Source organism: Carcharodon carcharias, chromosome 27 (genome assembly GCF_017639515.1).
Source record: "Carcharodon carcharias isolate sCarCar2 chromosome 27, sCarCar2.pri, whole genome shotgun sequence".
NCBI classification, from domain to species: Eukaryota; Metazoa; Chordata; class Chondrichthyes; order Lamniformes; family Lamnidae; genus Carcharodon; species Carcharodon carcharias.
The window spans coordinates 9869894-9941982 of record NC_054493.1 but is presented as its reverse complement, the minus strand read 5'-3'; the positions used below and the strand labels follow the sequence as shown (position 1 = coordinate 9941982).

The 72089-nt window shown below is 43.0% G+C and overlaps 1 protein-coding gene across 1 annotated transcript; it reads right to left on the bottom strand.

Annotated features, from left to right (window-relative positions):
- Window positions 1–19283: 19283 nt before the first annotated feature.
- Window positions 19284–31920, bottom strand: LOC121270156. The gene is made up of 4 exons (XM_041175464.1): window positions 31878–31920; window positions 25569–25913; window positions 21396–21708; window positions 19284–19371 (listed from the first exon to the last, which is right to left on the bottom strand). Exons 1-4 carry the CDS (start codon window positions 31918–31920, stop codon window positions 19284–19286), a joined length of 789 nt encoding a protein of 262 aa, XP_041031398.1.
- Between the last annotated feature and the right edge of the window lie 40169 nt (window positions 31921–72089).

Genomic DNA, 72089 nt, shown 5'->3' with positions numbered 1-72089 from the left:
GTGTCTGGCTGTGTGATTTTATTATATTTGGAGTCAAGTACGCTGCAGGCTTGAAATTATCAAAGGAAGCTATGTGTGGAAATATGCTTGAAATGTTAATACATAAATGTGGATGTTGGCTTAGCATGTACAGTGTGAAGGGAATTTGGGTTTCAAAGAGGTGTTAGGCTGTATAAAATTAGCTGATAAGCAAGGGTAAGGAGTTCGGTTTAATTTGCTGCTAAGGGAGCTGACAATATTGCCAACATGAATGTTTTCATATTGTGAGGAAGATGCAGTTTTAAGGACATATGGGACAATAGAATTTACATATTAAAGAGAGAGTGAAAGGCGATGTGAGGAGAGGGCCATGTAAGATCTACCAGGAGTATGTGAAACAACCTTCATGAAGCCTCCAGCCATTTTTGCATATGTCTGCTTTGTAAGGTTAGTGATGTTGGGGAAGACATTTGAAACTCCACTGTCAAGTGTGTGCTACGTTAACGTGCTGGTTCTGTTTTAAATCGAAAATCTATTTGGATTGTTTCCTTAAACGGGTGTATAACTGGGAGTCAAGTAAATTCAGGATTTTAAGAGTTGTGATAGTAGTAAATAGCTTGTCATCTCATGTATGTGTTTGGAATATTTTATATTGTGAATAAATATTCTAATTTAATTTTGTAAAGTCTCTAAAGGTCTTGTTGGACTCATTACTTCAGAATCAGTGCATACATCTTCCCGTAATAAATATTGATTGCAAAACCATTGTGACACAATGATGAAGTTTCCCTTCTGGATTTGACCCGCCTGGCACACATCACCTGCCATGTGATAACATTACTGGGGGCTCTTTGCGGGATGTTGGAAATTCCTTGATTAGTTTGGAGATGGGCAATCTTAAGGCTATGAGTGCCATAAGAACGTTGAATCCAGGAGTTGGTGTGGAGGTTTTAAAGTGGCGAGAGTGTAAAAGGGGCTGCATCCATGGCACACATCATCTGACATGCCATAATACGAGGGAATGCAGGCTGTCACTACTTCATCTCTTCTCATAGGATAAACCATTTATCTCAGGAAGCTACCTGATGAAACTTTGTTCACTTCCTTCAATGTATATAGATCTTTTCTCGATTATGAATCTAAAACTTTACACAGCACACAGACTGGAGTCCAATGGAGTCCTTCCCACACACAATACTTCTACCAATTCGTTTTTATTACTGAGGAGTTCTGGTTCATCAGCTGAGGTGGAGGTTCATACATAGGTGATAAGAAGCAGGAAGCTTCCTTCCTATGTTTGGGCTGGCGCCATGAGACACCTTGCGGTCTGGAGTTAATATTGAGGCCTCCCAGGGCAACTCCCTGCTCACTGTACAGCACCATGCAGCCACTTCTGGGTCTATCCTGCCAGCGGCACAGGACATACACAGGAATATTGATGGTGTTGTATAAAACATTGTAAGTTATGACTCCTTGAGCTTGACTCTGCCAGGTTGTTCCTTGACAAACATGTGGGAAAGCTCTCCCAGTTTTAGCACATACCTCCAGGTGTTAGACAGGAGGACACCGCAGGATGGACAGGCCTGGGTGTGCCATTCTCATTGCCGAAGCCTAGGCAGATTGCAGGTGGTATGCCGAGTGATGTGGTCCACGTTTCATCCTTTTCTTTGAGATTTGTTAGACATTTGATTCAAATGAGTAGCTTGCTCGGCCATCATTTCACAAAGCATTTAAGAGTAAACCACAACGCTTTGTGTCTGACGTCGTATGTAGGTTAGACCAGGTAAGAATAGTAGATTTATTTCCATTAAGCAGAGTATGGTGCTGGGCAGTTCGCAACAATCGGCAACAGTTTCATGATCACCATACTAATAGCAGCTTTTAACTCCTGGTGCTTGGATTACACCAGCTGCTGCAGTGGGATTTGAACCAGGGTTAACACACAGAGGATTGACAGGGCTTCGGGGTTATAGTCTAATGATATTACCACGAGAGCGACCCCCCCCCCCCCCCCCCCCCCCCCCCCCCCCCAACCATGGCGATTATTTGCCTGGATACTTTGCAACACGTCGCGGCTTGCAGTCACTTACCAGCTGTGACGTTCACCTCTGTCCCGGATCCGTCTGCATAACCATCTTTCCAAACGGAACCACATTCATATTTGTACTGAGCTTTACAGTAATAGGTGGCGGTGTCTTCAACTCTCCCATCCCGAATTACCAGCGAAAAAATATTTTCTGTTTTATTCATCGACACAACAAATCTCCCCCCGCTGGAGATCCGCTCCCGCTCTGTCTTGGTCTGGGTTTGTCTGAAGAAATGTCCGTCCTCTAAACGTCGAGAATTATCATGGAAAACACAGGTGACGTTGAGAGACTGACACTTCTTCCTGGTCACCGCTGCCGGGGTCTGTGTCACTGACTGACTGAAAGAGCCTGGAAATTAAACAGAGAGAGTTTAATGGGCCGTTAGAACCGAATCACAGAACGGTGTTAAGACCCCAGACAGTGTCCGTAATTGGGATGGACTCGGGCAACTTTATCTTAATTCCACACAATATCGGTTTGTTTGATCGGTAGCCACGGGGTAAACAGGCACACAGAGTAAAAAACAAACTAAATTCCCATCCTTCTGCTTCCCTGAGCTAATAGTCTGTATGAAGAAGAGCAGGAGGTTGCAGCAATAAAAATAGAAAATGCTGGAAAATTTCAGCAATTCTGGCAGCGTCTGTGGCGAGAGTAACAGCGTTAACATTTCCAGTCGCTGTGCAGTGGTGCTGTTGCTAGGCCAGCAACCCAGGGGCGCAGGGTAATATCCTGAGGTCCCGGTTTCGAGTTTAGCCAAGGCAGATGGTGGAGTTTGAATTGAATAAAATTCTGGCATCAAACGTCTAATAGGATGACCATAGAACCATTCTCGATTGTTGTAAAAATCCATCAGGTTCACTAATAGTTTTTAGGGAAGAAATTCTGCCAATCTTACCTGGTCTGGCCTACATGTGACTCCAAGCCCACAGTAATGTTGTTGTCTCTCTAATGCCCCGATCGCCAATAAATACTGGCTTTGCCAGTAGCGCCCACATCCAAAGAATAAATAAAACGTGTTGCCAGAACTGCTGAGCTTTTTTTTCCCAGCATTTTCTATTTTTATTTCAGGCTTCCAGTATCCGCAGTGTTTTGCTTAGGTGTAGGAGACTGCAGCTCTGAACTGCTCAGGGAGACTAGAACTCAGAGCTGGACTGAAATATTTTAGACAGTACAATTGATTTGCCGAGAAAGGTGTCCCGCGGATTATTGATGAGCCGCCCCATTCCCATCTCTCTGGTTGCGTGTTTTCTGAACAAGTGACAGGTTTAAAAACGGAACCAGCAGTTTCATGTTGCTTCTTTCGGTCTGGAAGCCTGATCTGAAGTCCCCTCTCCCATTTATCTGATGTACAGTTGCTGGCGGGATGGGGCGAGGGAGGTGGAATTGTTTCCTTTAGGAAAGTCTGCCTTCCTCATTCTCCCACAACAATGAGATTTCAGGTGCGTCCAGGTGCCTTCTCCAGTGTAATCACATCCTTCCTATAATGTGGTGATCACAACTGCACGCAGAACGCCACTTGTGGCCTAATCAGCGTTTTATATACTTTCAGCATAACCTCCCTGCTCTTGTATTCTATGCTTCGGCAAATAAAGACATGCAACCGGTTTGCCTTGTGAACCACCTTATCGACCTGTCCCGCTAACTGAAGGCAATGTGGATATGCACACCAAGGCCCCGCTGATCTTCATTAGTTTCCAAGACCCTGTCATTCATCATGTAGTCATTTGTGTTATTAACCCTCCCCAAGTGCATTACCTCACACTTTGCCGGGTTGAATTCTATTTGCCACTGCTCTGCCCACCTGACCAGCCCATTGATATCCTTCGGCAGTTTACAGCTATCCTCCTCACTATTTATTGCCCTTCCAATTTTCTTGTCATCCCCGAAATTCTTGATCATACCCGCTATATTTAAGTCCAAATTATTTATGTACACTGCAAAGAGTAAGGGCACCAGCATCGAGCCCTGCGGAAGCCCACTGGAAACAGACTTCCAGCCACAGAAAAATCCCTCTACTATCACCCTCTGCTTCCTGCCTCTCAGCCAATTTTGGATCCAACTTGCCACTTTGCCTTGAGCCCCATGGGCTCTTACTTTCTCGACCAGTTTGCCATGAGGGGCCTTACCAAAAGCCTTGCCAAAGTCCATGTTGGCCACATCAAATGCATTGCCGTCATCAACACTCCTGGTTACCTCTTCAAAAAATTCGATCAAATTTTCCAAACACGACCTTCCCTTGACAAATCCATGCCGACTATCCCTGATTAATCACTGCCTCACCAAGTGCAGATATATTCTATCCCTCAGAATTCCTCCTAGTAATTTCCCCATCACTGAGGCTAAACTGGCTGGCCTGTAGTTTCCTGGTTTAACCCTTCTTTCCTTTTATAATAATGGGATAACGTTAGCAGTCACCCAGTCCTCTGGCACTTCACCTGTCAGGGCCACTGATACCTCTTCCCTTGCCTCTGTCAACGGCCTGGGATACATCTCACCCAGGCCTGCCGATGTATTCACTTCTAAGGCCGCTAAACCCGCTATTACCTCTTCTGTCTCTATGTTAATTTCCTCTAATATTTCATTGTCCTCCAACCTCATCGTCCTTTTCCATTGTGAAGACCGACGCAAAGTATTCATTGGGGACTGTACCCAATGTCCTCCGGTCCATGCACATATTACCTAGTTATTCTCTTGCTCTTCATACCTCCGTATGTTCTCTTTCCCTTCGGGTTTTCCTTTACTCTACCCACCAATGCTTTCTCGTGCACCCTCCCAGCTTTCCTAAGTTCCTTTTTAAGTACCCCCCTGCACTTTTTATACTTCTAAAATTTTATGCCACCTGGCCCTACAACAGGATCTCTTGCATTGGAAACCCTTTGTGTTGTGCTCCTGATTCCTTGTCTCTGCACTATGGAAAGGGCCGCTGCAGATATCCAACTGGTGGTCGGCAGCACTTGGTTCATCTCCTGATAAATAGTTTCACATTGACCGTCTCAGGTAGAAAAATTGTGTCCAGGATAGAATTCTGTGTTCTTGATACTTTGGACACAGGGACAGTCAGAGTTGACACTGAGAGCGGAACTTAGAGTGGCGTCAACCTGTCCTCATTTATTAGGAGAGAGATAGAGAGAGAATCCAAGCTGCTCAAGGGAATACCTCTACTGATATCCCCACTAAACAATGGTCTGGGTGGTGGCAACTTATTCCCACCCTCCAATCAACTGTTCCCTGAGGATGTCGCACATTCTTCTGCCAGGTTCATGGCTGGGCCGGAACACAGCATTATATTCTGTGCCAGAATGTAAAGCCATAATGGGAAATATCCATTTTAGTGAGATTGAGGTAATACTGCGCACAATAATAAACAGACCATGAACATTAACCGGGACGATTTATATCAAAGCGGGGTTTAGAGCTTCTTACCGTCTGCGACAGTCACCACCGTTCCGGATCCATCGACATATTTATAAACCAACCACAGTGATGCAGCTTTCAATCATCCTGATACAAGAACTACCGGCTCTTCAATTTACCGTGGACGCATCACCTGATAGTCACCCTATTTTTCATTATTCCAGGGGGTTAGATCAATAACCAATATTTAGTGTTTCACAGCCTCCATCGGTTCGAACTGTTCTTTGTGAGACTCCAAGCTCTTCGCAATTGGCCCAGGAACACGTAGAAACTTCATAGAAACTGAGGAAAATGTCAAAGAAACATAACAAAAATAGAACATTAGAATGTAATGAAACTAAACTAAAGCGATAATAACATCAATCCAACAATTTAACATCCGGGTCCGCAGAATATATATTTTAATTGTACAGAGGTAAATGGTCGGGTCTCATTCATTGTGAAATTCTTGTACGTGTATTTGGCTTTACAGTAATAGGTGGCGGTATCTTCAACTTTCACATGCCTAATTTCAAGCGAAAATGTATTTTTTGCCATGTTCGTCCACACAACAAATCTCCCTCCGCCGGGGATCCGCTCCCACTTTGTCCCAGTCTGTGTTTGTCTGAAGAACTGTCCAGCTTGGAAATAATTCCACGAAGCACCAGAAAAAACACAGGTAATGGTGAGAGACTGACACTCCTTCCTGGTCACAGCTGCCGGGATCTGTGTCACTGACTGACCGAAAGAGCCTGGAAATTAAACAGAGAGAGATTTAATGGGCATTGAGAGCCAACCCATCCAATGGGGTTAAATCCTCAAATAGTGCTTGTTGTTGGAATGGACTTGGACAGTTTTATGTTTAATCCACACAATGTCGGATTGATTGATCTGTACTCACTGGGTAAACAGACGCAAAGCATGCAAACAAGCAGAATCCCCATCGTTCTGTTGCCTGGAGCAGATGACTAATCTTCCGGGGAGCTGGGAATTGCAGTCCTAAACTGTTCTGTAAGAGTGGACCTCAGAGCTTGGCTGAAATACTTCAGGAGAACCGAGCTGACTTTCCGAAGTCCGAGATCATTGATGGACTGCGCGGGCCCCGGGTCTCTGGCTGTGTTTTTTGTGAATAAACGATAGGAGTAAAGAGAAAGCCTAGGGTTTTCTGTCGCTTTATATGTCTGAGGAGGAGATGTGAAATCTCCTCCCACATTCGTCTGATGTACAGGGGTGGCGGAAGGGAGTTGTTCTGCCAGTACAGCATGCCACCCTCCTTTCTCCAAAAGCACCGAGAACATCTCTGCTCTCCGCTCTAATTCCAATAGTTCCAGGGGTTTACTGACATTAAAAAAAGACTTTCACAGGATGTGGGCGATTCTTACTAAGCCAGCGTGCATTGGCTAACCCTAACTGCCCTTGTCAAGGTGGGGGTGAGCTGCCTTCTTGAACAGCTGCAGTCCATATCGTATAGGTGCACCCACATTGCTGTGAGGAATGGAGTGCCAGGGTTTTGACTCAGTGAAGGTGAAGGTACGGTGATATATTTCCAAGTCAGGATGGTGTGTGGCATGGAGGGGAGCTTGCATCTGGTTGTGTTTTCATGCATCAGCGCCTTTATCCTTTGAGGTGGTATAGGTCGCAGTTTTGGAAGCCAAGTTGAATTCTTGCAGTGCACCCTTGTGGCTGGTAAACACTGTTGCCATTGTATATTGCTGATGGAGGGAGTGAATGTTTGTGAAAGAAGGGCCAATCAATCAGGTGATTTGCCCTGGGTGGCGTTGAGCTTCTTCAGTTTTGCACAAACTACACTCATCCAGACAAGTGGGGAGTCTTCCATCACACTTCTTACTTGTGCCTTGTAGATGGTGGACAGGCTTTGGAGAGTCAGGAGGTGTGTAACTCCTCTCAGAATTCCCAAACTCTGACTTGCTCATGAGCCACAGTATTTATATGGTTAGTCCCGTTCCGTTTCTGGTCAGTGGCAAGCCCCAGCATGTTGAGAGTGATAGCTACATCCCTAGAACGTGTTGACATGACCTCGACTAAAACTCTGATCCGAAGGACGGCGCCTCAGGCATGGCAACTTCTCTCGAACCTACAACTGAGCATCAGGTTACAATATATGGCATCCAATGACAATGTCACAAGGATTTAGTCTCTATCGCTCGTTTAAATAAATGTTTCCTGCACCTCTGTGATTTGTATTTAAAATAATGACTGAATTCATTAATGATTTATTTCCACATCTGCCATCTATTGGGTTTTTTTTATCCTTGCATTGACAGCGAATGAAGCGGCACGTTGATGGGCAACAGACGTTAGGGGAACACTGTGCTTGTGGTTCGTTTAAGAAATCACAATGAGACATGGTCTGTTGATGAAATGAAATCTGCACATTGTGTGTAAACTGTCTCTGACCCAGCAACACACTCTGACCAAAAACCCTGTGAACAGGCTGCGGTCAAAAGCTCTAGAAAACTGACAAAGGTGATGTGGAAGAGCTGTTCAACATTATAGGCAAGCATGGAAAGGGTTGTAAAGGATCCCGTTCATAAATGCATTTGATTAAAAAAAACCTTCAATTGATCGTCAGGACTGGTGACGATGAAATTTAATCGATTGTCATAAAAACACATCTGAGTTATCAATATTCTTCAAGGAAAGAACAAGGAAACCTGCCATCCTTACCTTTGTCTGGGTCATATGTAACACCAGGACAGCAGCAATATGGTTGCCTCCTAACTACTCTCAAGGGCTTTTAGGAATGTGCAGCAAATATTAACCTTGCCATAGAGGCCAACATCCAAGGCAAATTAAAAAAAAACAAAGCCCACTGCTCACAATAGTGGTTCATTTGCCACAGTCCTAATGAGCACCAAATTAATAACAAGTTGGCAATTATTTCATTTCTACGTAAAACAACTGCCTATCTCATATTATAAATAACCCCTTCCCTGCCTCCCAATTTACAGCTCAACATGAAAATTACCAGAGAAGTAATCACTTTTTAGGAACCTTCAGCTGAGAAGCTAATCACTTGCTATCAGTGATAGAACCTGCAATGAAATTTGGGCCTCTACTCCTGTTTTACCAGGCCCTGATGATTATTCTACTCATCCTGCCTTCACGATTATTATATTAGGCTACCTGTCTGTTATTGTTTCACCAGTCCATGAATATTATTGCACAAGTCCTGTCTCATCAATTAATACACGAGGCTCTGTATCTGTCACTGTTTCATTAAACCATAATTATTGTAATACTTACCCATGAATCCTTGATTATTACACTAGGCTCTTGCTCCTGTTAATATTTAACCAGGTTCTGATTATTGCTGTTATGGTCTTTGTCTCCTTGATTGATACACTAGGCCCTTGCCTCTCTTAGTATTTTATCAAATCTTTAACATTGTTAATATTAATATACTGAATATTAACATACTGAATAATGTTATTATTACTCTTTCTCCTTGATTTATATAAAGCGCTATGCCTCTGTTCATATTTTACAAGGTGTTTATTATTTTAATGATCCCTTCCTCCTTGATTTATATAGGAGGTTCTGTCTCTGTTAGTATTTCACCAGGCCCTAATTATTACCTCATTTGCTCCTGTATCCTGAATTAGCTTCTCTCTGTATTAGTATTTCACCAGACCCTTATTATTATTGAATTGGTCTCTGGTTCCTTGGTTTTTACACCCAGGTTCTGCCCCTGCCCCTTATCAGTGTTTCACTAGGTCCTGAATATTATTTACCAGTCCTGACTCCTGGATTAAAGCGCATGACCTCCATTCAAGTTATTAGTACTCTAGATCCTATCTCGGAGTCTATTACAATTCACCCTCGCTCAGGCATTTCTGCACTACGTGCTGCCTCTGTTTATATTACACTCTGCCCTTTCTCAGTCGGCACTGCACGAGCCCATCATGTTTTGTTTCCATTACACTAGACGCTGTATCAGTTGGAGCTGCAGTGAGACCATGTCTCTGTTTATATTACATTAGATCCTGTCTTTGTTTTTATTCAGCTAGACGATTTATCTATATTACACTAAACACTGGCTGGATTATTATCGTACTGAACATTACCTTGACACTGGGCTGAATAACACGAGCACTCGCTGATGGGGTGGCGGGGGCGTGGGGGTCTGGGGGGTGGGGGGGGTGGTGGGGTTCCGCACCCTCAAGTAGGTGGCATTCCGACTTCTGGGGCCGCCGTCGGCGGGTACCCGATGATACGCTAATTGCGCGAATTAGCGGCAAAGGCGCTTTACAGGCCATGATCCTGCCCAAAGAGTGGTATCCAGTCTCGGAAGCAGCAGGCACCTGGAACAAGCTAACGGTCAGCATTTTAAAGGTGTCAGATGACCGATCAGATGGCCGGGTTTCTCTCTCATAATGAAGATTTATACATCTTCTGGTCAGGTAAGTCAATTTAAATTTAGCTAAAATAAAAGGAAAGTTCTGCAGATGCTGGAAATATGTAATAAAAACCGAGAATTCTGGAAAAACGCAGCAGGTCTGGCAGCATGTGTGGAGACAGAAACAGAGTTAACATTTCGAGTCTGTATGACACTTCTTCAGAGCTGAAGAGAGGTAGAAATGTGATGGGGCTTATACAGTTGAAGAGAGAAGTTGAATCAGGTGGAGAAAAATAGAAACTCAGAGACAGGTGAATCTCAGGAGACGTTTGACAAACTTGTCATGGATCCCCTGTCTTCAATCATATAAAACCCATTACATTTCTAGCTCTCTTCAACTCTAAAGAAGAGTCATACGAACTTGAAAAGTTAACTGTTTCTCTCTCCACAAGGACTGCTGAGTATTTTTCAGCATTTTCTGTTTTTATTTTAAACTTTAGCTAATCTCTGCTAGTTATGTCAAACTTCATAAATGGAGGAAGTTTTAAAATTCTGGAAGTCTCCCACCTTTTGGCTTGAGGAGTTGTACATGTATTACATGCTGCCATGCATAGATGTCTGCACCATCGGAGTGAGCAGATGGGCGTTCTGAAAGGGGCAAAGCTGCCTCCAGATTGAATGATTCCATCCTTGCTGCTCTCCTGCGTGCAGCACACGATTGATGGTACCAGCTCATGCCGAGAACTGGGATGAGGAGAAAGTCCAGGAAGACTCGCGCTGCATGGGAAGAGATAACCAACGTGGCAACAGCGTTGAGGCCGTGAAGAAGACTTGGCCCCAGTGCCACATAAGGCGCAATGGCCTCACGAGGTCCGTTGCAGCATCGAGGTCTCCGCCTGTATACCTTGGGCTGGCATTAGTTCGTCTGCACCTCTGCTGAGGGTTTCTGTGTTCCTCCTGGTTCTCTGGATCTGGCACTGCTCTGCCCCCTTCCTGAGGAACAAAAGCATCATGTGCCTCCCTGTATTCCCTTCTTCTTCTCACCCTTCCCCTCCTCCAAATCGTCCTTTTCTCCTCACTGGGGGTTATGTCCCCAACGATCCCCATTTGCCTCAGATGCTTTTGACCCCTCACTCTTGGGCAATGCACAAGGAAATAATCCATCAAAAGAGCCCTCTGAATCGGAGGAGAGTTCTCCTCAAGAAAATGTCCAAAATGCTCCTCTGTCTGTTCAAATGAGCGGTCCCTCAAGCCAGTAGAGTTTGAAGTTTGGCCTCAGCTGCAGTTTTAAAACCTTCCTAACAAACTTTCCCTTAAAAAACGGATGCCTGACCTATCGTAAATGTCGCCTTGAAGTCATATTATTGCCTTCTGGCCGTATAAAAGCAGTGAACTGATTAGTTAAATAGCCAAATTAACTTTTAAATTGATATATTAATAGCGCAGGCGGTTGCCAACTTTTTTGACAAGACCGCATGCTGTGTCATCAGAACCTGGCGTGGTGACATCGTAAACGTCGCCCGAAGTCATCAGGCCCCAGAATTGGTCCCGAGAAACGCTCCCGATCTGGGAGTGTAAAATGCAGCCCACCATCCCTTTCACTGCTGCACTTAGCGCTTTTTCTCCGAGTCATGGCCATTTACCACCTGGTGTGACCACGTGTTGCTTGCATTACACGAGGCCCGCCTCAGTTGTCACTGCACGACGAACACACATACGAACATGGGATTTAGGAGCAGGAGTAGGCTAATCTGCTCCTCGTGCCTGCTTCGCCATTCAATTAGATCATGGCTGATCTGAATATAACCTCAGCTCCACATTCCTGCCTACACATATATCCCTTCACCCCACCCCGACCCGCTGCCCCTCCGTTAATCAAGAATCTATTTAGCTGTTCCTTAAAAATATTCAAAGACTCTGCTTCCACCGCCTTTTCAGGGAGACAATTCCAATAATGTTATGTACATTAATTGCTTCATGACAATAATATAAACAGCAACATAAAAAGAGACTCGCACAGAAACATCTAAGGCAGAGCCTAGTGTAATATAAACTCACACATGGTCCAGTGGAATAACTGACGCCTAGTCCAAAATAAATAAAGATATTTAGCATCCTGAGCGGTATTGACAGGGTGGATGTGAAGAGGACAATTCCTCCAATGGAAGAATTTAGAACTAGAGGCCACTGTTTAAAAATAAAGGGTCACTCATTTAAGACAGTGATAAGGAGCTTTTTTTTCTCTCACCTCTGTCTTAAATGTTGATGCAATGAGAATTAACATTCAATGGGAGTGGTAAGTATAACAAGACAACAGTTTTGGGTATGCAGAGCAGAAGCAACGTGAAATCAAAAGGCAGCTGCAAGTCTCCAACTGGCTCTACAGGAAACAAGTGAAAAGAACGTCATTTTGAATTCTTAAGATGAAAATGCTTTGCCTGGTGTCTGGTTAAGTCTACAGGTTTCTGTTGCCTTAATGGAGATTAGTTTGGGAATTTGTTCAAAGTTAGGATAGTAGTAATTTGTAGCCATATATATCTTTAACTTGTGTAAATTAATAAAATTTTCATTTAGCCTAACGTAAAACCTTGAGAATTGATGGTCTTATTCCTAAATTTAGAGTTGCAGCTCAAAGGTAACACTTAAAATTACAGGTATTACAGTTGTTTAAAGTTTCCCTCTGGGGTTTTTAAATGATTCCAAATTACCAACTGCATCAGTCATAACAATTGGGGGGCTCTGCTGGGAGAAATTATATTTATAATTCCTCGATTGGTTAGCATTTGGTGAATCTTAGGCCTACAATTACGAGAGGCATTTTGAATTTAAGAGTTGGTGAGGCATTTTAGAGGTGGTGAAACGGCACGATGGCTTTGACTTGTCGGGGAGAAGAAGAGGTAACTCTGATTGGGTTGCAGAGAACCAAAAGTAAGTTAATAGAGTGGGCAGATAAGTTAAAATTGGATTTACCTGCGGCGGCAAGGAAATCAAATATAGTTAAATGTATAGCACAGCATCTACATTTGGGAGTGAAACCTGACACTGGTGAGTCGCAATTGGAGGTAGCAAGACTTCAGTTGCAAATGAAGAAGCTTGAATTTGAACAAGCAAAGGAACTGAAAAAGTTTGAATTTGAACAAGCAAAGGAACTGAAAAAGCTTGAATTTGAATAAGCAAGGGAATTAGAAATTATGAAGATGAGGAAGGAGGAAAGAGAAAGAGAGAGAGAAAGCGAATTCGAACTGAAATTGGTGGCAGTTAGAAAGGAGATGTCAGTAGGTAGAAATAATTTATCTCCAGAGTAGAACCCAGTGGGGATATATTTAGATTTGTACAACATCTTTCAAAGTTTGAGGAAAAATATATTGAACCATTTTTATTTCATTTGAGAAGATGGTTAAACAGATGAAACGGCCACAGAAAAACTGGACTTTATTTTTACTGTATAAGTTGTTAGGTAGGAGGCTTGAAGTATATGATTCTCTTTCAGAAGAATTGTTGGTGAATTATGATGTGGTAAAAAAAAGCTATTTTGAATGCATAAGAAATGGTCCCTGAAGCATACAGGGCATAAAATTAGGAATACGAGAAAACAGCATGGGCAAACATATTGAGTTTGAAAGAGTAAAACAACGTAACTTTGACCAGTGGATAAAGGCATCAAAGGTAAAGGCAACCTATGCAGCTTTTAGGGAAGTCAATACTTTGGAAGAATTTGAAGATTCAATCCCTTTGATAGTGAGAGCTCATGTGGGGGAACAGAGGGTTGATTCTGTAGGCCAAGAGGCAGAAATAGCTGATGATTATGAGTTAGTTCATGGAGCTAAACCGTTTAGTCCATCAAGCTTTCAAATTGGAAAAGGATAAAAAGTGAGCAGGTGAAAGGAAGGGAGGTAGTCAGGAAAGAGGAGTAGCTGGAAGCTGCCTGGAAGTTTTTTCTCAAAACAAAGAGGAAGGTAGAAGTGACATTCGAAAATTGAAGCGTTTTCATTTAATAAAGTGGGGCACACGAAGTTAGTGTGTTGAAGATTGCAGGAAAAATCTGTAGAAATTATTGGGGTGCATAAAGATCTGGAAGTAAAATTATTGGGGGTTCTGAGGTTCAAGCACAGAAGAAACCAATAGTTTGTGTACAGGTGAAACAGGGAGAATCAGTGAAATATAAGAAGTGGGGTTTTGTTCACAGTTTACTTAAGGGAATTCTGAGGAGCAGGCTGTAGAAATGTTCAAAGACTGTGCGTGAATGGAAAGTCTTTCCATGTGTACAAGGTGTAGTATGTATCGATGTTAAAATTTTAAGACACGCAGGGGCTAGTCCACCATTAATGTTGTGGGATCGTGATATTTCTTGTTCAGAGGGAGCATTACAGGAGAAGATAATAAATAAGAGGGATTCATGGAGATGCTAAATCTATTCCGTTGTGGAAGGTAAATTTAAAGAGCAGGTGGAAGCCATGTGACATTATAGTTGCAGTGGTGGAAAAATTGCCCATTGCAGGGTTTCAATTTATTTTGGATAATAATATAGCTGAATGGCAAACGTGGGTGATGCCTGTGGTAGTTGAGCAGCCTATAGAAGTGTTTTAAACAGAAGTGCTGCAAAAGCAACAGCCTAGATTATTTTCAACTCTTTCTTGGACTCGAATGCAAGTTCTGTTGAAGGGTCATGAGGACTCGAAACGTCAACTCTTTTCTTCTCTGCCGATGCTGCCAGACCTGCTGAGTTTTTCCAGGTAATTCTGTTTTTGTTTTTTTTTTTTGTTTTGGATTTCCAGCATCCACAGTTTTTTTGTTCTTAGCCTAGATTATTTCCTGATTGTATTATAATGAGATCACATGCCCACAGGGAAGAACAAAATAAACAAGATAAGCAGGTAGTCCAAAGGCAAGAAAAAGGTGTCGAAATCCAATTATCTGGCACTGTATTTGAGAATATTCTTCAGGAAGAAGGAATGCAGGACAGTTCAGTTGAAGTGTTAACTCAAGAAGATTAGTGGAGTTACAGAAAAATGATTTTCAATTAAAACAGTTATATGAGAAAACTTATTCAGAAACCGAAGCAAAATGTTGAGGGAATACATTAGCGAGAAAATGGCGGTCGGATCATGTCTGAGCAAATGAAAGCTGGAGGTAGGTGAATCAGATTGTTATCCTATTAGGGTACAGGAATGAGATTCTGAGGATTGCTCATGAAATGCCAATGGGCAGAGGGAGGGGGTGGGGGGTCTGGGTGGCGATGGTGCCATTTAGCAATTAGGAAAGCACAGGAAAAGATGCAGTGGTTATTTTCTGCCAGGGTTGCACAGGGTTGTATTCAACTTCTATAGAGCTTGTCATATATGTCAAGTAATAAGGAAGCCAGAAGCAGTGATTAAGCAGGCGCCTTTAATCCCAATACCAGCATTTGAAGAACCTTTTACCAGAGTCTTGATTGATTGTGTAGGACCCCTCCCTGACACTAAAAGTGGAAATCAGTATTTATTAACAATAGTAGATGCACCTCTTATGTTTTCTGAAGCGATATCTTTAAGAAATGTTACAACTAAGAAGATGGTGGAGGAGTTAATGAAATTGTTCACAAGATATGGCTTACCTAAAGAAATACAATCAGATCAGCGGTCAAATTTCATGTCACAGCTGTTTAAGAAAGTAATGAACAGTTTGGGGATAAAACAATTTAAGTCAACAGCTTATCATCCGGAGCTTTGGAAATGTGGAATCAAATCTTAAAAACTGTGATAGGAGCATACTTTCTTGATTATGCACAGAATTGGGGTGCAGGAATTCCATATTTGTTATTTGCTATTAGAGACGCACCTAACGCATCGACTGGTTTCAGCCCTTTTGAACTAGTTTGTGGTCATGAGGCAAGGGGACCACAGAAATTGATTCAGGAGGAATTGGTGTGTCATAATTCAGAAACCTCTCTCCTGGATTACGTATAAAATTTCAGGGAAGATTAAATGGAACATGTGAGTTGGCTCGGGAACATTAAAATATTTCATAGCAAGTGATGAAAGTGAAAGCAGATAAGAAGGCTAAAATTCGCAGTTTTGTTTCTGGAGAGAAAATATTAGTTTGGTTCCCAGTTCAAAGTGATTCATTAAATGCAAGATTTTGTGGGCGTTACAGGATTAAAAAGAAATTCAGCAAAGTAAATTGTTTAATAAATATTTCAGATACACAAAAGGAGCAGAAGGTGTGCCATGTAAATATGCTTAAAAAGTACTTTGACAGGGAAGAGGAACAAAAACAGCTGGATGATGAGAAAGAGGTAGAAGTGCAGAACTCTGAAAGAGATTTTCCTCTAATCAAATCTTCCAACCAAGTGTCACAGTGGTTTGGAAAATCTATTGCCGTCACACAAACCTATTTGTGGAAATAAGTTGTGGAAGGCACACATAGCTTCACATAGTGTGTGTATATAAACATCATATTCAATAAGGCAACAACCTTTCAGATTAAGTCCGAAAAAGTTTTCACAAGTGCAAAATGAAATTGATTTCATGCTTCAAAATGATATAATTGAGTTTAGTTGCAGTATTATTCAAATGGTTGGAAACTTCAGAATGTTTCAGTGCAGAGGGATCTGTGTGTCCTCGTGCATGAATTGCTGAAAGCTAGTAGGCAGATACAGTGGTAACAAGGAAGGCAAATGGAATTTTGGTATTTATTGCTAATGGAATACATTAAGATGAAGATAGTGAAGCGTTGTTGCAACTGTACAAGGCACAGGTGAGACCGCACCTGGAGCATGGTGCACAGTTTGGCTCCCCTTACTTGAGGAAGGATGTTGTTGCATTGGAGGCAGCTCAGCGGAGGTTCACTAGATTGATTCCAGAGATGCGGGGATTGTCTTATGCGGAGAGATTTAGCAGTTTAGGCCTATGCTTGCAAGAGTTTAGACGGATGAGTGGAGATCGAATTGAGGTATATAAGATGATAAAGGGGATAGATAAAGTAGACGTGGAGCAGATGTTTCTCCTTTTGGGGCATTCTAGAACGAGAGGCCATAGTCTTAAGCTAAGGGGTGGTAGTTTTGAATTAAAGAAGAGGAGGAATTACTTTTCTCAAACGGTCATGAATCTGTGGAATTCACTACCTCAGAATGCAGTGGATTCCGGGACACTGAATAAATTTAAGCAGGAGATAGACAGATTATTATTTAGTAACGGGTTGAAAGATTATGGGAGAGGGCGGGAAATAGGAGTTGAGGCCGAAATGAGATCAACCATGATCGTATTTAATGGCAGGGCAGGCTCGAGGGGCTGAATTGTCTCCTCCTGCTCCTAGCTCTTATGTTCTTATGTTCTAATGTAAACAGCTCACTGGAGCAGGAGGGTCCTGAAATATCCTCATTCTTAATGATGGGGGAGGCCAGGACATCAGTGCAAAAAATAAGTCTGAACCATTTGCTCCAACCTTCAGTCAGAAATGCTGAGTGGACGATCCATCTCGGCCTCCTCCAGAGGTCCCCAGCATCAAAGTGGCCAGACTTCAGCCAATGTGATATCGAGAAACAGCTGAAGAGAATGTATACTGCAAAGGCTGTGGCCCCTGACATTTTGCCAACAGTTCCAAAGACCTTTGCTCGAGAGCTTGCCGCACCCCTTGCCAAGCTGCTGCTGTGCAGCTAAAACACTGGCATCTATCCAGAAATGAAGAAAATTGCCAGACAGGAATATTCCAATCCGGCCATTTACCGCCTCATCAGACCACACTCGATCATCAGTAAAGTAATGGAAGGGTGCATCAACAGTACGGTCATGCAGCCCTTGCTTCTCAATAACCTGCTCACTGACACCGAGCTTGGTTTCCACCAAGGCCACTCAGTTCCTGAAATTATTACAGCCTTGGCTCAGACATAGACAAAAGGGTTGAAGTCTCAAGATGAGTTCAAAGTGACTGCCCTTCTCACCAAGACCGAATTTTACAGAATGTGGCAGCAAAGGGCCCTAGCAAAACTGGAGCCAAAGGGAATAAAGGGGAAAGCTCCAATGGTTGGAGTCATGCCTAACACAAAGGAAAATGGTTGCGGTTGTTGGTCAGTCATCTCAGCTCCAGGGCATCACTGCAGGAGTTCGTCAGGGTAGTGTCCTAGGCCCAACCATTTGAGCTACTTCATCAATGATCTCCCTTCCATAATAACATCACAAGTGGAGATGTTCGCTGATGCTTGCACAATGTTCAGCACCATTCATGACGCCTCAGATACTGAAGCACTCCATGTCCATGGCCTGGACAACATCCAGGCTTGGCTGACCAATGCTGATGACTTGTCCTCCAGAAGTTACATTCACGGTACACAAGTGCCAGGCAATGACCATCTCTAACAAGAGAGAGAGAGTAGCCATCGTCCTTTGAAATTCAATATCATTACCATCGCTGAATCCCCCACTATCAACATCCTGGGGGGTTACCATTCACCAGAAACTGAACTGAACGAACCATATAAATACCAGTGGCTAAAAGAGTAATTCGGAGGCCGGGAATCCAGCGGCAAGTAACTCACCTCCAGACTCCACAAACCTGTCCACAATCTACAAGGCGTAAGTCAGGAGTGTGGTGGAATATTCTGCACTTGCCTGGATGAGTGCAGTTCCAACAGCGCTCAACCAGATTGACATCATTCAGGACCAAGCAGCCCGCTAGATTGGCACCCCATCCATAAACATTCACTCCCTCCCCCACCGACATAGTAGCAGCAGTGTGTACCATCTACAAGATGCGCTGCAGGAAGGTTCCTTAGACATCACCACTTAAATGCACAACCACTACCATCTAGAAGGGTAAGGGCAGCAGATAGATGGGAATACCACCACCTGGAAGTTCCCCTCCAAGTCACTCAGCATCCTGACTTGGAAATATATCTCCATTCCTTCACTGTCGCTGGCTCAAATTCCTGGAACTCCCTTCCTAAAAGCACTGTGGGTGTACCTAAACACCGGGACTGCAACGGTCCAAGAAGGCAGCTCACCACCTCCTTCTCAAGGACAATTAGGGATGGGAAATAACTGCTGGTCGGGATAATGAAGCCCTCATTCCTTGAATTAATTAACATAAAAACAGTATTAAGCGCACTTGGTACTTAACTAATGTGCATAAGTTATTTGTTGAGGTAACGGAGAGGTTTGATGAGGTGATTGTGGTTCATGTGACATACATGGACTTCGATTAAGTGCCATATAAAAGCCTTGGAAAGAAAGTTAGAGCCCATGGAATACAAGGGACAGTAGGAGCATGGATGAGAATTTATCTGAGCAGCAGGAAACATCGTGGTGAACGGCTGTTCTTCGGGCTGAAGGAAGGTATATAGTCAGATTCCCCAGGGATCGGTGTTTGGGTCCTTACTTTTTCAATTTACATCAATGATCCAGACTTGAATTTACAGGGAACAATTTCAAAATTTGTGGATTACACCAAATTTGGATCTATTGCACACTATGAAGAAATAATGAGAAGCTTCAAAAGCACATAGACAGACTGTGAAACGGGCGGTCAAGTGTCACGTGCAAGTTATTGCAGAAAAGGATGAACTGATTCATTTTAGTACTAAAAGCGAAAAGAAACAATAGGAAATCATGGGTTCAATTGCAAAGGGGATGTAGGAGCAGATGAGCCTTTGTGTCTATGTGCTTAAATAATTGAATAACGCAGGGCAGACTTAGAAAATGGCTACTAAATATGCAGCATGCTGGTCTTTATAAATAGGATATAGACAATACAAACAATGAAATTACGATAAATCTGTGCAAAAGAATTGGCCTCAGCTGGAGTATTATGTCTCCTTTTGGCCATCGCACTTTCAGATGGAAGTGAAGGCATGAGGGAGGGTGCAGAAAAGACTCATGGGAATGATCCCAGTGAAAACGAATTTCAGTTACATGGATGGCTGTTCTCTATTGAGAAGGGCAAATTAAGTGGAGATTTGATGGATTTGTTAGAGATGTGCAAAATTATGCGGGAAATGGACAATGTATATAGGGAAGGATTGAGAATGAGAGGGCTCCGATACAAGGCGATTGGCAAAAGATACAAGAGCAACATGATGGAAATCTTTTCCCATGGACTGAGTAATTCACATCTGAAATGCACAGCCTGAGTCTGTGATGGCAGCAGGTCCAATCGTTGTTTTCAATAGGGAATCAAATAATAAGCTGAAGAGAAAAAGCATTGCAGAGCCAGAGAGAAAAGACGGATAGTGGGACTGGGAGAGTTGCATTTGAAATGGGCTAGCACGGACATTACGGGGTGAATGGCCTCTATCTGAGATATAATCATGCGACGATTCAGTGATTTAATAAGTCTATCCATTTTCTACTTGAGAAACAAAAAAATCCTTAAATAGGAAGGAGGTGAGAAAATGGAAGAACTGAAGGAATGCCTTTAACAGAATAAATGGACAGGAAACACGAAATTTACTCTTTCATGGCATGTGGGCGTCGCTAGCAAGGCCAGCGTTTGTTGCCTATCTCTAATCGCCCTTGAATTGAGTGGCTTGCTGGGCCATTTGCGAGGGAGGTTAAGAGTTAACCATATTGCAGTGGCTCTGCCCAGCCATTGATTCAATGGTGGAATTGGCCAATCATGGTGCTGTGACTGATGGAAAGTGTTGGGAGGTCGTCGATTCCAAGGGGCAAACTTCCATCATCTTTGTGAAAAGTGCATTCAACAATGTTTGTGGGTCGTAACCTCTACATAAATGCAGCCGGTTATTAAGATAGAACGGCCCTATTTTAAGAGGGATCACTGTTGAGCTGCGCATGTTCTCACCCACTGCAGCGCGGCCCTTGAACACATAGGGACCTTTCCCAGCTGCGGTAATTGTGGGAGATGCTGACCTCCATGGAAAGATCATTGGTAGAGTGAATCCAAACTCATACTCCCCTCAGCTGGGAACTGCCCGGTCTCTTGCGTGTTCCCTGGAGCGGAGGGAATCTCTCAGCCGATTGTAGCCCGAATGCTGGAAATCACAGGAGTTGGTGAAGGTTTATCAAGTCAAACGAGGAAACACGGATTCAACAGCAAAAGGGAAAGAAACTAATTTGCTGTTATCTGAGGTAAAAGGCGGCAATAAATTCACCCTAGATTCCAAATCGGTACATTATGAATTTTTCCAGGAAAAGGGAGATGCGAATGTGGAATAATTTCATGAACTATGTTTGAAGGCGAATTGGACAGGAGAAGATATCAAGAATTATAAGGAGCGAGAAGGAAATGCAGATTTAATGAGCTTAATCACTTCATTCTGTACTATAAAACTGTAAGAGCCACTGAAAATATATTCATGAACAATAGTTGTACTCCAAATTTCCATGCACTGTGTATCTCCATGTGTCTGTAATCCCAATATGTTCAGGATTTTGCACAGCTCTCTCCGTGTTCTGTATCACTGTGTGTCTGTAAACACACCATGTTCAGGTTTTCGTACAGCTCTCTCCGTGCTCTGTATCACTGTGTGTCTCTAATCCCACCATGTTAAATTTTTGTACAGCGCCCTCCCATGCTCTGTATCACTGTGTGTCTATAATCCCACCACGTTCAGGTTTTTGTACAGCTCTCTCCATGCTCTGTACCACTGTGCTGTGCGCCGACTTTGTGCGCAGTAATACACAGCGGAATCGCTCACTTGTAGTTTGGAGATATTTAACCGGCTGATTTTCTCGGCAGAATCGATAGAAGCAGAAATTCTCTCCCCGGCAGCATTTTCTTTATTCTCCTCTCCTGAAGTGTGTCTCTGAAGCAGATATTCCGGAGCCTGTCCTGGGGACTGACGGTACCAGTGTACTGTGTACTGACAGATACCTGAATATTCACAGCTTAAAGTAACGGTGTCACCGACAGCAGAGGTTTGTAAAGGCGGATTCTGGAACATCAGGAGACTGGAACCTGAAGGGTGAAAAATGAACATTTTGTGTTTGTTTAACTACTGTTGATATGGGGAATTTGTCAATCGCGCGAACAGCTTTGTGTTTTTTATCTTGATTTGAAGTCTGTTCGAACGCTGCTCATTGTTACTGAAATATGATCAACTGAGGAATGAGGTGATATTTTCTCTTCCATAGCGAATTCCTCCGATCAGGGCTTCACTATCTGAATGGGTTTTGGGAACAGATTCAGTAGTAACTTTCAAACGGGTGATGTATCTGTTCTGAAGCAGAAAAAATGCAGGAATATGGGGAATATGCATGAGTGGTGGGAACAATTGGATTACACTTTTAAGGAGACAGCATCTACACGATGGGCCGGATGTCATCCTTCCGCGCTACATGGTTCTATTATGTATATTAGATTTGTTTTTATTTTCCCCGCTGAGAGACAAACCCGAGGGAACTACTTATTAACAGTGAAACAGTCAGTTTCCAAAAACTATTTGTCTGACAGTGACCCAGATATAACGCATCACTGCGCACAGCAAGGTCCAACAGAATGCGATTGCAATTCGTCAGCACCAATCGGGTCAAACAGATAGTGAATATCGATGGTGAAATGTCACCCATTAGCTTCAGTTTAACACTTCTCAGGAGTTTCCATCTGCTCTTGGGTCTATTAGTTTATTTTCTTCCATCAATCTATGTTTCCCCATTTCTCTTTAATTTGAAATATTTAGTTAGTTTCATTTTATTTCTACATTTATTTTGCACTATTTGTACGTCTTGCAATCATGGGAACTTGTCCCAATCTCTATCAGTTGTCGGTTGGGTTCAGTCTGTTCAGTTTCCGCAGTGGTTTTACTGTTACTCACTGGGAACTGCCTCTTCCGCCTCTCTGACAATTTCAATTCTTTCGCCGATTTTCGCTGATTTTCTCGGCGTTCTCTGGGCGGAGTTTTCTCTAAGTTTTTCATTGTACTCAATCTGCAGGAGAGAGAGACCAGCCATTCGGCACAGTGACTTATGTTGTGGGTATACTCCATACCAGTATCCCCAACCCGAAATCTAATTGACCATTTCCATCCATATTTTGTTCTCCCTCCTGTATTTTCAGCCTTCCCATAAATCCACCAATAATGTCTGCTCCAACCACTCAATGTGACATCAAGTTCCACATTGTGATGCGTCTTAGCACACATTTATCTTCTTAATGTCTTTGTTCTGTTAGTGACGATCTGATATTAATGTTCTACTGACCTGGATTCATCCACCAATATACAGCTGTAACCCATGCACGCCATTAAACCCGTTCATAATTTAAAAGATTTCTCTGAATTCTCTTCCTGGTTCTATGTTTTCCAGAGAACAGTGACCCAGCCTGTTCAATCTTTCCAGAGAGATGTGCATTTTTGCTGATTTCTTTTTTCAGAAATTTAAGAATTCAATGCAAAGAATCTTACAAAGAGAAGCAGGAATGGCCATGACAACTTTCAAACCTGCTCGGACATTCAATAATATCGTGGCTGATCTTCAACGTCAGCATCGCATTCCCATATTCCTAGTTTCTTTTAATAACCTAACATCTATGGAACACTCCCATTCATCCACTGAGTATCCGCAGCTCTCTGAGGTATTGAATGCAACAGGTTCAGAACAGTAGCCCGGGGAAATACCCAGCAGTATCTGCCCTGTCAGCCCGTTGAGAATACGACATGTTCCAATGAGATCAGCTCACATTCCTTGAAACTACTGTTGCGAAAGTGCAATGAGTTTTATAATATTTTTTCTGGTTTATTCTGCAGTATGTTAATGGATGTAAGTATAGTTGGCTCTGTCTGTGCGATTTTATTGCATTTGGAGTCAAGTACGCTGCAAGCTTGAAATTATCAAAGGAAGCTATTTGTGTGGAAATATGCTTGAAATGTTAATATGTAAATGTGGATGCTGGCTTAGCATGTACAGTGTAAAGGAAATTTGGGCTTCAAAGGTGTGACAGGCTGTATAAAATTAGCTAGATAAGAAAGGCTAAGGAGTTCGTGTTAGTTTGTTCCTCAGGGAGCTGACAATATTGGCAACATGAAAGTTTTCATATTGTGAGGAAGATGCAGTTTTAAAGACATATGGGACAATAGAATTTACATATTAAAGAGGGAGAGAAGCATACATACGGGAGAATGAAAAGTGATGTGAGGAGAGGGCCATGTAAGATCTAACATGAGTCTGTGAAACAACCTTCATGAAGCCGCCAGACGTTTTTGCATATGTCTGCTTTGTGATGTTAGTGATGTTGGGGAAGCCATTTGGGATTCCACTGTCAGGTGTGTGCTATGTTAACTTGCTGGTTCTGTTTTAAATCAAAAATCTATATGGACTGTTGCCTTAAAGGGGTGTATAACTGGGAGTCATGTTAATTCAGAATTTTAGGAGTTGTTATAGTAGTAAATACCTTGTCATCTCATGTATGTGTTTGGAATATTTTAGTTTGTGAATAAATCTTCTAATTTAATTTCTTAAAAGTCTCTAAAGGTCTTGCTGGACTCATTTCTTCAGAATCAATGCAAATATCGATTGCAAAACCTTTGTGACTGAGCGATGATGTTTCCCTTGTGGATTTGACCCGCCTGGCACACATCACCTGCCATGTGATATCATAACTGGGGGGTCTTTGTGGGATGTTAGAAATTCCTTGATTAGTTCGGAGATGTTCAATCTTAAGGCTACGAGTGTCAGAAGAACATTGAATCCAGGAATTGGTATGGGGCTTTTAAAGTGGCGAGAGTGTAAAAGTGGCTGTATCCATAGCAGACATCATCTGACACATCATAACACAAGGGAATGCAGACTGTCATTCCTTCACCTCTTCTCATAGGATAAACCATTTAACTCAGGAAGCTGCCTGATGAAACTTTGTTCACTTCCTTCAACGCATATAGATCTTTTCTCGATTATGAATCTTAACCTTTACACAGCACATAGACTGGAGTCCAGTGCAGTCCTTCCCACACACAATACTTCTACCAATTGGTTTTAATACCGAGGAGTACTGATTCATCAGCTCAGGTGGTGGTTCGTACATAGGTGGTAAGAAGTAGGAAGTTTCCTTCCTATGTTTGAGCTCACGCCATGAGATGCCTTGCGGTCTGTAGTTAACATTGAGGCTTCCTAGGGCAACTCCCTGTTCACTGTATATCATCGTGCAGCCACTTCTGGGTCTATCCTGCCAGTAGCACAGGACATGCACAGGGATAGTGATGGTGCTGTATAAGACATTGTACGTTATGATTCCGTGAGCTTAACTCTGCCAGGTTGTTGCTTGACAAACATGTGGGAAAGCTCTCCCAGTTTTAGCACATACTTCCAGATGTTAGTAAGGAGGACACTGAAAGGATGGACAGGCCTGGATTTGCCATTCTAATTTCCGAAGCCTAGGCAGATTGCCGGTGGTATGCCAAGTGATGTGGTCCATGCTCCATCCTTTTCTTTGAGACTTAGTAACCATTTGATACAAATAAGTAGCTTGCTTGGCCATCATTTCACCAAGCACTTAAGGGTAAACCACAACGCTTTGTGTCGGAAGTCATATGTAGTTTAAACCAGGTAAGAACAGCAGATTTCTTTCCATTAAGCAGAGTATGGTGCTGGGCAGTTCGAAGCAATCGGCAGTAGTTTCACGATCACCATACTAAGAACAGCTTTTAACTCCTGGTGCTTGGATTCCACCAGCTGCTGCGGTGGGATTTGAACCAGAGTTAGCACACAGAGGATTGACAGGGCTGCTGGGTTACTTGTCTAATGGCATTACCACGAGGCCACCCCTCCCCATGCAGATTATTTGCCTGGATACTTTGTAACACGTCGCGGTTTTCAGTCACTTACCAGCTGTGACAGTCACCTTTGTCCCGGATCCGTCTATAGAACCATCTTTCCAAATGGAACCACATCCACATTTATACTGAGCTTTGCAGTAATAGGTGGCCGTGTCTTCAACTCTCACATCCCGAATTTCCAGCGAAAAAATCTTTTCTGCTTTATTCATTGACACAACAAATCTCCCCCCGCTGGAGATCCGCTCCCGCTCAGTCCCGGTCTGGGTTTGACTGAAGAAATGTCCGTCCTCTAAACGATGAGAATTACCTTTGAAAGCACAGGTGATGATGAGGGACTGGCACTCCTTCCTGGTCACCGCTGCCGGGGTCTGTACCACTGACTGACTGAAAGAGCCTGGAAATTAAACAAAAAGAGTTTAATTGGCCGTCAGAGCCAAACCAAATAACGGGGCTAAAACCCATGACAGTGTCTGTAATTGGGATGGACTCGGGCAGCTTTATCTTAATACCACACAATATCGGTTTGTTTGATCGGTAGCCACAGGGTAAACAGACACACAGGGTAAAAACAAACTAAATTCCCATCCTTCTGCTTCCTGGAGCTGATAGTTTGTATGACGGGGAGCAGGAGATTGCAGCAATAAAAACAGAAAATGCTGCAGAAATTCAGCAAGTCTGGCAGCGTCTGTGGAGATTGTAACAGCATTAACATTTCCAATCGCTGTGGAGTGGTGTTGTTGCGAGGCTAGTAGTCCCAGGGACGCAGGGTAATATCCTGTGGTCCCGCGTACGAGTTTAGCCACGGCAGATGGTGGAGTTTGAATTGAATAAAAATCTGGAATCAAAAGTCGAATGGGATGACCAAACAACCATTGTCGATTATTGTAAAAACCCATCAGGTTCACTAACAGCTTTTAGGGAAGAAAATCTGCCAATCTTACCTGGTTTGGCCTACATATGACTCCTGAACCTCAGTAATGTTGTTGTCTCTGAAATGCGCGGATAGCCAATAAATGCTGGCCTCGCCAGTAGCTCCCACATCCAAAGAATAAAATAAAAGGTGCTGCCAGAACTGCTGAGTTTTTTCCAGCATTTTTTGTTTTTATTTCAGGTTTCCACGGTGTTCTGCTTAAATGTAGGAGACTGCAGCTCTGAACTGCTCAGGGAGACTGGAACTCAGAGCTGGACTGAAATATTTTAGACAGTACAGTTGATTTGCAGAGGACGATGTCCAGTGGATGATTGATTAGCTGCCCCATTCCCATCTCTCTGCTTGTGTGTTTTCTGAACAAGTGACAGGTTTAAAAACGGAACTAGCAGTTTCATATTGCTTCATTGGGCCTGTAAGCCTGATGTGAGGTCCCCTCTCCCATTTGTCTGATGTACAGTGCCCAGCGTAATGGGGCAAGGGAGGTGGATTTGTTTCCGTTAGTGAAATCTGCAGCCCTCATTCTCCCACAGTAATGAGCTGGCAGGTCTGTCCATGTGTGTTTGGCAAATGGTATTTTATGAGAATGGAGTGTGGGAGAATCCCTCTTTCCTCAATTTTATTCTAACTGTCATGAAAAAACAGAAAATGCTGGAAAGAACTCGGCAAGTCTGGCAGCATCTGTGAAGAGTGAAACAGAATTAACGTTTCGAGTCTGTATGACTCTTCTTCAGAGCTACCTGTGCCGGAAATTATTAAACATCTCCCTGAACTGGCTGGTGGGTCTTCAGTTGAAAGTCTGTTCCAAGGGAAGGAGCCTTACACCCGCCATAGTCCAGGAACTGAGGATCAGATTACAATGTGAGACAGTCCAGTGACTTTTCCAATATTCAGGCGGAAGTACAGAAATACCACAAAGAATAAACTCTCCACTTCATTGAAACAAATGCTTGCTGCAACCTTCCCCTATGACTTGCATTTAAAATGATGTTTCCAGAAAGCAATGTTTGATTTCCAGGTCTTGATTATTCAGAGTTTCCAGTTGTAGTGTTAGAACATGAAGCCACACTCAGAGGGACAGTTGAAATGGGGGCGGACACTGTGTTTGGGACTTGTTTAAAGTATCACACTCACTACCTTGGTGAAATCTGTTAGTTGTGTTTAAACTGTCCTGGATCTAACAATACGTTCTGTTGAAGTGAAACTTGTGAACAGGCCGCAGTCAAATGCTCCTGGAAACTGACGGGGACAAGGACATGGCGCTGCTCAGTAATCCAGGCAGGCATGAAAAGGGCAGAAAAGGGCCAAGAAACTCCTTCAGGAGCAGAGGACCTCACACTATCTTGGTCGACTGTACATCACACAAACATGGCCGATCGTACGTCGCTCAAAAGTGGTCGATTGTTTAATCGACCTTTGAGTAGCTCCGGATGGGCTGCCGCTGATCCCTAATGTGCAATCAAAGACATAAACATCATCTGATCCGTCAAAAACTAAAATAAAAGCCTGAAAAAGCCTTTCTGCTTCATCCACAAGTTTTGCACATTAAATATTGTCCAATTTCCTTCTGATTTTGAATGCTACTGACGCGAAACGGCGCAGAACAGCGCATGACATAAGCATGTTTTGCCTCAGAGCTACCACAAATACAACTTGTATTTTAAAGCACATTTAATACAATGAAAGGTCCCTTCAGCAGCTAGTGACAGTGATCTTCGTGAAGCATGAATCGTGAGAGGCGGATGTGGCCGATCACCCGAGTCACCATCTGCAATGTGGGACCGTGGATACATTTTGGCATCGTGATTACCAACACTCAGATTGTAGCAGTCTCATTTTAAGAGACCACGATTCTTTAAATGGAAGGAGAAATATTATCTGAATGTATTTCAATCAGCATTTGTTTGGAAAAAAAAACATAATTTCTTCTATCAATAGGTTTAATTTTTCTCCATTCAATTTATCTTGATATATTTACATTTAGTTTCATTTTATTTCTCCATTTCCTTTGTGCAGTTTGTGCTTCTTGCATGGGAACGTAGCAATCGTGAGAACTTGCCCCAAAGTCTCTCAGTTGTCTGTTGGGTTCAGTCTGTTCAGTTTCCCTAGTGGTTTTACTGTTACTCACTGGGAACTGCGTCTTCCCCCTCTCTGACAATTTCAAGTTTGTTCCGCCCATTTACTGATTGAAGTTTTCTTGAAGTTTTACTTTACTCAGTATCTACCAGAGGAGGAACAATCCATTCTGCTCAACTGATTTATGCCTGTGTATTTACTGCGGACCAGCCCTCATCCGCCCGAAATCTAATTTCCAATAAGCTCCCTGAGTCAGTCTGTTCGGCTCTCCCTCCTGTATTTTCAAGTCTTCCCATAAATGTATCAATACTCTCTGCTCCAACCACTCCCTGCGGCAGCAAGTTCCACATTCTGACCTGCCTGTTTTTACACTTCTTCTTCTTAATGTCATTATTTGTTCTGTGAGTGACTGTCTTATTCTAATAGCTCTAGGCTCACCCACAAATAAGCAGCTATTCCACAAATACCCCAATGAACCCACTCGTTATTTAAACGATTTCCATGAATTCTCCTCCTCCTTCCCTGTTCTGCAGGGACAAGAGGCCCGGCCTGTTCCATCTCTCCACAGAGATGTAGATTATTCCTGATTTCTTTTCTCAGAAGTGTAACAGATCAAAGCGGTTAATGTAACAAACAGAAGCAGGAGTGGCCATGTTACCTTTCAAACCTTTTCCCATCAAAAATGTCCTGACTCATCTCCTAGCTCAACATCACTTTGCAGCAATGTCCCCATATCCCTGGATTCTTTTAGCATCCCGAAATCCATTGAACACTTCCTTTAATACATTGAAGCACTGAGCATCCACAGCTCTCTGAGGAAGAGAATGTCAGAGATTCACAACAACGGCTTCACTGAAGAAATTTATCTTCTTCTCATTTCTCATGGTCGAGTCCTTATTCTGAAACTGTGACCCCTAGTTATAGGCTTCTCAGCCTGGGGAGACACCCACCGGGAATCTATCGTGCCCTGGATGTTAGATGTTCTAATGAAATTACATCTCATTCATCTAAGCTCTAGGGAACATAGGCTCAGACAACTCAATCTCTTCTTATACGACAATCCCTTTATCTCAGGGATCAGTCTGATGAACCTTTGCTGCACGCCCTCCAAGGCATGTAGATCCTTCCTTAAGTAAGGAGACCAAAACTTAACCCAGCATTTCAGACTGGAGCCCATTTCAGTCCTTCCGTCCATTTAACTCACCCACCCGCACTGGGCTCGGATTGTACTTTGAATGGGCCAGAGATCCTCCAATCCTTCTCTCCCTTTCGATGAATTATTTATTTCTGCTTCTAAATGAACATTCCCCCAATTTACAACTTACAATTGTTTCCTTATGTTCCTGTTCTCCTTTATAAGATTAATGCATCATCCTCTCTATCTCACTGCACTGTGTTGTTTCAATTCACAGTAATCAGGGATACAGATACATTTCAGCAATCCCATCTCTCAAACATCTACATTCAATATAGAGAAGTGTCTGCAGTTCCAAACTTTCACATTTCAGTCTGAGGGCGGAAAAGTAGGAAAGTGATTGGTTATATGAAAGAAATGGCGGGGACAATGTCATTAATTTCAGTCACTGATTGTCCAATAATAAAATTCCATCTGGACCCACATCAGGATCTCTTATAACTGAAGTCCCTTGTTTCACTCTCCCGTTTTTCTCCCGGGTCAGGTATTGAACGAGCCACTGCAGGTATCCAAACTGGCTGCAGTTGTGTTGAGTTTATTCACCGGGTACCTCATTCACATTGTGTGGCTTGGACTGCAATCTGCTGCCCAGGAGAGAGCTCTGTGACCCCGCTCCCGGGCTCTAAGGGACAGACAGAGCTCCCTCGGTCACAATTAACACCGGGAGTGGAGTCCGGATTGTCGACAATCTGCGCTCATTAAAAGCGATTCAGAGTGTGAGAGTCCGTGATGTTGATATTGTCCCCGATGTGCCCGTTACAACAATAATGGTCCAGATTCCGCCAACTCCCTCATCCCACCCAAAATACACTGATATCAATAATAAACTGACGGTGAACATTACCCGGGACAATCGGTAACCCGGCAGTGTTTAGAGTCACTTACCGGCTGTGACAGTCACCACCGTCCCGGATCCATCCACATATTTACCACCACAGTGACTCCGCTCTCAGTCTCCCCGGTACAACAACGACCAACAACTCGACCTGGCGGGAAATCATCATCAGACAGTAGAAACTGCCAAATTATTCAGCGGATTTAAATAAATAAACAATATTCAATGTTTCAAAGTCTCTGTCGGTTCAAACTGTTCTTTGTGAGGCTCTGAGCTCTGAGTAAATGATCTCCAGAACGAGATGTTCCCTTCATATAAACCGAGAAAAATATCAAAGAAAGATAACTGAATGGTGAAAATTACCATGAAATGGAACCAGATTCCAGCGATAATAACATCAACCCGACAATTCACTATCCGGACCCGGAGAATTTATATTTAAATTTTTGCAGAGGTATTTGTTAAGGTCTCTCCCACTGTGATTTCCCCATTCACCACCCACACAGTGTTACAAGTCAGCATGAAATCCCCCGGGTAATTGCTGAGATTTCGGGACATTAGTTAAACAGCGGGAACTGCGGTTACCGGTTCCAGCTGTTAGACCAGGATCACATCTGGCGTTAGGGGTTTGTCACTGGGATCAGTCATTCCCAATCCCCATTCACTGACACCAATCCAGGGAAAGACATCACCATCCGCCCACACTCGGCATTTATAAAACTCAAGATGTTAACAGGCAATAATCCAATCTCATTATAAACTAGACTGTGGGGCAGACGGTGTGAGGCGGAACTGTGGGGGTTTAACTGCAAATTAGCTCCGCTTTTTCATTTGTTTCTGTGATAATCTGCAGTGAGAGTTTTTGTATCGCGCGAAGGCGAGGCCCATCACTGTGGATCTGTAGTACTGAGCTTTACAGTAATAGGTGGCGGTGTCTTCAACTCTCACATCCCGAATTTCCAGCGAAAATGTCTTTTCTGCTTTATTCACCGACACAACAAATCTCCCCCCGCTGGAGATCCGCTCCCGCTCTGTCCCGGTCTGGGTTTGTTTGAAGAAATGTCCCGTTTGGAATTAATGCCACGAAGCACCGGAGAAAACACAGGTGATGGTGAGAGACTGACACTCCTTCCTGGTCACCGCTGCCGGGGTCTGTGTCACTGACTGACTGAAAGAGCCTGGAAATTAAACAGAGAGAGTTTAATGGACCATCGGAGCCGAACCAGAGAACGGGGTTAAACCCCAGACAGTGTCTGTAATTGGGATGGACTCGGGCAGCTTATATTAAATCCACACAATGTCGGTTTGTTTGATCGGTACTCACGGGGTAAACAGACACACAGGGTGAAAACAAGAAGGATTCCCATCGTTCTGCTGCCTGGAGCTGAGGGTTTATATGACGGGAGCTGGAGACTGCAGCCCTGGAACTGCACTGGGAGACCGGACCTCAGAGCTGGACTGAAATACTTTCGCGGGTCCGAGTTGATTTGCACAGGGCAGTGTCGCTTGAGATCATTGACGGGCCGCACGGTTCCCGGGCCGCTGGCTAAGTGTAATGTGAATAAGAGACAGGTTTATAAAAGGAGGCTGCAATTCTCTGACTCTACATTTGGATTGTGATCCGGATGTGAAAGCCCCTCCCACAATACTCTGGTGTACAGGGGTGGGGGAGGGGAGCTTTTCTTTCTGCCAGTTGTGCTGCCGCCTTCCTTTCCCCACAGCAATGAACTGGGAGGTCGGTGCATGTGTTTGTATTGGGTGGTGTTTGTTAAAGGTGGAATGTGGGCCCAGGACACCAGGAGAATCCCCCCGCCCCGCTCTTACTCCAGTATTCCGGAGATTGTTTAACATCGCCCTGAACGGACTGGCGGGAGCTCAGTTAGACTTCTGACCTGAAGGTCGGCGCCTCAGACCCAGCATCTTCCCTGGCCCAGCAACTGGGGGCCAGGTTACAATATGAGGGAGTCCAGTGACATTACCAATATCCTGGCAGATGTACACAACATACACAAAGACTAAGTAGCAGCTCGTTACCTTACTTGGCTAGGTGGCTAGTGTCTGCTTCGGAATAATGCCAATATTACGGGATCTGGAAGCATAGGAACATACGAACAGGAGAAGGCCATTCAGCCCGTCGAGCCTGCTCCGCCATTCAATACAATCATGGCTGATCGAACACTTCAAAGCCTTTTTAAGCAGTAGTAATTCAGGCATGGCCGAGTGTAATGCAAGCAGACATGAGTAATACCGCAATAAATGAGATTGGGTCTCATGTACCGTAAACAGAGACACAGGCTATTGTAATATAAAGAGTGACATTATCTTGTGTAATACTGAGACAGGATGTTGCCTTACACTAATGGAGATGACCTCTTGCAATAATAACTGCGATATGACCTTGGATCACATTGACAAAGATGCAATCTATTGCAAATAACTGAAAAAAGGAACGAATGCAATATAAAGTGAGATGTGGTCTAGTGTCGTTCGATTGGGGCAGTGTCAAGTGTAATATAAACATTAGCATTAAAATGTTGTAGTCAGTAATAACAAAAATAGGGCCTCGTCTAACATAAGCGGAGGCAGATCTAATGCAGTAATAGCTAACACATCATCTAGTGTAACAGTGCAGTGCAGTAATAAATGAGGTGACCTCTGGTTTAATATAAACAGAGGAATTGTGCAATGCACTAATAAATAAGTAATGCTTCATCCTTGAATAACTGTGTACGATCAGGCACTGAGCTCATGCACTGAGGTGGACATCACTCAAGTCACAGTAAAGGTTCTCAGATTCCTATACCACGACTTTGTTTTATTTTAACTTGCTGTTTTTTTCTGTTAGCTGTGTGCTAATGTTTGCTTTTGTTTTCCATTGTTTCCTTTAGCGTCATCCCCATTTTCCTTATTAAAATCCCCAGGATTCTCCAATTTTCATGTTTCCTGGTGTTGCTGAGGAGTCTACAGACTGTGTGTGCGTCCCAGAACTTCAGTCAGTGTTAGTCTCTCTTGTCCATTTGTATTACACAGAGCAGTGATGATCCCTTTACCTCAGTTCACTCACCATGTGCCATATGGGAGAATAACCATTAAGAACCGTTTACTTTCTCTGCCTTTATATTTATAAATACATTTCTGCATCAATACCCTTCTGCTATTCTCGATTTGTACCACTAACTGTCCTCACCTCAGCATTATACATCTCTCTCTGTTAATATGTCTCTCTACCACTCAATGTAATCAATCTCACCTTCATTTATGTCCCTCTGTTAGTGTTTCTCTGCATTATCACCATACTGAGTCTCATTTTTATCAAACTCCCTATGCATCGCCCATCGTTCTTAGTCTCAACTTTATATTCGGCATTGTGTAGGTGTCTGAAAGCATACAGACAGAAACAGGGCTAATCTGTAGACGAGGTACACATTCGCCTGTCACAGCTCAATGTTTCAAATCTTTAACTAGTGAGAGCAGACGGCACTGAAATTATTCACCATGGGGACCTCATTCGCTGATCTTCCAGGTAAGTCTCTCAGGTCTTTAACCATTGAGGCCAGACAGGCACTGAGCCGATATACGACGGTGATGGTGGAGGCGGCGGCGGAAGGAGGGGGTTTCACTCACCGTCACCGAACATTGTTCAGGTTTTAAACACTCGGTATAAAGTGTGGGGCTGATGCACCGTGGAGCAGGCGGCACTCCGTGCACAGGGACAATGTTCAGATCTTCCTTTCAATCACTGCCATCGCACGATTCAATAATTTTAACCCGCTCTCTCCTTTTCTGCTTCCTGCCTGGATTTGTTAACTTGATTTATTTATATCATTTCTGCTTTTATTTATGCTTCTTTCTCTCCGTCTCCCTCTTCCGTTTACAATCCACAGGATCCCCCGCTGCCAGGCGGTGAGAAATTCTCCGTCTATTTACTGAATTCGCTGGACTTTCTTTATATGAGCAGCTGGGTTTGGGCGGCTGAGAGTAGTCGTGAGGTGCGGGGAGTCCCCTGGGGGTTCGGGGGTGTCCCGTGGGGGGAGTTGGAGTCTGAGAGGTGGGGGACTCCCTGGGAGTTCGGGGGTGTGGAAGGAGACTCGTGGGCGTCGATGTGGCTCTGTACAAAGTTACCCAGAAGCTAGAAGTGGTTTTAATTCTAACTTTTTCTGGGCAACTCTTGATGTCGGACAGTCGGAACCATTCGGGGTTTGCAATGTAAATTGTGTTTTCTGTTTGTTCCCAGTACAGAGCAATTGCCCATGGGAAGTTTCCACTTCCCGGACAATTGCCGTGTAAACCTTGCCTGGGAACTCCAGGCGGGGTGTTCCCCGGCGCATCTTCGGTGTATCCTCCACTTACACAGCCTTTTAGCTCGGAAGTCATGGCCCAACAGAATGTTACGGTTTTCTTGCTCTTTTAAGGAAGCTCCGCCTGAATCTGACACGAAGGCTGAATATTTGTCCTTGTTTCCCGGTGTTCGAGCGCCCTCTGTTGAGCATTAACTGAGCCGCTCGTTCTGGCATTTTGACCGGGATCCGCCGTATCTCTGCCGCAGTGTGGGGCTTGTGCACAGAAATACTCGGCTGCGCCGCAGATCAGAGCCTCAGCTCCGTTATCTTGGTAGTTCTGTTAAGTGTAGAAGAGAATTGACCAACAATGTCTGTCTTCTTGTTTTCATTCTCATCGATCAGATTATTCGGGAGCTGTGGATGTTGCCTGGGCTGCTGACTCTACCAGAACAAATAGTAATGGAGCAAAAATAAAAATAGCTGGAAAAGCTCCGCAGGTCTGACAGCATCTGCGGAGAGGAATACAGTTAACGTTTCGAGTCCGTATGACTCTTTGTATGGTTATGGAGGTATGTTTTCAAGATTCAGATCACGTGGTGTTACTGCCGTCTTCGGCATCATTTCAGCAACAGACCCGACCACTGTGAATGAATGGCTCCATCCTAACAAAGTAGTTGGGTAGATGTCATCATTATCAGGATCATCATCACAATTATTTCAAGTAGCTTCATCATCAGCAGCATCACCTAACAATTAATAACATGTGGGTTACAGCAGTCAGGGGGAGAACGGATTTTTTCTGGGAAGGAAATACTTACTAAGAAGTGATATAATGACGAGGACCGGGTGTGATGTAATTCCCCATGATGCTCCCTGACTCTAACGCTGCAGTCCGCCAAATCCTGTCAGGGCAGAAGTGCAGTTCCCCGGCGCACTGAACTGTTGATCCAACCAACGTCAAACCAGGAACAGTGGGAAACACCTTCCAAATCACAGGAAAGGCAATGAAGGTCAGAGCGAGAGAAACGAACAGAACTATGGGGGAGGCGGCCGCGAGCACTGTTGTCACTCGTAAAATCTATCGAAATGAGCTGAATTCAAGACTAATGCGCTCAACAGAAATTATATAATTCCGCCGGTCTGTAAGGACTGCGTTACGTTCCTAGTTATTTCAAATCTGGGCAAAACAGTCTGGCGACAGGAATTAGAGGATTGTTATATTATTCTGTAATTACAGATACTTTCATAGTTGAAATCAGTTAAAACAAGGGGCTGAATCTGTCGTGGGGAGCAGAACAACTGGGCATCCCATCCCAATGTACTGGAGCTGTGCTGTTGATTAACACTGAAATAAACTTCCCAATTATGGGTCTCTAAGGAAACGTCACACTAATGGGCATACATACGAGATCAAACGCAATTTCTCCTCATGTATTTTTAAGCAAGTATCTGTCAGGTGATGGAAATCCGCGGCCTGATGCGCCACCTGGTGGCCGAATGTAATGAATCTTATTTTCTCTGATCTCACAAAACACGGCAATGGTGCGAGTTGCCCCGAGGCCTTTCTCACAGAGGGTCTCAGCACATAGTAATACACGGGGTTGTCAGCGACCTAAAGCCCAGTCAAGGTAGAAGCAGCTATATTATTGGGTATTTTTCGAATGACTGAAAAGCGACCTTTAATGTTCTTTCCACAAGAATGTGCCCGAATTTCGAAAGCTGGAGCCGGGTTCTGGTTTTGACGATGAAGCTGCGAAAATTAATTCACGTCGGAAGTTGAATAGATGCAATTTATGCTCATCGAGATTCCTTCCAGTTGTTGGGCTTCTGTTGACCACTGTCCGACTGAACCTCCGGAACTCACTCCTGCAGAAATTATTTCATGGTTGACCATGGAAACATAATGAACAGCAGATAACGAACATAGATAGATAGATTAGAAAGACGGATGGGTGGATGGATAAATAGACAGATGGAGGGTGGACAGATGGAGTGATGGTCGGATGGACAGATCGGGTTTGGAGAGATGGATGGATGGACGGATGTAAAAACAGAAAATGCTGGAAAAGCTCAGCACGTCTGACAGCATCTGTGGAGAGAGAACCAGTGTTAACGGTTTAGAGTCCGTATGACTCTTCTTCAGGTGGATGAATGGATCGGTGGAGTGTGGGTGGATGTGCCTGAAAAATGCTGTTCCACATTTTCACCTTTACGATTCACTGCTCCATAACTTGCCCCAGGCCCTTTATTCCATTTGCGACTGTCTGGGGCTTCCAGTCCTTGCCGATTTTCTGGATCATTCCATTTCCTTGGCTGTTGACAACTGACGAGCTGAATGTCACCAAGTGCAACCTGCAGATATCCCTGCGGTGCTGATGATCCTTTTCTGGTGATGCTGCATCTTCATCTCAAAGTTAGAAAGCGGCTTCATGACTGTGATGAGAAACGGGGATTATAACATGTGCAACATGCGGCCTTTTCACGTACAACAAAACACTCAGCATATCCTCAACCAAATGATTTCAACCGCAGCAGAAACAAAGCAGATGGTTGAATACATACATTTTTTTCACATTTCCCTGGTAATTTCTTGCTGCCCTGTGATTCTGGTGCAGTCACACCATTCTGAACATCACGGAAAAAACGTGCATGAACTGTGACTTTCTTAACAGCAAAATATTGATTGAAAACCGATTGTCACAATAAATATATCCAATGGGTATTACAAATTAAAAGCAGAAAACTGTGGATGCTGGAAATCCAAAACAAAAACAAAAATACCTGGAAAAACTCAGCAGGTCTGGCAGCATCTGTGGAGAGGAACACAGTGAACGTTTCGAGTCCGAATGACCCTTCAACAGAACTAAGTAAAAATAGAAAAGAGGTGAAATATAAGCTGGTTTGGGGAGTGGCGTGGGGGGGTTGGACAAGAAGAGCTGGATAGAGGCCCAGTGATCGGTGGAGATAACCAAAAGATGTCACAGACAGAAGGACAAAGAGGTTTTGAAGGGGGTGATATCATCTAAAGGAATGTGCTAATTAAGGGTAGAAAGCAGGACGGGCAAGGTACAGATATCTCTAGTGGGGTTGGGGTAGGGGGAAGGGATCGAAATAGGCTAAAAGGTAGAGATAAAACAATGGATGGAAATACACTTAAAATAATGGAAATAGGTGGGAAAAGAAAAATCTATATAAATTATTGGGAAAAAAAACAAAAAGGAGGGGGAAAATCGGAAAGGGGGTGGGAATGGAGAAAGTGTTCATGATATAAAATTGTTGAACTCAATATTCAGTCCAGAAGGCTGTAAAGTGCCTAGTCGGAAGATTAGGTGCTGTTCCTCCAGTTTGCGTTGAGCTTCACTGGAACAATGCAGCAAGCCAAGGACGGACATGTGGGCATGAGAGCAGGGTGGAGTGTTGAAATGGTTAATGACAGGGAGGTCTGGGTAATACTTGCGGACAGACCAAAGGTGTTCTGCAAAGTGGTCACCCAGTCTGCGTTTGGTTTCTCCAATGTAGAGGAAACCGCATTGGGAGCAGCGAATGCAGTAGACTATATTGAGGAAAGTGCAAGTGAAATGCTGCTTCACTTGAAAGGAGTGTTTGGGCCCTTGGACACTGAGGAGAGGGGAAGTAAAGGGGCAGGTGTTGCACCTTCTGCTATTGCATGGTAAGGTGCCGTGGGAGGGGGTTGAGGTCTAGGGAGGGATGGACGAGTGGACCAGGGTGTCCCGAAGAGAACAATCCCTACGGAATGCCACCAGTGGGGGTGAAGGAAAGATGTGGCATCATGCTGGAGTTGGCGGACATGGTGGAGGATGACCCTTTGAATGCGGATGCTGGTGGGATGATAAGTCAGGACAAGGGGGACCCTATCATGTTTCAGGGAGGGAGAAGAAGGTGTGAGGGTGGATGCGTGGGAGATGGGCCAGACACGGTTGAGGGCCCTGTCAACCACCGTGGGTGGTAAACCTCCGTTAAGGAAAAAGGAGGACATGTCAGAGGAACTGTTTTTGAAAGTAGCATCATCAGAACAGATGCGACAGAGGAGAAGGAATTGAGAGAATGGGATGGAGTCCTTACAGGAAGCGGGGTGTGAGGAGCTGTAGTCGAGGTAGCTGTGGGAGTCGGTAGGCTTGTAATGGATATTGGTGGACAGTCAACGAGAAATCAATGTGGGAATATTCAGTAATCACCTTTCCATACAAATTTCTGCTCTGAATTTATAACTTGAAACCCTTTGCGAATGTTCAAAACTACGGCAAAATCATTAATATTGTTATTAATATAGTCATTATTATATTGGGGAAATGTTTTTAGGTAAACAACAGAGTTCGTTAATACATAATTGATCCTCCCTCATTGCAGAAGAGGATCTCTACCTTTAACGAGGATAACTACCTGCTCTGTGCACATTGCCATTCATGTTCAATGTCCCACTATCAGAGTAACTTTCGTTGTGCTAACTAACAGAAACAGTGACAGACAAATGGAGAGATAGTTCCAGATCCATGTGTTATGGCGTAGCAGATGATATGTGGCCAGGCGGACCAAATCCACAAGGGAAACGTGGTCACGCCATCACAAAGGTTTTCAATTTGTAATTATTATGAGAAGATGAGTGAACTGCCTTCACAGGTGACGAGTCCACTAAGGCATTTAGAGATTTAAAAATTAAATTAATATATATTGACAAAATAAAAGATTTCAAAAACATACAACTGCTATTAAACAATACTGTAGCAAATCCTAAAATTCTGAATTAACCTGACTCTCAGTTACACACCCCTTTAAGGCAGCAGTCCAAAATCATAGAATCACAGAATCTCAGAATCACACAGTGCAGAAGAGGGCCTTCGGCCCATCGAGTCTGCACTGACACATGAGAAACACCTGACCTACCTACCTAATCCCATTTGCCAGCACTTGGCCCATAGCCTTGAATGTTGTGACGTGCCAAGTGCTCATCCAGGTACTTTTTAAAGGATGTGAGGCAACCAGCCTCCACCACCCTCCCAGGTGGGGTGATTTTAGATTTCAAAGAAAACCAGCAAGATAACCCAGTAATCACTTGGCAGTGGAATTGTAAATGGTTTGCTCCAACTTCAGTTACTGGACAGAGCCAGCTTATGCACAAAAGGATGGAGGCTTCTTGAAGGCTGTTTCACACACTCCTGTTAGATCTTACATGGCCCTCACCTCACATAGCCTTTCATTCTCCTTTATGTATTTTTATCTCTCTTTAATATGTAAGTTCTAGTGCTCCATATGACTTTGCAGCGGTACCTTTCCCATAGTAAAGAAAAATTCATGTTCCAATATTATCAGTAACCTTTGGGAAAAATAAACACACTCCTTAGCCTTGCTTAGCTGGCTACTTGTGAACTTAAAATCCATACAATCCTTTCATTTATCTAAAAAGGCAAACTCCCTTCCCATCTTGCATGCTAAGCCAGCGACCATGTTTATTCATTAGCATTTCAAACACATTTCTACACCTAGCTTCTTTTGATAATTCCAAGCTTGCAGTTATCTGACTCCAAATGTATTTAAATCACATAGACAGAACCAACTATACTCACTCCCATAAACCTACTTTACTATAATCCAGAAAAATATTATGAAATTATTATACTTTCATAACAATAGGCAGGCTGTCATATTGCAAAACAATTTATATTTCTTGGTATTTTTGCCATTGATTGTGTTTAATAAACATCAGCTGTGCTTCAATCTATTAATGATTTGATCTATTGATAGTTCCAAACCTTCAACTTTCCCATACAATCGATGGCTTGCAACTGAATGATGTTTCTCACTGTATCAATAATCCTCCACCCTTTCAGCACTCCTAATCGATTGGTGTTTCACAATCTATTAATGGTCTCCAATTCTGAAACGATTCAAGGCCCAATGAATATTCTTTTGTTTAAGGAAATGAGCTAGTTGGTCCACAAATCATTTGAATTACTGTGAAGTTCTGGTTAACCTGATTGGATCTTAGAGTACAACTCACACAGTGAAGGAGCTGTACTGTTGTCAGGTTCAAGATCACACCCACAGTCAGTGCCTGTCCTACCAGCGGAACTCTACGTTAGGGTTTGTGGTACCATTGGGGCCAGGTTCAGCCTGATTTAACTATGTACCTATGTAAAAGGTTGAGCCATTGGATGCCTGGATTTATATTTATTTATTTCATATTCATTCATTGGCTCAGTTGGTAGCACTTTCCCGTCTGACGTTAAACTGGGGGCTATCTGCCCTCTCAGGTCGATGTGAAAGATTCCATGGTACTATTCCATCTGGAAGTGCAGGGAGTTATCCCCGGTGCCTTAGCATTTATCAGTTAATAAACATTTTAAAATACGCAAAGGCGCAGATTACCTGGTCATTATCATATTGCGGTTTGTGGGAGCTTGCTGTGCTCAAACAGGCTGCGGTGTTTCCTACATTACAACTGTCAATACACATCCTAAGTGCATTTTTGGTTGTAAAACAACCGGAGACTTCCGGTGATCGTGAAAGGCGCTATTATATATATATATTCTTTTTTTTTCCTTTTCCTTTTTATGAACTATAGATGCAAAATGAAAAGTGTTGGATTGAGCCAGTAAGTCATAGACTTCTAGAATGAACCCGTGCTCCCGGCTGGGAAGGACGTCATTCAGTTCCTCAGGATTGTACCAGCATTTTAAAAAATATATCGAATTTATCTCATGCTGTCTCACCACCCCCACCACAAACCCCGCAGCCCCCTCCACCCCCCATCCCCCACCCACCCCACGAACATGCTGTTTCCCCATAGCCCAGCAATTTATGCCCACTGGAGATCATGCCTTCGTTGATAATGGATCAGACTCTGTCCAGTTGTCCTACTTAAATTGCTCTGGAGCATGGGGCATTGGGGCGGAAATGATGAATGTAATGAGGTAAGAAGGAATAATGTGACAACAGAAATAGTGTGGAACTTGCTGGAGAGCAGAAAGTGCTTCATTCTTTCCAAGTGAGGGAAATAATAAATCGGGATTTTAAAACTGAGTAAATTTATGTCAGATTTAGATAGTATCACTTCCAAACTTATCACACTCTCAACGTTTATGTCAGGAGCTTCTATTTAATGCTGAGCGAAGCACTTAACACTGAAACGCAGAGACTGGTGGGTATATGCTCACCATCCTTGGAATAATTTAGTCCATTTTCCAACAGAATTCTCGGAACAGAGGTATTCCTTGGTAAGGGCATTCCTCAGTGTATTCTCAATCAATGTTAACGACATTAAACGAACAGCAAATACATTTTCAATAAAATAAAATCTGGAACATAATAGGTAACAATGGTTATTTATCTTTGTGGACTTCACTTGTCAGTAAATATGATGCGTTCACTCACACACACACATTTCAGTTTAAGATCCCATCTTTCCTACCTCGGAGGCTCTGTAGCACCTGAAGAATCGGAGAAAATCACTGCCACCACATTTCAGGTGGTTCCATGAAGAAAAAATCTCTCCCACTTCACACTGGTTCAGTTGGTCATTAAAGCTCCCATCATTCCCACAATGTGCGCCTTGGTCCACATTCTTCGGTTGAAACAAGATCGTCAAGAATTAATCAATAGGAATTGAGACACTTTGCTCTTCTCGTGACCTTAAAGTGCGCAAATCAGCCACGTTAATCTGCCACAGTTGCACCATAAGTATTGGGAGTTCGCACAGGAGGTAATGAGCCGATAAATCAGTAGAAGTGGTTTCTTGATACATTAAGCCAGCATGGATCTGTTAAGGGAAAATCACGTTTAACTAACTTGCTTGAGTTTTTTGATGACATAGCAGCGATGGTTGATGAGGGTAATGCTTTTGACGTGGTTTACATGGTCTCCGAAAGACATTTGATGAAATGCCGCACAACAGACTTGTGAGCAAAGTTGGAGCTCACTGGAATAAAATGGACGGTAAGCATCATGGATTGGGAACTGGCTGAGTGCCAGGAAACAAAGAGTAGTTTTGAACGTTTGTTTTTCGGACTCGGGGAAGGTTATAATGAAGTTCCCCAAGGGTCAGTGTTACAACGCCTAGTTTTCATAATATTTATTCATAAACTGGGCCTTGGTGTACAGGGCACAATGTCAAAATATACGGACGATGCGAAATGTGGAAGCATTGCGGGCCATGAGGAGGATAGTGTAGAACTTCAAAAAGACATCGAGAGGTTGGTGGAAAGGGCGGACAAGTGACAGATGAAATTTTGGTAGAAGAACGCAGAGAGACAGTATAAAAGAAAGGGTATGATTCCAAAGGGGCTGCAGGAGCCGAGTGACCTGGGTGTTTATGTGTATAAATTATTGAAGGTGGCAGGACAAGTTGAAAGAGCGCGATTAATAAATCATGCAGCATCCTGAGCTTTATTAACAGAGGAAAAGCGTATACAAGCAAAGAGGTCATGTTAAACGTGTGTGGCACACTGGTTAGGCCTCAACTGGAGAATTGCATCCAATTGCGGGCACTACATTTTTGGAAGAATTTGAAGGCATGAGAGAGGGCACAGCAAAGGTTCATGGAAATTGTTCAGGGATGACGAACTCCAGTTATGTATAAAGAGTGGAGCAGTTGGCTTTAATCTCGTTTGAGGAAGAGAAAGTTTAGAGGAGATTTGATACAGGTATTAAAAATCATGAAGGGCCGGGGCAGAGTAGATAGGGAGAAATTGTTCCCATTGGTGGAAGGGTTGAGAACCAGACGGTTCAGGTTTAAAGTAATCTGGAGAAGAAGCAATAGAGACAAGAGGAAAAACATTTCACGCAGTGAGTGGTTAGGATCTGGAATGCACTGCCTGACAGTGTGGTGGATTGAGGGACAATTGATGCTTTCAAAATGAAACTGGATCCTTATCTGAAAAGAAAAAAGATGCTGGACTACGGGAAAGCTGTGGCGCAAGGTCAATTACTCCTTCAGAGGGTTAGCACGGACAGGAGTGGCCGAATGGCATCCTCCTGCGCTGTAAGAATTCTATGATTCTATCATTAATGTCGGAAGCAGCAACGAAAATCGACATTTTCACAACATCTGCAATAGAAGAGTCCGTCCAATAGATGGCAGTGAAACAGTGAATACTGACATTATATGAAACAAGCACTGTCTCAATCATTTCTGCACTGAACCCTTTCCCTGTTCATATTAAACTTGACCTTTGACTGTATATATTACACTCAGTGATGTCTCTGATCATATTACAACAGGTTGTGTCTCAGTTGTTTCTATAATAGGTCAATCTCAGTCAATATACAGGACAAAGACCATGTTACACTATACATTCTCTCAGTTATCACTGCACTAAACCATGTCTTGGCTAATATGACAATAGTCCATGTCTCAGTTGTTACTGCACTGGTACTTGTCTCTACTTATACGAAACCAGAACATGTCCCTGTTTACATGACACGAGGCTCTGTCTCAGTTATTGCACTACTAGACTTTGCCATGTTTATACTAAACTAGGGGATGTCTTGGCGAACGCTGCACCAGTCTATGTCTCTGCTTATAACACACGATGCCCTGTCATTGTTATTATTGTATAATACCGTGCCTCTTTCTTATTGCTGCACTTGCCCACATCTCTGTTTATATTAATCCAGGTCCTATGTTGGTAGTTATTGCACTAGGCGCTGCCTCAGTTTATATTAGACAAGGTCCTATATCAGATGAAACTGCAGCAGACCCCGTGTCAATTTCCTTTCACTAGATCCTGCCCCAGTCATTACTGAACTAGACCATGTCGGTGTTCATATTACACAAGACACTGTCTCAATTATTACTGCACTCGGCACTGCCTCTCATTTTACTCCACTACATCATGCCTCTGTTTATATTACACTAGATCACCTTTTTGCTCATATTCTGTTAGACCCTATCTCAGTTTATATAACACTCGACCCTGTCTCAGTTTATATTACATTAGACCCCGTCTCAGATAATATTATACTGGAGCCCGTCTCGGTTTATATTACACCAGAGCACATGTGTGTTCACATTACAATAGACCCTCTCTCAGTTTATATTACACTAGACCCTGTCTCAGTTAATATTACACTAGACATTTCCTCTGTTTATACTAAAATATTATTACAATATTACAATGTTATTTCTGTGTAGGCCATGTCTCTGTTTATACTACACAAGGCCAAGTCTGTTATCACTGCACCAGATCCTGGCTCAATAATTGCTGATACTAAGCCCAGCCTTCGTTTGTATTACCGTGGATGCTGTATCAATTATTGGTGCACTCGGCCCTGTCTCAGCATTACTGCACCAGACCCTGACTTTGATTATACTGAAATAGAGTATGTCTATGATAATATTACACCAGTTCCTGCCTCAGTTATTTCAGTGCTCGGCCTCGCCTCAGCTGCTCCTGAATTCGGCCGTGGCTCTGGTTGTATTGCATGCGGAAATGTCTCAGTTATTACTGCTCTGGGCTCAGCGTCTGTATATACAACGCTAAACCCTCTCTTAGTAGCTGCTGCACTAATCCAGACATCTCTTTTTATTACACTTTCCCTGTCCCTGTTTTTATTCCACTAGATCATGTTTTTGTTTATCTTACACTATAGGCAATCTGAGTTATTATTGCAACAGACCCTGTCTAGGGTATTATTAATCCACGTGCCGAATCAATCATTACTGTTCTAGCCCCGAGAGAGGATTAATATCAATTGACCCAGTGCTTAGTGCGCTAAAGCTGCCTCGGTTATTTCTACGCTTGGCCATGTCTCTGTGATTCCTGCAACTGTGAGTTGGAGAGATAATATTATACACAAAGATGTTGAGGTGGGAATTGTTCCCTGGTGTTGGCCTAAAACGGGCGGTATTGGATGGCCCGTTCTTTGCAGCACCTGATAGTTATTTTCATTTAGTTTTAGTCAAAGAAATTATAGATCAGATATGGTCAGTTATGTGTGCCGTATAGAAAAAAATCATACTTCTTGCTTATACCGCCGTTTCTCAAAGATAAATGATGATCTTTACCCGAATGTTTCAATATTTAATTTTCTTTTACTCAAACTGTCACTGCGGATTATTTAGTGCTGTAAATATTTATTGATATCATGTTTCGTTGTTTACTTTTGCTTAGAAAGTGGTCATACTAACACTTCCGTCACTAAGACGAACATGTTGATCACCAAACTCATTGAATGTCCTTTGTTTCTCTGTCCGAGGCAGCGTCTAACTCACTGAACCTCTTCTCTCTCTTTCTCGCTTAACCTTTCTTTCTCTCTCTCTCTCTCACGCTCTCTCTCCACCCACCATCTAACTCCCGCCCCCACATCCCCGCTCTCTCTCTCTCTCTCTCTCTGAGACAGTCCCTTATTCATTTTGAATCTCCTGATATCTAATAACACTCTTTGGAGATTTTTTTTTCACAATTTCTCTTCATTTCTCCCAGTGACAACTTTCAGTCGACTCCTGTCTTCAGTGATTGTGTTCAAATCCAAAACTATGCATTTAGTTAAATTGTAGATTGTTTAATACTGCAAGTATTTAGTGATAACCAGTCTGCTGTGTGCATTTGTTTATAAAGTGATGTCAGACTGACGAATGATCACCTCAATATCTCTCAGAAGCTCCTGATAATCTCGAATGTGTGATGATTTGTGCAAGTGATGGCAAAAATCAAACTTTACCTACACCTGACATGAGACTAATACACCTGTAATTCTCCGGTTTATTTTTCCTGTTGATGGGAAGGAGTGAAACTCCTGCTGCTCTCCAGAGACTTGCAAAATTTCTGTTTCCACTTTTTTAACTGCTTTGTTCACAAATTCCACCACAACCACTCGAATCATGTTTGGACGGATTAGTTTAACTGCAGGTTGTATATTCAATGTAATCTTAACGAAAATAAACCAGGGCCTAGTCGAGTATAAAAAGAGACCGAACTTGATGTAACATAAGCAGAGATATGGGTTACTGCATTAATAACAGAGACAGTATCTGGTTTAACATAAAAGGAGATATCGACTAATGAATTAATAACAGAGACAAGACCTGGTGTTATATAACCAAGGATATGGGCTCGTGCAGTAATATCAGACACCGGACCTGATGTAACATAAGCAGAGATATGGACTACAGCATTAATAACAGAGACAGTATCTGGTTTAATATAAAAGGAGATATTGGCTAATGAAGTAATAAAAGAGACAAGGCCTGGTGTTATATAACCAGGGATATGGGCCCGTGCCGTAATATCAGAGACAGGACCTGGTGTAAAATAAACATAGGTATCGGCTAGTGTAAGTAATAACAGGCACAGTACCTAGCGTAGTACGGGCAGAAGCATGTGCTAGTACGGTGATAACACAAATTGACCCAAGGAGTCAAATAAACAGAGAAATTGGCTAGTTCAGGAATAAGAGAGAGGGAGGACTTGGAAAAACACCGAATTTGTGTGATCATAATAACAAAAATACTTTGTATAAAATAACAACTGAAAGAGGTCATGGCGAAACACTAGCAGAAACAGGTCAACGTTAACAATATCAGAATCAGGTTACTATTGAAAACTGATTGGCACAAGGTTTTCAGAAATAATGAGAGAGGTTTGCATTAGAATTGAATGACATGTAGGCTCTTCGGCAACCATTACAGAGACAGCGTTTTATACAATGAGATTGGATATAGAGAACAGATTAAAAGCGGTAAAGCTCTGTGTAATTAGTGCAATGTTTGATGATAACAGAGGATAGCAGGTTGCAGTGCATCACTGAATACATCACTGGATCCAGTGTGATAATGACACAGTCAGCACCTGATCCACCCAAATCGAAGTTGGGCCTGATATAATAGTTTGTGTGAGACAGCGCCAATTGATACAATAGCAAATCTTTTGCCTAATGCCTAATAACAGAGTCAAGCACGACTGAAATATGAATGGGATGGAGTTGGTGCAATAACACTGACACAGTCTAGTGTAATAGCAAATAAAACATAACATTCTGGAATCACTCTGCAGGTCAGGCAGAATCTGTGGCGATAAACAGAGTGAACGTTTCATGGCGATGACCCTTCAGCAGAACCGGAGTCATCGATTAGAAACTTTAACTCCACTTCTCTCCACAGCCACTGCACTCCCGAGTGGTACAGTTGGCGGTCCTCCTGCTTTTGAGCTGTAAGATCTGTGTTCAGATTCCACTCCCGGCTCCGTTGACCACGGGAAGAGTGTTCGTGTGACAGAACGCCAGTTTTTAATCAGCCTCCAAAATCCTCCCGCCTCTCCACACTTTCCCCAAGGCTGCAAAGTATATGACGATCCGGAAAACAAACAGGCTCGACACCTGCTGTCTGACCTGTTGAGGATTTCCAGCACATTCGGTTTTTATTTTAGATTTCTAGCATCTGTCATATGTTGCCGTTGTACTAATGCAATGGGAACTGACATTATGTCAGAATTGACGAATTAGCATCACTTTTACCCCTGGGTCAAACGGTTGTGGGTTGAAGCCTCAATCCAGAGAGTTGACCACTTAATAACGGCCAGTGCTCACAGTGATAGTTTATATGTCAGCCTTTCTGTTCTTTTATCCATTATTTCCTTACACTCAGGAGGAGGAATTAAAGACAGAGAAACTCTGGACAGTTCCTCTATCCAGCAAAGGACGGGTTCCTGGGACATTGTTGCTGCTTTGACCTTCCCGCCCTCTCCAAAAAAAAACACAGAACCTCTGACTCCTTGGATTTGCAAAGGGAATTCTGACAGCCGGGCCCGGGCCAGACTGGGGCCTGGTCCAATAATAATCACAGAGGCCGGCTCCAGTGTGTCAGTAACAAAGGCTGCTGGTAATCTAATATAAAGAGAGGCAGGGGATCTCATAAACATCTGACTGTATTAGGGTGTGAAAGTGTGAGGAAGCAATGATGTTTCGGGCCTTAGCGCAGGCTTCTGTGTTATGGTGAGTGACCCAGGGATTTGTGTGGTAAAAACGGAGCGGAAACATCATGACAGAGGCCCGTGTGACTGACTCCACCTGACTAAAAGATGTTCTACCCAAGGGGAGGACCATCATGGCGGACTCCAGAGATTTCTGATATCTGAAGGATCAATGCTGCATCTGTCAGAGGAACAGAAAATAATCTGCTCCATCTCATTCCTTCCAACAGTTCTACATTTACACAGACAGGCAAGGGCCGGACCCGGCAGCTTGTAGAAACCAATGTTTAAATCTTCAGCGTGAGGCACATGATGACTGAAAGGATTAAACACCAAAACCTCACCAGAGGAAGAATCAGAGCCTAAAATGTTAAAGATAATCGTGCTTTCTACTAAACAAGCACTACTCAGTGTTATTATTTTGTTCAAAGTAGTGGTTTGTAAATAGTAATGAACTTCTGGGTGATCCCTGGCAATTATCGACAGACACACACTCAAGCGCTGTCAAAAGACAGGGTTAGCAGAAGACGAAAGCTGTAAAATTATTGCATTTTATTTGGGCTCAGTGAGGGACCGAGGTAGATACAGGAAAAGTGCTGGGACAGTGATATAGATGAGCATTTCAATTGGTCCCATTCCCTGTAATCCTTCAAATGTTAACCCCTTTAATTATTTACAGAATTCATTTTACAAAGTTACTATTAGTCTGGTGCCATCACCCTTTCAAGCTGTGCATTCCAGTTCAGAACAACTCGCCGTGTTAAAAAAATAAACAATTATCCTCCTGTCTTCCTGTTCAACAAAGTAAATTTGCGTCCCCTGGTTACCGACCCTCCTACCAGTTGAAATAGTCTCTCTTCATTCACACTAACAAACCTTTCATGATTTTGAACGCTTCTATTTAATCGACACACAGGGAGGTGGAGAGAGATACACAGAGAAAGAGACAGAAATAAAACTAAGGGAAGGAAACTTAAAATGAAAAAGGGAGACGGAATGTTGCAGAGAAACAGAGGAAACAAGTTTCGATGGAAAGTGTATGTGTAGGGAGTGTGTGTGCGTGACGGGTGGGGGAGAGGGGGGTTGGTGGGGTGTGGAGGGGGAGTTAGAGTGGGGGCGGGTGGTGGAGCATGACCACGAAAAATGAAAGGTATCAAGATCTCATTTCCCAGCTTCAGGGACTCGAGGGAGCTCAGTGACTGACCATCCAGTGATGTCCTGGAAATGGAAGCTCTAAATGGATCACACGGTCTCATTTGTAAGTGTCACGGCAATGTGATCTGTGTGACTCTGCCCTGACTCTGTGGCCAGAAATAAGCCGCCTTGACAGATGTTCTCACCAGATTGTGGCCCCTGGATTTATTTTCTGCTCAGAAGTGAGATGTGCGGTTAGGAACCGGCAGCAGAGAAACAGGAAGTTGTGTTACCTGAGAATGAAACAGCAGGTGTCAGTTTCATGTTATCACCGTGAACAGTCTTCCTGCCTGTGAGGGTGAACTCACTCTGACAGCATCAAGAACAACCACACAGATTGCTGCCGGTCTCAGCATAACATTCACCTCCATTCCAAATTTAAAGAATTAAATAAATGAGGTTATTTTGGTTATAACATATTAACTGAAGGCGAGATTGACTGAATGTTATCACTGGGAGAAAAGAGGGGAAATTAAACAATAATACCGCTCACAGGGGGTTATTCTAAAATGGAAAGTTTTAAGAGGGTTTGGTGCTGCCTCAGAGAAAGAGAGGAGAGAAGTTAAGTGAGTGAGCTGGTGTCTTTATGGCACTGAATTTTCCTCTGATGAGATTTTGGTGCTTAATTTTTTCAGTGATAATGTGCCTTAAGCAAAAGATTTAAACATTGGTTCCTCGAAGCTGCCAGATCCGGCCCTTGTGAGTCTGTGTAAGTGAGTAAAGTGAAGTCTGAGAGAGAGAAGAGAGGTTAACTGATTTAGGTGTAGTCTGAGACAGAGGAAGAGAGGGAAGAGGTTCAGTGAGTCATTTTAAAGATGTATTTTCCTTGACAATGGAATGGCCAGCTTGACATTACTTTCCAGAGCACTCAAGACAATGCATTACCGATAAATATTAACGGCAGCATAGGCAGCATATAGATATATTCTCAATAAACTATCGTAACATGTTGAAAAATAATTATAATGTCTTTTGAAAGCAATGAAGCATGATATGTTCTAGACGTACCCACACCACACATATAGCTGCACACATTCACACACACAACCACACAGCCACACGCACGCACAGGCACAAGCACACACTCAGCCATGCAGACACACAAACAGTAGCACAAACACACACATACACATTCGCAGACACACACAGACACACACATATGCACACACACACACACACACACACACACACACATCTTTCACACACAGGAACATTGGTTATTAGGAGCCTGCAGCCGCCCATTCGCCTGAGGATGCTGCTTCAGACCCTGTCTGTCACAATCAGTGACCACGCCAAAAGCAAACAGAAATTCCTGTTGAAAGAGGGAAAAATATCTGGAAATTAAAGAAACTGTGAGCAATTGTCATAGATAAACTCAAGTATGAATTAGTCATCTCCAACACAATACAGTTTGTGACTAAGTTGTGCAATGTGCAGTGCAATGTGGTTCACCTTTATTTCTATTCCTCAATCTCATTGATGAAGGGAATGTTACAAGATTCACCCCAAACTTTCAACACAAACATTACACACATCACACTAGAGCAATTAGAAATTGCACACAACGTCTAATAGTTATTAACAAGACTAAATGTATTCTTCCAACACATTTTTACCTACAGGATATTATAACATTTTAAAAATTAATACCCACCTGTCCACCTGGCTCTCTCTCCAGCTCTATCCAGTTAGTAGAGACCTTTTATAGTGCAGTAATAACTGAGACTTGGTCTAGTGTATTAATAAATGGGATAGGGCCTTTATAATATAAGGTGAGACATAGAAGAGTACAGTGATGAATGAAGCAGCCTAAAACAGTAATATCACAGAATCATAGAATCACAGAACTTTAACGGTACAGAAGGAGGCCATTCGGCCCAACTTGTCTGCATCGGCTCTCCAAATGGGCATTCTGACCTAGTGCCATTTCCCTGGCTTTTCCCCGCACCCTAGCACTTTGTTTCTATTCAAATAATCATTTAATGCCCTCTTGAATGCCTCAGTTGAACCTGCCTTCCTCACACTACCAGGCAGTGTATTCCAGGCCGAACCACTCGTTGTGTGAAAAAGTAAGTTCTCACGTCACATTTGCTTCTTTTGCAAATCACTTTAAACCTGTGCCCTCTCATTCTTTATCCCTTTACGAATGGAAACAGTTTCTTCCTCTCTACTCCATCCAGCCCACTCATGATTTTGAAAACTTCAATCAAATCTCCTCTCAGCCTTCTCCTCTCCATGGAACACAATCCCAACTTCTCCAATCTCCCCTCATAACTGAAGTTTCTCATCCCTGGGAACATTCTTCTAAACCACTTCAGCACTCTCTCCAATATATTCACATCCTTCCTTTGATATGGTACAAAGGATGGTACACAATATTCCAGCTGAGGTCTAATGAGGGCCTTATATAAATTCAGCATAACCTCCCTGCTCTTGTACTCTATGCCCCTATTAATAGAGCGCAGGATACTATATGCTTTATTAACTGCTCTCTCCACCTGTCCTGCCACTTTCAATGATCTATGCATATCTACACCCAAGTCTTTCTGCTCCTGCACTCCTTTCAAAACTCCACCCCTTATTTATTTTGCCTGTCCATGTTCCTCTTACCAAAATGCATCACCTCACACTTCTCCACATTGAATTTCATCTGCCACCTATCTGCCCACTCCACCAACTTGTCTGTGTTCTCTTGAAGTTCCACACCATTCCCTGGCAGTTTGCAACACTCCCAAGCTTCGTATCATCCGCAAACTTTCAAATTGTCCCCTGCACACCAAGGCCTAGATGGTTAATATATATCAGGAAAAGCAAGGGTCCCAATACCAACCCCTGGGGAACTGCACTACAAACCTTCCTCCAGCCCGAAAAACATTAATTGACCATTACTCCCTGCTTCCTTTTTTTCAGCTAATTTTGTATCCACATTGCTTCTGTCCTTTTATTCCATGAGCTATAACTTTTCTCACAATTTGGTTGTCAGATAAATCCTAATAAAATACAAACGGAGACTTTGTGCAATGCAACAGCAGCTCAGGAATTGTCACTTGCAGTATATATAGAGGCACGGCTATGTGCATTAATAAATGAAGCATCATATAATGTAATAGAGATAGAGACATAGTCTAGTGCAGTAATAACTGAGAAAAGGTCAATTGTAGTGTATATAGAAACATGGTCCAGTGCATTAATAAGTTAAACTGCAGATAGCATTATATACACAGATACAATGCTGAGAGAAAGATAAAAGGAGAAATGGTAAGTAATTGGGAAAACTAATAGAATGTTATAATTTATTGCAAGAGGAATTAAATACAAATGTATGGAAGTTATGCTTCAGCTATACAGGGCACCAGTGAGATCATGTTTCGTGTACTGTGCACTGTATTGGTCACCTTATTTAAGGAAGGATGTAACTGTGTTGTAAGAGGTTCAGAGAAGGCTTATTAGACTAATACTTGGAATGGGTGGGTTGCCTACTGAGGAATGGTTGGACAGGCTGGGCTTATATCTTCTGGGGTTTAGAAGAGAAAGAGGCGACTTGACTGAAATATATAAGATCCTGAGGGGTCTTGACAGGGTGGATGTGGAGAGGATGTTTCCTCCTGTGGGAGAATCTGGAACTAGGGGGTCACTGTTTAAAAATAAGGTGTCGGTCATGTAAAACAGAGATGAGGCGAATATTTTCACTCTCAGGGTCATGCGTCTTTGGGACTCTCTCCCTAAAAAGGAGTGGAAGCAGAGCCTTGAGGCAGAGGTGGATAGATTCTTGGTAAGCAAGGGGGTGATAAGTTATCGGGGGTCGGCAGGATGCAGATTTCATGTTACTATCAGTTCAGCCATGATATTATTAAATGGTGGAGCAAGCTCGAGGGGCTGAATGGCCTACTCATGCTCATTGTTCGTATGCTCGTGTGATCGTATGGTCCGGTACAGTCATCAGTGAGACAAGTTCAGCAGGTCAAGGGCAGTGATAACTGAAGCATGGTTCAGTGTAAAACAACAAAACACAATTTGCAGTGAAATATAAATTAAAACATGGTTGTACTACAGTGTGAACTGGAAAAGGGTTAATTGGAGTGTGCACAGAAGCACGGCCTAACGTAGTAATAACTGGCGCATGATATGCATGATATAAACTGCAGCAGCGCCAGGTGCAGTGATAACTGGGAAAGGACCAATTGCAACACAAGTAGAGATATGGACGGCTGCAGTAATAAACAAGATAAGGCCCATTGTACTATTAACAGTGATGTTCACCTGTACAACAATAACTTAAGCAAAGTGTAATCTAGCATTTACAGTTACAAATGAGGGTGTGAAATAAATTGAACAGGGGATGTATAGGAATTATTAAAACAGGGCCTTGATTGACATAAGCTGAGGCAGGGTCTAGTGCAGTGATTCCTGATACAGGGCCTGGATTATTATAGGCTGAGACAGGGCTTAGTGCAGTGATTACTGATACAGGGTTTAGATTGATATAAATTGAGACAGGGTCTAGTGAAGTAATTACTTATACAGGGCCGAGATTAATGTCAACGGAGGAAGGGTCCAATGCAGTAATTACTTATACAGGATCAAGGTTGATATAAAAACAGAAAATGCTGGAAAAACGCCATTCCATTCTCTTAGTTCGTTCAACTCCTTCACATCTGTTCCGATGATGCCACTATCCAAAATGATGCATCTGACATGCCTTCCTTCTTCCTTAAGCAAGGTTTCCCACCCACTGTGGTTGACAGGGCCCTCAACCGTGTCCGACCCATCTCCCGCATCTCTGCTTTCACACATTCCCCTCTCTCCCAGAATCATGATAAGGTCCCCCTTTTCCTCATATTTCATCCCACCACCCCCACATTCGAAGGATCATCCTCCGTCTTTTCTGCTAATCCCAACATGATGCCACCACCAAACACACCTTCCCCTCACCACTCCACCCCCACCCCTGTCAGCATTCCACAGGGACCGTTCCCTCTGAGACACCCTGGTCCACTCCTCCATCATCCGCAACACCTCATCCTTCCCATGGCACCTTCCCAAGCAATCAGAGAAGATGCAACACCTGCCCCTTTACCTCCTCCCTCCTCACCGTCCAAGGGCCCAAACATTCCTTTCAGGTGAAGCACCGGTTCATTGCACCTCCTTCAATTTGGTCGACTGCATTCGATGCTCCCAATGCTGTCTCCTCGAGATTGGGGACACCAAACACAGACTGGCAGGCCGCTTTGTGGAACACCTTCGGTCTATCTGCAAGCATGACCTAGACCTTCCTGTAGCTTGCAATTTCAACACCCATCCTTCTCTGATACCCACATGTCCCTCTTTGACCTGCTGCATTGCCCCAGTGAAGCCCAATGCAAACTGGAGGAACAGAAACTCATCTTCCGATTATGCACTTTACAGCCTTATTCATTTATTCATTGTTTTATCCTCTTTTTATCCCCTTTTTCGTTCCTTTTTATACCGTTTTTCCCCAACCACCCCTACCACACCCCCAAAAGGGCAATCAGTTACTTGTCCCATGTTGTTCTTTCACAGTGTGTTGATTCTGGCTCTGCTGTTAACACATTCTGCTTTCTTACCTTTATGACTCTTTAGCACCTACTTTAGCCTTACTACTGCCATTAACACTCCCTTTTTCTGTTTGCCTATGATATGTTTGGCAGTGTCACCTTACTCCTACCTATTGCTTGCCTTCTATCCAGCCTGACCTGCTCCACCCCGCTTAAACAGCAAATGTCATCACATTTCGACTTCTCTTTAGCTCTGAGGAAGGTCATACGGTCTCAGGAAGTTAGCTCTGCTTCTCTCACCACAGGTGCTGTCAGACCTGCTGTGATGTCCCAGCATTTTATGCTTTTCTTTCAGATTTCCAGCATCCGCACTATTTTGCTTTTATCCAGATTGATATAAACTGAGACAGTGCCTAGTGCAGTGATTACTAATGGAGGGTCTAGATTATCATGAACTGAGACAGGGCCTAGTGCAATGCTTACTGATACAGTGACTAGATTAATGTAAACTGAGACAGGCTCATGTGCAGTGATAACTGATACGGGATCTAGATTAATATGAACTGAGACATGCTCGAGTGCAGTGATTACAGACTCAGGATTTAGATTAATATAAACTGGGACAGGGTCTAGTCCAGTGTTTATTGATACAGGATCTTGATCAATATAAATTCACTCAATGCCCTGTGCAGTGATTATTGATACAGGGTCAAGGTTGATATACATTGAGGCAAGCCATAGTGCAGTGATTACTCATAGCGGGCTGAGATAAAAAATAAACTAGGACAGTGTCCAGTGCAGTGAATACTGATACAGGGTCTAGATTAATTAAACTTGAGATGCGGCCAAGTGCAGTGATTACTGTTACCAGGTCTAGGTTGATATAAACTGATGCAGGGGCTAGTGCAATGATTACTCATAAAGGATCTAGACTAACATAAACTGAGACAGGACCAAGTGCAGTGATTACTGATACATGATCTAGATCAATTTAAACGGAGGCAGTGTCCAGTAGAGTGATTACTGAAACAGGGGCTTGATTAATATAAACTGAGACAGGGTATAATGCTGCAATAACAAAAACAAAATTACCTGGAAAAACTCAGCAGGTCTGGCAGCATCTGTGGGAGAGGAACACAGTTAACATTTCAAGTCTGCATGACTCTTCAACAGAACTAAGGAAAAATAGAAAAGGGGTGAAATATAAGCTGGTTTAAGGGGGGGTATGGTGGGATATAAGCTAATAAGATATATTTCACCCCTTTTCTATTTTTCCTTCATTCTGTTGAAGAGTCATGCGGACTTGAAACGTTAACTGTGCTCCTCTCCCCAGATGCTGCCAGACCTGCTGAGTTTTTCTCAGTATTTTTGTTTTTGTTTTGGATTTCCAGCACCCACGGTTTTTTTGCTTTTATTATAGTGCTGCGATTACTGATACAGGCTCTGGCTTGATATAAACTGAAACAGGGCATTATGCAGTGATCATTGATACAGGGTCTAAATAAATATAAACTGGGACAGGGGCTAGTGCAATGATCAGTGTTACAGTGTCTGGACTAAAATAAACTGAGGCATTCCCTAGTTCTGTCATTACTGATACAGGTTCTGGACTAATATAAACTGAGTTAAGGGTCTAGTGCAGTGATTACTGATACAGGATATGGATTGATATAAATGGAGTCCTGGCATAGTACAGTGATTACTGATGCAGGGCCTCGATTAATATAAAATGAGACAGTGTCCATTGCACTGATTATGATGCATGGCCTAGATCAATATAAACTGAGATAGGGTCGAGTGCAGTGATTACTGATACAGGGTCTAGATTAATAGAACTTGAGACAGGCCAAGTGTAGTGATTACTGCTAGAGTGTTTAGACTGATATAAACTGATGCTGGGTCTAGTGCAGTGATTACTGACACAGGGTCTAGATCAATATAAACAGGGACAGGGGCTAGTGCAGTGATTACTGATCCAGGGTCTATATAAATATATACTGGGATGGGAGCCAGTGCAGTGATTACTGATACAGGATCTGGACTCATAAACTGAGGCATTTTCTAGCTCTGTCATTATTGATACAGGTTGTGCACTAATATAAACTGAGACAGGGTCGAGCGAAGTGGTAACTTATACAGAATCTGGATTGATATAAGCTGAGGCAGGCCATAGTGCAGCGATTCCTGATGCAGGGCCTAGATAAATAAAAATGAGGACAGTGGCTAGTGCAATGATTATTGAAACAGTGTCTGAATCAATATAAACTGAGACAGAGCCTAGTGTGATGATGGCTGATACAGGGTCCAGATGATAAAGACTGAGGCAGGGCATAGTGCAGAGATTACTGATACAGGGTCTAGATTAATGTAAACTGAGACAGAGCCGAGTGCAGTGATTACTGATACAGGGTGAGGTGAATATAAAGCAGGATAGAGGCTAGTGCATTGATTAATGATACAAGATCAGGGTCAGTATAAACTGAGGCAGTGTCCATTGCAGTGATTACTGATACATGGCCTAAATTAATATGAACTGAGGCAGGGCCTAGTGCAACGATTACTGATTTAGGGACCAGATTAATATAAACTGAGACAGGGCCTAGTGCAGTGATTACTGATTCAGGGTCTAGATCAATATAAACTGAGACAGGGCCTAGTGCAGGGATTACTAATAGAGGGTCTAGGTTGATATAAACTAAGGCAGGGCCTAGTGCAGTGATTACCGACACAGGGATGAGAGTAATATAAACTAGGTCGGGGCTAATGCAGTGATTAATGATACAGGATGAGGATCAATATAAACTGAGACAGTGTCCATTGAAGTAATTACGGTTACAGGGTGTACATCAGTATAAACTGAGATAAGGTCCAGTGCAGTGATTAACGATGCAGGGTCTGGATTAATATAACATGAGACAGTGTCTAGTGCAGTGATCACTGATCCAAGGTCTTGATAAATATAAAATTAAGATCATATCTAGTGTAGTGATTACCGATACATGGTCTAGATTAATATGAACTGAGGCACAGCCTAGTGCAGCGATTACTGATTTAGGGTCTAGATTGATATAAACTAAGAAAGGACATATTGAATTGATTACTGATGCAGGGTCCAGGTTAATAGAAACTGAGAGAGGGTAAAGTGCAGTGATTATAGATTCAGGGTGCAGATTATTATAACCAGAACAGGGACAAGTGCAGTGATTACTGAAACAGGGCCTTGATTAATATAAACTGAGACAGGCTCTTGTACAGTAATCACTGATACACGGTCTGAACTAACATAACCTGAGACAGGGCCTGGTGCACTGTTCACTGACACAGGGCCCAGATAAATATAACTGGGACAGGGGCTCGGGCAGTGATTACTGCTGCAGGGGCTAAATTAATATAAACTTTGATAGGGCCTAGTGCAGTGATTACTGATACAGGGTCTAGACTGATTTAAAAAAACTGAGGCAGAGCATAGTGCAGTGATTGCTGATACAGGGTACAGATTAATATAAACTGAGACAGGGCCTAGATAAATATAAGCCAGGACAAGGGCTAGTGCAGTGATTAACGATATGGGATCTGGATCAATATAAACTGAGACAGTGTCCTTTGCAGTGATTACTGATACAAGATCTAGATCAATATCAATGGAGAAAGGGCCTAGTGCAGTGATTACTGATAAAGGCTCTGGACTGATATAAACTGAGACAGGGCCTAGTGCAGAGATTACTGATACAGGGTCTTGATTGATATAAACTGAGGCAGGGCATAGTGCAGGGATTACTGATACAGGATCGAGATTAATCTAAATTGAGACATGGTCTGGTGCAGTGCTTACCGATATAGAATCAGCATCAATATATACTGAGACAGGACCCAGTGCAGTGATTACTGACACATGGTCTGAATCAATATTAACTCAGACAATGTCCAGTGCAGTGATTACTGACACAGAGCCTGGATTAATATAAACTGAGGCAAGGTCTAGTGCAGTGATAACTGATACAGTGTCCAGATCAATATAAACTGAGATAGGTCCAAGTGCTGCGATTACTGATACAGGGCCTGGATTAATATAAACTGAGACAGGGCCTAATGCAGTCATTACTGATACAGGATCTAAATTAATATAAACTGAGACAGGGTCTTGTCCAGTGTTTACTGATACAGGGTCTCAATCAATATAAATTCAGACAATGCCGAGTGCACTGATTACTGATACAGGATCTAGATTTATAAAAACTGAGGCATGCTCTAGTGCAGTGATTACAGATGCAGGATCTATCTTAATATAAACTGAGACAGGTTCTTGTGCAGTAATTATTGATACAGGGTCTCAATCAATATAAACTCAGACAATGTCCAAAGCAGTGATTACTGATACAGGGCCGAGATAAATATAAATTGAGGCAGGGCCTACTGCAGTGATTACTGATACAGGGTCTAGGTTAACAGAAACTGAGAGAGGGCCAATTGCAGTGACTATAGATTCAGGGTGCAGATTATAATAACCAGAACAGGGACGAGTGGAGTGATTACAGAAACAGGGCCTTGATTAATATAAACTGAGACAGGTTCTTGTGCAGTAATTACTGATCCATGGTTTGAACTAACATAAACTGAGACAGGGCCTGGTGCAGTGTTCATTGATACAGGACCTAGATAACTATAACTGGCACAGGGACTCGGGCAGTGATTACTGATACAGGGTCTAGGTTAATATAGATATCGAGATGGGGCCAAGTGCAGTGATAACTGAAACAGGGTCTAGATTCATAAAAAATGCTGAGGCAGGACATGGTGCAGGGATTACTGATACTGGGCCGAGATTAATATACACTCAGAGAGGTTCAAGTGCAGTGATTGCTGATATAGGGTCCAAATTGATATAAAATGACATAGGATCTAGTGCAGTGATTACTGATACAGGGCCTAGATTGATATAAACTGAGACAAGGCCGAGTGCCATGATTTGTGTTACAGGGTTGGATGCATATAAAATGGAACAGGGTCTAGTGCAGTGATTACAGGTACAGGGTCCAGATTAATTGAACCTGAGAAACAGTCCAGTGCAGTGCTTTTAGGCTCAGGGTGCAAATTATTATTACCAGAACAGGGTTGAATGCAGTGATTACAGAAACAGTGTCTTGATTAATATAAACTGAGACAGGCTCTTGTACAGTAATTACTGATACAGGGTCTGAACTAACATAAACTGTGAAGTGTTCATTGATGCAGGGCCTAGATAAATATAACTGGGACAGGAGCTCTTGCAATGATGACTGCTGCACGGACTAAATTAATATAAAGTGAGACAGAGTCTAATGCAGAGATAACAGATGTGGGACCAAGATCAATATAAACTGAGACAGGGTCTAGATCAATATCAACTGAGACAGTTTCTACTGCAGTGAATACTGATACAGGGTCTTGATTAATAAAAACTGAGAAAGGGCCTAGTGCAGTGATTAATGTTACAGGGACTAGATTAAGATCAACTGAGAGAGCCTCCAGTACAGAGATTACAGATACAGGGTCTAGATTAATATAATCTGAGACAGGTCTAGTGTAGAGATGACTGATACATGGCCTAGCTCAATATAAATTGAGGCAATGTCCAGTGCAGTGATTACTGACATGGGGTCTTGATTAATATAAACTGCGAAGGGCACAGTGCAGTGATTACTGATGCAGGCTCTAAATTAATGTAAACTGAGACAAGGCCTAGTATGGTGATTACTGATACATGGTCCAGATTGATAAAAACTGAGGCAGGCCAGAATATAATTCAAAAATTGGCTTTCTTGTAGGAGACAGAGGATGATGACAGAAGGATGCTTTAGTTACTGGAAGCCAGCGTCCAGTGGCGTAGCACAGGGATCTGTGCTGGGTCCCCTATTATTTGTCATTTATATAAACGACATAGATGACTAGATTAATAGAAACTGAGACAGGTTCTAGTGCAGTGTTTACTGATACATGGTCCTAATCAATATAAATTCAGACAATGTCCAATGCAGTCATTACTAATACAGGGTCTAGATTAATAGAATCTGAGGCAGGGTCCAGTGCAATGAAAACTGATGCAGGGTCAAGATTAATATAAACTCAGACAATGTCCAGTGCAGAGATTATTGATACAGCGCCGAGACAAATATAAACTGAGACTGGGCCTACTGCAGTGATTGCTGATACAGGGTCTGATCAATATAAACTGAGACAGTGTCCAGTGCAGTGATTACCGAAACAGGGTCTAGATTAATATAAACTGAGACAGAGCCTAGTGTGATGATTACTGATACAGGGTCTAGACGATAAAAACAGAGGCAGGGCATAGTGCAGTGATTACTGATGCAGGGCCGATGTAAATATAAAGCAGGACAGAGGCTAGTGCATTGATTAATGATACAGGATCAGGGTCAATTTAAACTGAGACAGTGTCCATTGAAGTAATTACTGATACATGGCCTAAATTAATATGAACTGAGGCAGGCCATATTGCAGTGATTACTGAACAAGGCTCTAGGGCTAATATAAACTGAGACAGGGCCTAGTGCAGTGATTACTGATACATGGTCTAGATCAATATAAACTGAGGCAGTGTCCAGTAGAGTGATTACTGATACAGGGTCTTGATTAATATAAACTGAGATGGGGTCTAGTGCAGTGATTCCTGATACAGGCTCTAGCTTGAGAGAAACTGAGACAGGGCATTGTGCAGTGATTACTGATCCATGGTCTAGATAAGTATAAACTGGGACAGGGGCTAGTGCAGTGATTACTGTTACAGTGTCTGGACTAAAATAAGTGGAGGCATTCTCTAGATCTGTTATTACTGATACAGGTTCTGGACTCATTTAAACTGAGATAAGGTCTAGTGCAGTGATTACTGATACAGGATATGGATTGATATAAACTGATGCTGGGTCTAGTGCAGTGATTACTGGCACAGCGTCCAGATCAATATAAACAGAGACAGGGACTAGTGCAGTGATTACTGATACACGGTTGACATAAATATATACTGGGATAGGGGCCAGTGCAGTGATTACTGGTGCAGGGTCTGGACTCATATAAATGGAGACAGGGTCCAGCAAAGTTATTACTGATACAGGACCTGGATTGATATAAACTAAGGCAGGCCATAGTGCAGTGACTAGTGTTGCAGGGCCAAGATAAATAAAATCGAGGACAGCGGCTAGTGCTGTGATTACTGATACGGGGTCTAGAACAATATAAAGTGAGGGTGTTCATTGCATTGATTATTATACAGGGTTTGATTTATTTAAAATGAGACAGGCTCTAATGCCAGGATTACTGATACAGGGTCTGGATCAATATAAACTGATACAGTGTCCAGTGCAGTGATTATTGATACAGGCTCTAGATTAATATAAACTGAGACAGAGCCTAGTGCAGTGATTACTAATACAGGGTCTAGATGATAAAAACTGAGGCAGGGCATAGTGCAGTGATTACTGATACAGGGTCGAGGTAAATATAAAGTAGGACAGAGGCTAGTGCATTGATTAATGATACTGGATCAATATCAATATAAACTGAGACAGTGTCCATTGCAGTGATTACTGATGCATGGCCTAAATTAATATGAACTGAGTCAGGGCCCAGTGCAGCGGTTACTGATTTAGGGTCTAGATTAATATGAACTGAGGCAGGTCATATTGCAGTGATTACTGACACAGGGACTAGATTAACATAAACTAGGACAGGGGATAGTGCAGTGATTAATGATATAGGATCAGGGTCAATTTAAAGTGAGACAGTGTCCATTGAAGTGATTACAGTTACAGGGTGTACATCAATATAAAATGAGACAGTGTCAAGTGCAGTGATTACTGATCCTAGGTCTTGATAAAAATAAAACTGAGATAGTGATTAGTGCAGTGATTCCTGATACATGGTCTTGATTAATATGAACTGAGGCATGGCATAGTGCAGCGATTACTGATTTAGGGTTTAGATTGATATAAACTAAAGTAGGGAAAATTGCAGTAATTGCTGATACAGGGTTGAGATTGACATAAACTGAGGCAGGGCATACTGCAGTGATTACTGGTACAGGGTCTAGGTTAATAGAAACTGAGAGAGGGCCAAGTGCAGTGATAATAGATTCAGGGTGCAGATTATTATAACCAGAACAGGGACAAGTGCAGTGATTACTGAAACAGGGCCTTGATTAATATAAACTGAGACAGGCTCTTGTACAGTAATAAACAAAAAACAAAAACAGAATTACCTGGAAAGACACAGCAGGTCTGGCAGCATCAGTGGAGAAGAAAAGAGTTGACATTTCGAGTCCTCATGACCCTTTGACAGAACTTGAGTTCGAGTCCAAGAAAGAGTTGAAATATAAGCTGGTTTAAGGTGTGTGTGTGGGGGGCGGAGAGAGAGAGAGAGAGAGAGGTGGAGGGGGTGGGGTGTGGTTGTAGGGACAAACAAGCAGTGATAGAAGCAGATCATCAAAAGATGTCAACAACAATAGTACAAAAGAACACATAGGTGTTAAAGTTGGTGAAATTATCTAAACGAATGTGCTAATTAAGAATGGATGGTAGGGCACTCAAGGTATAGCTCTAGTGGGGGTGTGTTTTTTTAAAAAATAATGGAAATAGGTGGGAAAAGGAAAATCTTTATAATTTATTGAAAAAAAAAGGAAGGGGGAAACAGAAAGGGGGTGGGGATGGGGGAGGGAGCTCACGACCTAAAGTTGTTGAATTCAATATTCAGTCCGAAAGGCTGTAAAGTGCCTAGTCGGAAGATGAGGTGTTGTTCCTCCAGTTTGCGTTGGGCTTCACTGGAACAATGCAGCAAGCCAAGGACAGACATGTGGGCAAGAGAGCAGGGTGGAGTGTTGAAATGGTAAGCGACAGGGAGGTTTGGGTCAATCTTGCGGACAGACCGCAGGTGTTCTGCAAAGCGGTAACCCGGTTTACGTTTGGTCTCTCCAATGTAGAGGAGACCACATTGGGAGCAACGAGTGCAGTAGACTAAGTTGGGGGAAATGCAAGTGAAATGCTGCTTCACTTGAAAGGAGCGTTTGGGTCCTTGGACGGTGAGGAGAGAGGAAGTGAAGGGGCAGGTGTTGCAGCTTGTACGTGGGCATGGGGTGGTGCCATAGGAGGGGGTTGAGGAGTAGGGGGTGATGGAGAAGTGGACCAGGGTGTCCCAGAGGGAGCGATCCCTACGGAATGCCGACAGGGGGGGTGAAGGGAAGATGTGTTTGGTGGTGGCATCATGCTGGAGTTGGCGGAAATGGAGGAGGATGTTCCTTTGAATGCGGAGGCTGGTGGGGTGATAAGTGAGGACAAGGGGGACCCTATCATGTTTCTGGGAGGGAGGAGAAGGCGTGAGGGCGGATGCGCGGGAGATGGGCCAGACACGGTTGAGGGCCCTGTCAATGACCGTGGGTGGAAAACCTCGGTTAAGAAGAAGGAGGACATGTCAGAGGAACTGTTTTTGAAAATAGCATCATTGGAACAGATGCGACGGAGGTGAAGGAACTGAGAGAATGGGATGGAGTCCTTACAGGAAGCGGGGTGTGAGGAGCTGTAGTCGAGATAGCTGTGAGAGTCGGTGGGTTTGTAATGGATATTGGTGGACAGTCTATCACCAGAGATTGAGACAGAGAGGTCAAGGAAGGGAAGGGAAGTGTCAGAGATGGACCACGTGAAAATGATGGAGGGGTGGAGATTGGAAGCAAAATTAATAAATTTTTCCAAGTCCCGACGAGAGCATGAAGCGGCACCGAAGTAATCATCGATGTAACAGAGAAAGAGTTGTGGAAGGGGGCCGGATTAGGACTGGAACAAGGAATGTTCCACATACCCCATAAAGAGACAGGCATAGCTGGGGCCCATGCGGGTACCCATAGCCGCACCTTTTATTTGGAGGAAGTGAGAGGAGTTGAAGGAGAAATTGTTCAGCGTGAGAACAAGTTCAGCCAGACGGAGGAGAGTAGTGGTGGATGGGGATTGTTCGGGCCTCTGTTCGAGGAAGAAGCTAAGGGCCCTCAGACCATCCTGGTGGGGGATGGAGGTGAAGAGGGATTGGACGTCCATGGTGAAGAGGAAGCGGTTGGGGCCAGGGAACTGGAAATTGTTTATGTGACGTAAGATGTCAGAGGAATCACGGATGTAGGTGGGAAGGGACTGGACAAGGGGAGAGACAAGGGAGTCAAGATAACGAGAAATGAGTTCTGTGGGGCAGGAGCAAGCTGAGACGATCGGTCTACCGGGGCAGTTCTGTTTGTGGATTTTGGGTAGGAGATAGAAGCGGGCCGTCCGAGGTCGGGCGACTATCAGGTTGGAAGCTGTGGGAGGGAGATCCCCAGAGGAGATGAGGTCAGTGATAGTCCTGGAAACAATGGCTTGATCTTCAGTGGTGGGGTCATGGTCCAGGGAGAAGTAGGAGGAAGTGTCTGCGAGTTGACGCTCAGCCTCCGCGAGGTAGAGGTCAGTGCGCCAGACAACAACAGTACCACCCTTGTCAGCGGGTTTGATGACAATGTCAGGGTTGGACCTGAGAGAATGGAGTGCAGTAAGTTCAGAGAGAGACAGGTTAGAATGGGTGAGAGGAGCAGAGAAATTGAGACGACTAATGTCGCGCCGACAGTTCTCAATGAAAAGTTCAAGAGAAGGTAAGTATCCAGAGGGAGGGGTCCAGGTGGAGGGAGAATATTGGAGATGGGTAAAAGGATCTGTTGAACTGGGAGAGGACTCCTGCCCAAAGAAGTGAGCCCGGAGACGAAGACAGCGGAAGAAGAGTTCAGCATCATGCCGAGCCCGAAATTCATTGAGGTGAGGGCGTAAGGGTATGAAACTAAATCCTTTGCTGAGCACTGAACATTCAGCATCGGAGAGGGGAAGGTCAGGGGGTATAGTGAATACACGGCTGGGGTTGGGATTGGAAGAAAGGGTGGGGACGGAGGGACAGGCAGGGGTGGAGGGTACTAGATGGGTGTTGGTGTCGATGAGTTGTTGGAGCTTGCGTTCCTTAGCACTTGAGAGAAAGAGAAAAAGTTTCTTGTTGAGGCGTCGGATGAGCCAAAGGATAAAAGGAAACTTGCCCCCAGTTGATGATCTTTTGATGATCTGCTTCTACCACTGCTTGTTTGTCCCTACAACCACACCACCCCCCCCTCCACCTCTCTCTCTCTCTCTCTCTCCGCCCCCCACACACACACCTTAAACCAGTTTATATTTCAACTCTTTCTTGGACTCGAACTCAAGTTCTGTCGAAGGGTCATGAGGACTCAAAACGTCAACTCTTTTCTTCTCCGCCAATGCTGCCAGACCTGCCGAGTTTTTCCAGGTAATTCTGTTTTTGTTTTTGTTTTGGATTTCCAGCATCCGCAGTTTTTTTGTTTTTATCTTGTACAGTATTCATTGATACACGGTCTGAACTAACATAACCTGAGACAGGGCCTGGTGCAGTGTTCACTGACACAGGGCCCAGATAAATATAACTGGGACAGGGGCTCGGGCAGTGATTATTGCTGCAGGGACTAAATTAATGTAAACTGAGATAGGGCCTAGTGCAGTGATTACTGATACAGGGCCTAGATTGATAAACAAAATGACGCCTGCCATATTGTACAGCATCTAGCTTAATATAAACTGCGGCAGGGCCGAGTGCAGTGATTACTGACACATGGTCTCAATCAATATGAACTTAGACAATGTCCAGTGCAGCGATTACTGACGTAGAGCCTAGATTAATATAAACTGAGGCAGGGCCTCATGCAGTGATAATTGATACAGGGTCTAGATTAATAGAAACAGAGAGAGGGCCAAGTCCAGTGATTACTGATAGAGGGTCTAAATTGATATAAACTGAGGTAGGGCATATTTCAGTAATTACTGATACAGTGTCCCGATCGATATAAACTGAGATAGGTCCAAGTGCAGTGATTACTGATACAGGGTCTGGATTAATATAAAGTGAGACAGGGCTTGTGCAGTCATTACTGATACAAGATCTAGATTAATGTAACCTGATACGGGGCTTATTGCAATTATTACTGATAGATGGTCTGGACTAATTTAAACTGAGGCAGGCCATAGTGCATTGATGACTGATACAGGATCTTGATTAATATAAACTGAGACAGGGTCTAGCACAGTGTTTATTAATACAGTGTCTCAATCAGCATAACTCAGACAATGTTGAGGGCAGTGATTACTGATACAGGATCTAGACTAATGTAAACTAAGGCATGCTCTAGTGTAGTGATTACAGGCACAGGATCTAGCTTAATATAAACTGAGACAGGTTCTTGTGCAGTAATTACTGATACAGGGTCTCAATCAATATAAACTCAGACAATGTCCAATGCAGTGATTACTGATACAGGGCCAAGATAAATATGAACTGAGGCAGGGCCTACTGCAGTGATTACTGATACAGGGTCTAGGTTAATAGAAATTGAGAGAGGGCCAAGTGAAGTAATTATAGATTCAGTGTGCAGTTTATTATAACCAGAACAGGGACGAGTGCAGTGATTACTGAAAAAGGGGCTTGATTAATATAAACTGAGACAGGCTCTTGTACAGTAATTACTGATACACGGTCTGGACTAACATAAACTGAGAAAGGGCCTGGTGAAGTGTTAATTGATATAGGGCCTAGATAAATATAACTGGGATGAGGCAGTGATAACTGATACAGGGTCTAGATTGATAAAAAAAAACCTGAGGCAGGACATAGTGCAGGGATTACTGATAACGGGCCGAGATTAATATAAACTCAGAGAGGGTCAAGTGCAGTGATTACTGGTATAAGGTCCAAATTGATATAAAATGACTTGCGTCTATTGTAGTGATTACTGGTATAGGGTCTAGACTGATATAAACTGAGACAAGGCCTGGTGCCGTGATTTGTGTTACAGGGTTGGATGCATATAAAATGGGACAGGGCCTAGTGCAGTGATTACAGGTACAGGCTTTAGATTAATATAAACTGAGAAACAGTCCAGTGCAGTGCTTTTAGGTTCAGGGTGCAAATTATTAATACCAGAACAGGGTCGAGTGCAATGTTTACTGAAACAGGGTCTTGATTAATATAAACTGAGACAGGCTCTTGTGCAGTAATTACTGATGCAGGGTCTGAACCAACATAAACTGAGACAGGGCCTGGTGAAATGTTCACTGGTACAGGGCCTAGATAAATACAACTGGGACAGGAGCTCTTGCAGTGATGACTGCTGCAGGGACTAAATTAATATAAACTGAGGCTGGATCTAGTGCAGTGATTACTGATAAAGGGACTAGGCTAATATAAAGTGAGACAGAGTTTAGTGCAGAGATAACTGATGTGGGGTCAAGATCAATATAAACTGAGACAGGGTCTGTTGCAATGATTACTGATACAGGGTCTAGATCAAAGTCAACTGAGACAATGTCCATTGCAGTGATTACTGATCCAGGGTCTTGATTGATAAAAACTGAGACAGGGCCTAGTGCAGTAAGTAATGTTACAGGGTCTAGATTAATATAAACTGAGAGAGCCTCAAGTACAGAGATTACAGATACAGGATCTAGATTATTATATTCTGAGACAGATCTAGTGCAGAGACTACTGATACATGGTCTAGCTCAATATAAACTGTGGCAGGGCACAGTGCAGTGATTACTGATGCTCTAAAGTAATGTAAGGAAGACAAGGTCTAGTACGGTGATTACAGATACAGGGTCTAGATTGATAAAAACTGAGGCAGGGAAGAATATAATTCTAAAATTGGCTTAGTTGTAGGAGACAGAGGGTGATGACAGAAAGACGCTTTAGTGACTGGAAGCCAGTGTCCAGTGGTGTACCACAGGGATCTGTGCTGGGTCCCCGATTATTTGTTATTTATATAAATGAAAGTAGATGCCTACATGTGGGGTAGGATTAGTAAGTTTGCGGAGGATACAGAGATTGGCCGGTTGGTTAACAGTGATGTTGAGTGTTTTGGGCTACAGGAAGATATAGATGGAATGGTCAAATGGGCAGATAAGTGGCAGATGGAATTTAGCACTGAAAAGTGCGAGGTGATACACTTTGGAAGGAGTAATTTGACTAGGAAGTATTCAATGAATGGGATGACACTAGGAAGTTCTGAGGAACAAAGGGACCTTGGCGTGTGTGTCCATAGGTCTCTGAAGGCAGAGGGGCATCTTCGTGGGGTGGTGAAAAAGGCATATGGGACACTTGCCTTTATCAATCGAGGCATAGATTACAAAAGGAAGGAGGCCATGTTGGACTTGTATAGAACCTTGGTGAGGTCACAGCTGGAGTACCATATGCAGTTCTGGTCGCCACATTATAGGAAGGATGTGATGCACTGGAGAGGGTGCAGAGGAGATTCACCAGGGTGTTGCCTGGTATGAAACATTTAAGTTATGAAGAGAGGTTGGATAGACTTGGGTTGTTTTCATTGGAGCAGAGAAGACTGAGGGGAGACCTGATCGAGGTGTACAAGATTCTGAGGGGCGTGGACAGGGTGAATAGGGAGCAGCTGTTGCCCTTAGTTGAAGGGTCAGTCACAAGGAGACATAAGTTCAAGGTGAGGGGCAGGAGGTTTAGGGGGCTTTTGAGGAAAAACTTTTTTACCCAGAGGGTGGTGATGGTCTGGAATGCGCTGCCTGGGAGGGTGGTGGAGGTGGGTTGCCTTACATCCTTTAAAAAGTACTTGGATGAGCACTTGGCACATCATAACATTCAAGGCTATGGGCCAAGTGCTGGTAAATGGGATTAGGCAGGTAGATCAGGTGTTTCTCAAATGTCGGTGCAGACTCGGTGGGCCAAAGGGCCTCTTCTGCACTGTGTGATGCTGTGATTCTGTGATAATATAAACTGATTACTGATACAGGTCTAGATCAATATCAAGTGAGACAGCGTCTAGTGCAGTGATTACTGGCACAGAATCTAGATTAATACAAACTGTGACAGGGCCGAGTGCTGTGATTACTGACACAGGAACGAGATTATTATAAACTAGGACAGGGACTAGTGCAGTAATTAATGATACAGGATCAGGATCAAAATAAACTGAGACAGTGTCCTTTCCAATGATTACTGTTAGAGGATCTGGACTAATATAAACTGAATCAGGGCCAAGAGCAGTCATTACTAATACAGGGTGAAGATTAATTGAAACTGAGACAGGGTCCAGTGCAGTGTTTACTGATACATGGTCCTGATCAATATAAACTCAGACAAAGTCCAGTGCAGTCATTACTAATACAGGGTCAAGATTAATAGAAACTGAGACAGGGCCTAGTGCAGTGGTTACTGATGCAGGGTGTAGATTAATATAAACTCAGACAATGTCCAGGGCAGAGATGACTGACACAGGGTCTTGATTAATGTAAACTGAGACAGGGTCCACTGCAGCGATTAATGATACAGGGTCTAACATAATATAAACTGAGACAATGTCTAGTGCAGTGATTCCTGATAGATGGTCTGGACGAGAATAAACTGAGACAGGGCCAAGTGCAAGAATTACTTCATCATTGACAGCCCATATCCCAAGAATGAATTAAAACACTGCAAAATACTGCGGATTTGGGAAATCTAAAGCAGGGCAAAAAATAACCACTCAGCAGGTCAGTGGGCATCAATAGAGAGAGAAACAGGTCAAACGTTCAGGCCAATGACAGGTGCAAAATCTCCCTTGGTACCAATCTATAGAGCAGGACTGTTCTCCCCACTATCCTAGTCCAGTATTCATTCTTCAACTAAAATCACATATTATCTCATCATTTTTCGCAGCTCTATTCGTGGGAGCTTGCTGTGCACAAATCACCGGATGGATTTCCAATATTACAGCAGTGACTAAACTTCAACAAATGTACATCAACGAATTTCAAGGGCTTTAGGGCATCCTGGGGTCATAAGCAGCATTCTATAAATGTAAATTCTTCCTAAATGTTAACATTTTAAAATGTTAGTTGTGATATGTTGAAAACTCTGAGATTAATATGATTATAGGTCGCTCCTCTGGCTGCTATTTTAAATTGTCCATTTTTAATCGGTTAAATCTTCCAACAAATTGACATTGAGTGTAATCCCAACCTGTTCAAATATTCATCATTGATTGTGACAGTAGAACTTTCAGAATTGAATTATTAATTTAAATGTATTTTTAATTATTTGAAATAAATAACATCTGTTCTAGTGGATGTTGAAAATGTTTCTATTAATTTTGTGCCAACTGTCAATATTCTTAAAATAAACCCTTGTTTTGAGTTGAAACCAATCAATAAGTGTCTGTGTTTATCTGGTTTTGCTGCCATGAACACTTCATTGAAATCAGTCAGGCGTTTATGTAAATAAACACAGAAATAGAAGTCCCAGATTAGATTCTGGAGACACAAAAGCACTGCAAATATTTCTCCATCAACACAGCACAGAAATAGAGTCAAACATGCAAATACATCAACCGCTTTCAGTAGCAATTGTTTTTTGAGCATTTTTAAAATCAGTTATATGAGAATTATGTCACGATGATATCTATATTCAGAATTAAGTAAGATTCCCACTTATCATGAAATATAATGTCATGGCAAATGTGTTTGTAGGGATGTCCTGTATCCTCTCTCTCTCTCTTCCTGTCTCTTTCTCCTCT

Excerpts from the sequence above, each read along its gene's own strand:
- LOC121270156 (XM_041175464.1), bottom strand. The coding sequence starts at position 31,920 with ATGGGAATCCTTCTTGTTTTCACCCTGTGTGTCTGTTTACCCC. Across the intron at positions 21,709-25,568 it reads AAAGGTGACTGTCACAGCTG|GTTCCAGTCTCCTGATGTTC; the intron begins GTAAGTGACTGA and ends TTCACCCTTCAG. Across the intron at positions 19,372-21,395 it reads AGTCGGCGCACAGCACAGTG|TACTAAAATGAATCAGTTCA; the intron begins GTACAGAGCATG and ends TTTCGCTTTTAG.